At 47.4% G+C, this 72,089-nt stretch overlaps 1 protein-coding gene across 1 annotated transcript; it reads left to right on the forward strand.

Moving 5' to 3' along the window:
* Positions 1 to 17,373: 17,373 nt before the first annotated feature.
* On the forward strand, positions 17,374 to 55,142 carry ONECUT1 (one cut homeobox 1; the record flags this gene model as incomplete). Its single annotated transcript, XM_081105555.1, has 2 exons — positions 17,374 to 18,487; positions 54,853 to 55,142. The coding sequence occupies 2 exons, from the start codon at positions 17,374 to 17,376 to the stop codon at positions 55,140 to 55,142; spliced, it is 1,404 nt and encodes a 467-aa protein (XP_080961681.1).
* Positions 55,143 to 72,089: the final 16,947 nt, after the last annotated feature.

Raw genomic sequence — 72,089 nt, forward strand, 5'->3', positions numbered from 1 at the left:
CTGGGCCCTTCTATTACTCACTAGCCTGCTGAAGGACCTAGTTGTCCATGCCTTGAAACGATATCTTGCTGTCAAGCTTCATGGTTAATAATTGAGAAGAATAGTTGGATCTTCTACTGAAAACTGCTGTGTGACTGCTTCCCCCTCTGTGTAGTATATGGAAGCCAAAACTACTGCCACCTAAATGTCCACAGCCTGTGGATGCTCAAAGAATGTATTTTATGAATTCCATTAGTTAAGAAAAATATGTTACCTCATTTTATTATGGGAAAATCTCAGAAGGGAAAGACTAACTATCCAACCTATTTTCAACTGTAGATGAGGCTGGCTGCAATGGAGACTTTTCATCACCAACACTTTTAATGGAGTTGTCTGGAGCTGGATACTCATCTCTTCTCATACACATTTGGGCAAATAAACTTAATTATGGGAGGAAAATCTGGAATTTTTTACAAACCCACTCTTCCCACATTGGCCCATTAGTTTCACAATCATATTTAATAATGTACTCTTCCCCAAAACTAAAAATGTTTTAAATAAAGCTTTTGGTAGATGGGAAGAGCTCAACCAAAGAACTTGTATGCATATATGCATAAACCATGGAAAGACATTAGGATGGTGAAGACCTGGGGGTGGGAGTGGGCTAGAAGAGGTCATGGGGGGTGGGGGAGGGCATGTTATACTTTCAACAATAAAGATTTTTTTAAAATATAAAAATAAAACTTTTGCCCTGACCATATTGCTCAGTGGTTGAAGTATCAGCCATCCACTGAAGGGTCATGGGTTCAATTTCTGGTCAAGGGTTGATACCTGGGTTGCAGGTTTGATCAGGCCTGGTCAGTCACCTATGGGAAGCAATCAATTAATGTGTCCCTGTAATATCTCTCTTCTCTCTCTCTCTCTCTCTCTCTCTCTCTCTCTCTCTCTCTCTCGCTCTTTCTCCCCATTCCTTCCTCCCTTCCATTATCTCTAAACATCAATGGGAAAAATATCCTAGGCTGAGGATTAACAAAAACAAAAAATAACAATAAAAATAAAACTTTTTAAAGACCTTTTTGTTTGGGCTGTAGTTAACTGTTCTTCTTCTCTTGTACGTTTTCTCCTACAGAGAAGTGACCAGAAATATAGTTTTATCCCTCATTATATGGGTACATCTGATCTCCCTTCTCTATCTTTCCTCCTTCCCTAGAGGGAGGGCTGGTAAGAAAGGGTTAAAGGTTCTCTGGTCAAAATGACCCAACAGAAGGAGCCCAGCCCTGAGCTGAAATCTAAGTGCTAATGACCGCTGCCCTTCACCCCGCTGCTGTCCACCGGCCAGACCTGCGGCCGGGCGGGGGCCGGGACTGGGAGAGGGCACAATGTTCTGCATTTAACATTTGAACTTCTCCTATCCGAGGCAGCAGGCCGTTTTGTCCTGGGGTCGCTGACCCTGGCTCCCCCATCAGCTGCCCTGAAACCTTAATTGAATGACAGATGGTCATCTTCGGGGGGCGCCAGAAGCTGCGGGCTGCCCGCCGCGCGGGGGCTGCGGCCCCAGGCCCCAGCGGTCCTGCCCCTGCTCTGCCAGCGAGGGGCGGCGGCGGGGTCTGGGGGCCTCCGCCACTCGCGCAGCCCGCACTGCGAGAGGAAACCAGGTCCCAGCGCCTCTGCCAGCCTCCGGGTCCAGCGTCCGACGCAGGCCTGTGGCTCCGTGTCCCCTGGGCATCCACGAGCCCAGACCGGCCTCGGGCCCTGGTAGGCGGCTGAAGACGGACAAAGCTGCTCGCCTTCTACACCGGAAGGTCCAGGTTCCAGCACCCTCGGCCCGAGCGTCGAAGTCTGAGGCCTGCACGGCCCCAATTTGCCCATCCCCGCTGCACGTAGCCTTCCCCGATAGCCAAGAGCGCCTTCGCGGGAGCGCCATTCCCGGCGGGAAGCCTCGGGAGCATCGTGGTCCCCAGGCTAATGCACGCACAAAAACAGCCCACTGTGGGGAGACTTCTGGAGGGTAAAAGGCGCCCCAAAAGGCGCCCGGAGGCATCGCTGCCTCAGCCGCCCGCCAGCACTCTAGCGTCCTATTCTTTAAAATAAAAGCTGCGAGCCCTACAATTACTGGGATTACAGAGAGCGGGTATTGATCTGCAGCCCGCATTGTAGAATCATCAAGCAGGCGGGCGAAGGCAGACATCGCCGCCCCCGCCCTTCGCCGCAGCCTGGTCCTGCAAAGCGCTAAAAAAAAACCGTTTCTAAATGTTTGATTTCAGACGCACCACCAGCACCTGCTGCAAAGAATGACACACACCCCGCCCGAGCGGCCGTACCTCCTCCCCTCCGCCCGTGGGCCTCAGGCCCGAGGCAGCTACACCGCCACCTTCAACCGTGTGTGTGTGTGTGTGTGTGTGTGTGTGTGTGTGTGTGTGTGTGTTTTCCTTTTTTTAATTACTGGGGGGGAATATACACATAAGCAAAAGAAAAAAAGAAAAGCCTCCCGGGCAGGCGCGAGCGGGGGTGAGGAGGGAGGCGAAGGCGGTAATGCAACCCTAATGCACAGATAGCTGACATCAACTTCCGTCAGGCAGCTCCTAGAGATCGAACCTTTCGATTGTAACTGGGACAATTTGCATAGTGATTCCCTTTCAGAGCCTTCCCGGGTCCATAACAAGCCCAGGCAGCTATTCAAATGCAAGTTGCAACCCCAAATGCAAGGCTGGCCTGACCAAAAAGAGCCGTCCGGCGCCGGCGCAGGGGCAAAGCGAGACCCACGCTCCGGCTCTCGTCTTTCTCTTTCTCCTTTCTTCCCTCTTTTTCTTCTCTCGTTCCTGATTTAGCCGGGAGCTGTTTATTTATGGCTGCAAATGTGTGCGAGCAAGAGAGAGGGAGAATTGATCTTTGCTTGGACTTAAAGATGGAGCCGAAGGCGCTGAAGGGAACTTGGGTTTGTGCGTCTGGCTCAGACCCTGGGCGCCGAAGGGGGCTGCTTGGCACAGAGCCCGAGATCGTTCTTCCCTTCGCCCCTCACCTCGCGACCTTGCCGGAATCCGCGGGCCCCGGAGGGGCCTGGCTGACCCACCTGCCCCGGGCTGCGGAGAAAGGCTTCAAGGAGGGGGCCATCCTGTCCCTGTCTTTAAAATGAGCGCAATAAAAGGTATCACCCGCGACGTGTGCGGATTACTTTTTCTTACTGTGCCTTGAGCGTGGGGGGTCGTCGGGGGCTACAGGTTAGGGGGGAAGGCAGCATTAGGGCTTTTGAAATTAGGGTCCCCGTTTGTGGTTTATTTCTCATTTGAAATTATGCAGTTTGACTCTCTTTTTCCCTCCCTCCTAGGGGGCAAGTCCTCAAACGGAAACCTGACCGCTTGTCACGGAAGCAACTTGCCATGAAATCTGCTAATGCGCTGCGACTCGCCCACTGGGGTAAGCCAGTCTCACAGGCGCAGGCCGGGCGTGGGGGAGGTGGTCAGCCAGGGCAGGGGCCCCACCAGCCCGGCCACGCTGGTCCACTGCTGAGCTTGTTCCACGCAAACGGGGAGGGAGCAGAGGGCGGAGGGCAGCAGCGGCGTCACAGCCGGAGAGCCAAGCGGGGGCGCCACCCTCCCAGCCTGCCATCCCAGCCAGGGCCACTAACAGATCCTCCTGTCGAGTTTAAAGTAGCAAATGAGGGCAGGGAGGAGGCCTCCCAAACAGGGTGTAAATATCCCGGTGCGCCCAGCGCAGCGGCCGGTAAGGGGACGAATCCGCGGTTTGTGGGTGTGTGCGCGGCTCTCCCGCTAACGCAGCTGTGCGGCTGCAGACACACACCTGTGTTCGTGCGAGTTGTACCAGTGGAGCCGGCCACACTCCCTCACCCGGGGAAATCCCCAAATTGGAACTTGTCTACACTTTCCTGGGCTGGTTCCCGCTCTCTAAATCTCCCAGGTTGCTGGCTGTCTCTCCGGATCCGCCCAAACATGCTAAAGATGACCACAGTCCACTGTCCTTGCAGCACTGACCCTTATCAGTGGCAGAACCAGATCCTTTGGTCAGACTGCCATAAAGCAGCGGATAAATGCGTGGCTTTTTTTTTTAAGTGGTGAGAAAATGTAGGCTTCTTACGCCTACAGAAATATCCAAACATATTTCCCAATGTTCTTTGCTTATTTGGTTCAGTGCTGGGAGCTATCTGGCTGTAAGCTATTTCGCTGCTCCTGTTTTATGCAGAGCACTAGGGATATCTTCTCATTTTTTAAAGTCTTGGTATCAAAAATATATATATGTATAGAATGCTTCTCCGGTGGTTTCACAATAGGTTTCTTAGGGACCAGATCGGTAGGGGAGTGTTTGGGGATTGAATGATGAGGAAAGCAGTACAAATAAACCCAATAGAAAAATAATAATTGAACAGACTAAATGACTATGAAAGAAGATGAGAGAATTAACTAATCTGGAAAGAGCACGTTTAAGGTCTGAATTTTCTAACGTAATTGCCAAACATAACAGATGAAAAGGAATTAAATCTGTTTCTTTGCCTGTGTTTGCACAACCAAAGAGCAGGGGCCCTCCGGCGTGTCTCATTCTAGTGTACATGTAGAGGCATTCAAAGGACAAGTCAGCTTTAGGATGCTTCCCTACTCTTTTTGGTAAACTGTAACCAACTAGATGACCTTTAGTTCTGATAAAAAAAAAACAATTTAAAATTTACTTATGGCTGTAGGGAAAAAAAGAAAAAAAGAAAAACCCTGATAGTTAAATTATCACTGGTTTCTAATGGGTTAATGTTGATGTAAATAACCTACTTGCCTTTGAGCAGGGAGGAAGGCAGGTAGAGGCCCGGTGGCAAGAAGCTTCAGTCCTGTAGTGACAGAGCTTTGTGGATTTGAGGGGGCACGGGAGGCTCTAAACCTAGCTTTGGGTTTGTTGCATTCCTCTTGCTCTTAAAACAGTAACTCAAGATGTAAGTAAAAGTGTTTTCATTTTTTATTGATCCTGCTAACATCTTTCATTATCCAGCATGTAGCCACAGCAAATTATTGCTCATTTGATACCGAGAGTTCTATTGACCATCACATTCATTCGAGAGAGAATTCTAACTACTTGGCTGCTCTGTAGTCCGTCAGAGCTGAGGCTGAGGCTGAGGATATTCTCAGCTAAAAACAAAACAAATTGAGCCCTCTGCCTCCAGGAATTGATGGAGATGTGTTCATTACATTGGGCCACGTGAACATGCATAGAAATCTGCTTTTTACTCTGCTGGCCTTGCCCCCATTCACGTGAAAGGTCGACCCCTTTGGAAGAGATCAGCCTACTTGGAGAGCTGAGCTTCGTTTGTCTCTTGTAGATTGCTTCTGGCAACTTCTTTCTAGCTCTGGCCTGGGAATGGGCAACAGAAATGATAACCACACCAGTTTGATAACCACACCACGTCATTTCTGTAATGATACTTACAGAAATCATTAAACACACCCCCCCAATCTCAAATAACCACAAATGATTTTATACTCAACATAATTTCCTAAATTAACCTACCCCTCACCCGAGATCCCCGTCATCAGAGAGGGCTACATAGAGGAGGCGGGAGCTCTGAGATCTGCTTCTGTTCTCTCTTGGGTGGGCGCTGGCAGGTCAGCGGAAAATGGGCGACTCCCCACCCAGCCAACAGCAGTGCTGGGAAGAGGCCGGCTTAGGAAGGCCTGACCTTTGACCCTCGGACTGTCTGCTTGGGGCGAAAGGCTGGAGAGGGAGGCCGGTAGGGGGAAGAGGCGGATTGGAGAGGTAAGGAGAGGCCGGGTTTGTCCCCTAGAAAGCTGGTGGCTGGATCTGCCTTTATGCAGAAAGGAGCCTGAGCTGCCCCCTCCCAGAAGCGGGGCCACAGGCTGCCTTCCTCCACCCCAAGGCGACCTCCTCAAGCCTGCCTGCCCGGCGCCGCGCCCTCGCCGCCTCCCGTTGGCGTCCGGGAAAGTTGCACCGACATGAGGGTGCTCTGGCCTGTCCCCACAAAGACGTCGAGCAGAGCAGAAAGTGGGGGGCTGAGCTGGCGGGGCTGGACCCGTGGCGTGGAGGCCTGTCAGATTCCCAAGTAATAGGGGCATCCCCGTCCGCTTCTCCTGAAGTCCTCGGCCCAAGAGAAGGCGTTGGAGGAGCCGCGCCCCGGGGACTCCGTGGAGGAGGTGGTTTGTTTGGATTCATTTTCGCAACCACCGGGAGATCAGCCCCCTCCGGTCCAGAATAAAAGGAGGACCCATTAATGTCTTTAACAAACGAGTCTGAGGCGCGTGAACCGGCAAAATTGCGCTGGTTCCAAACGGGAAGGCGCACGTATGGGTTCCGAGGGGCCCGTCTTGCTGGTTATTTCCCTAATGACACGCGTGAAGCTATTCGCGCTCTCTCGTGGGCCGCGCTCCGTGAACCCTCGAGCGTGTGGGAGCTACTTTGTTCTAGAACAAGGCGGGGAACGGACAGGCGCGTGTTCCGCGTTCTCTGGGCTCTCGCCGAAGAGCAGCAGCGGAGATAGAGCATAGATTCTCACTCGGCTTTGGGGGGTGAAAGGGTAGGGAGGGTAGTTTAAGATGAGATTCACACGGTGCCTGTTTTTTGGTTTTCCTTTTTGTTTTTAACATAGATAAATAACCCCGGCGTTGGTGTAACCAGCGCGTGTCCCTATACAGCCTTATCCCCCCGCATGCGGCTCGCCGCCCGTCACAATTGGAGAATCCAGCCCCGGAGGTTTCGGAACCCCTTGGTCCCGGTCAAGCAACCCGACACAAGCTCGAACGAGGCAGTGCTTCGTAGAATCGAAGATCCAGGGTGGCTGAATGGGGGTCTAGGAGGCCACACCTGCGTGAGCCAGGAAGGCAACCACTAATGCAGAGTCATCCTGAGAATTACCTTTGAGAACAAGACCTGTGGCCTGGGTTTAAGTTAAAGAAGGGGCTAGGGACAGACTGCCTGCATTTCTTTGGAACGCAGCAGAACTGAGACCCACTCAGCTGGACTGGCATGGCTGAAGACTGGAGATTAGGAAATGTGTTCTACAACACACAACAGCACGCATCTCCTCCCATGGTGGGACGAACTGGGCGGTAGCGGGGGCAGCGAGTGGCCACTGCTTTCCAGCCGCCCTTTCCTCCTCCAGGTTTTGCCAGGCAAATGAAACCAGCAGAACTCGATAGTAAATTATTTTGTTCAGCCTTCTGTCTTTTTATGAAAATAAAAGGCAACACTTTGTCATTTTTAATCATATAAACAGACAATAAACCTAATTTCGATATTGATTTTTTTCCCCGGAATCAAGTGATTTTGTACAGTGTCCGTTGTGCTGCCTTTCGGAGGAAGGGCCTTTGCTGGTACATTGTGTGGCTTTATGGCTGTGTCTACATCGGCGCGCATCTGACACACGTACTGTGGTTGATTGTAGACTTTGAAGCTGCGTAGCTGACAGGGGACTCTTGCCGGGTGGCAGGAAATTTTATTTTTGTCTACTTGTCTAGATAATGGTTTCAACTGGGCCACCTCTGGTGCCCTAGAATAGATGTAAGGCTCGGCAGGTGCTTTTAGGAACTATGGCCTCAGCGATTCACTTTGTTTAATTTTTTTTTCAGAATAGAGTCAAATAAAAATAAGCCAACTCATAAATCTTGGTGATGTTGGGGAGGGGGGTCTGATGGGGAGCCTTAGCAAGAGGAGGACACTCTCCTGGTTTCCCCGAACCTGAGCCCCAGGCTCCAGAAAGGGGCCAGACCCTGAGCCATGGGACACCCACCCCTGCAAAGGCCCAACGGAGTAGTGTTGGTTGCAGTGAAAGGGCCGAGGCACCAGTGCTCCCTCCACATTCTGGTGTTCATCTGCCTCTTTCCTTTCTCAAAAATAAAATTATTTTATATCAATGCCAAATGGAGTTTGCACTTTTCATGTGATAAATCTCAAGGAGGAGAGAGGTCGGCTAGGCCTCCACCTACCTATAGAAGGAAGAGAAGGAGGGAGGGAATGGGGGAGGAGAAGTTGGGGAGGGGGAGGGAAGAGGTGGAGAGGAAGAAAGGGGGGAGGAAAAGAGAAAAAGAAAATAAGAAAGGAGAGGTGGGAAGAACAAATGGAAGGAAGGAGGAAAAGAAAAGGGAAAGGAGAAGTGAAAAGAATGATGAAAGAGACTAAGGAAAAGGAGGAAAAGCAGATTTTAATGACGAAAATATATAATATTACCCATCCTTCGGAGGAAAACTGTGATTGGTTGCCCTGGTAAACTACTTGGGCCTTGTACTGCAGCTGCAGGTGCCTTCTCGTCCCCCTGAAATTCAGACCAAATGACAGTCCTAAGCATAGATAAAAAGCCCCCCAACTTCCTACTCCAATCCAAAAGACTAGACTCGTGACCTGACCTGGAAGTCCCGCGGGCTCCCACCCGCTAACCTAGCATCACCTTGCCTAACTCCTGGCCTCCTAGGGCCCAGGGCCCCGGCTGGGGGAGGGGATCAGGCTGCTCAGCGCCTGGCGGTGACCCTGGGGCTCTGACCTTTCCCGCTATCCTCTAGGGTCACTATTTAACCTTTTGTTCCTCCACCCTACTCCCCCGCCACTCAGTGGCCCTGGGCAAGTGAGAAAAGGAGAGTGGGTCGATATTTGAGACCATCAGGGGAGAGGCGGCGCCTAGGCTGAATTACACGTGGGTGCAGCCCAAACCAGCGCGCTCATTTTCTCCGCAGGCGAGGAAACTGAGTCTCAAGGATCCCACACTTGCCAGGCGCTGGCAGGCAAAGCCCAGTTAAACCCCGGTAAAGTCCTAACTAAGGCGCGAAGGAGAAAAGTGGGCATCTTTCCTAGTTTTTCTGTCCTGTTTAGAGCAGTTTTTCTTCATCCAAAACCCCACCTCCAAAAACCAGCTACCCGTTTACATTTTGGGGATCCCGAGAGTCTGGGCCAGATGGGTGGGAGGCGACAGTGCAGAGCCAGATCTGTGCCCCACTCAAGCCCCGAGCATTTGACTCCTCTCGGGAGCGGGTGCCAAGAGCATTCGCGAAGAGATCGAGCCAAAGGCTGCAGGGACCGTTGACGGACTTACTCCTCTGCGCAGCAAGGACTAGCCTCCAGCCTGCCCCTTCCACCAACTTCCAAAAGCCCCACCACGTCGCCCCCAGAAGGGCTCTCCCGCAGGGGACTGGGGAAGGCGGCGGCAAACCGGAGGCTGCCTAGGCGGGGGGAGCGCCCCCGCTACCTACCCTCTCCCCCTCCCCCCCCCCCCCCCAGCTCCCAGCCGCTTGGGGTTTTCGTGGTCTCCCCAGCTGGAGCCAGGGCTGCCAGGAGCCGAGCGTTAGGTTCAAATGCATCAAGGCTCTGAAGTCATTTATCCGGTTTCATAAATAATTTTCTTATTACACTTAAGCCCGTGTCCTGCCCCCTTCCCGTTTTTATTGCGGGGTTTCAGCGGCAAAAAGTTTCTAAGTCGGGTGGGCCCTTGTTTTCCTTTTTCCATCATTAACATCATTAATATAAGCTATCAATAACCCTGTCGTTCGAAGCCGAGTTTCACGGTATTGATCCACGCGGCTATTCATCTCTGCCATGCAAGACACGGAATAATTTTCGCATTACAGTAGCTTGGATTTGCTTTTAATTCATATTTAAAGCTGCAACCGGCTCAGTGGAGCGCTCTGCGAAAGACTAGAGGCGCCTAATTAATAATAAGTTAGAAACGAAGGAAGGCACCAGCGAATAAATAATTAATACAGACATCTATGTCTCTTTGAATATTGCTCCTTTAAAAATTTAGACTTACCAGGACCATACTGTAAGTCTGCAATTTATATTGCGGGGATGATTTAAGAAAGCTATTTTTTTTCCTTGAAATACAATACTAAATTATTTACAATGTTTTGCAAACCTAACTTCCTTCATTAGCCAGCCCCTCTGGTTTGTTTTTTCCAGGTGGAAAACACCAATTTTAAAAAAAAATAATAAGAGGAATCATAATAAATTCCCTACAAGAACTGCGGGCTGCAATTTAGCTTCAGGCGGCTGAGGTGAGGAGGATTGGCAGGGAGGGCAAGTGTGGGTTCTCCAGTTCTGGGGGGGTGGGGAGCTGGGGGCTGCCACAAGGGGGGGTTCTGTTGGAGAAGGAAAACAAAATCCAAAGTCACTGAGCAGTGACTTTGGGCACCCCCTGGTGCATAAAGGGACAGAATTTAAGGTAAACCCTTGGGATCCCCAAAGGGCCTTGGGGAGAGAGGAGGCTTGGATTTTGAGGGTTCCAGGTTCCCCCCAATGGCAAAAAAAAAAAAAAAATCAAGATTTTTAGAGAAGGCTATTGAAAGTCAGGACTAAATTCCAGGCTAGCCAGGAGCTACCAGTGGGCTAGGAGAAATAACAAAATTCAAGTGGGTAGAAGTGACTGAAAATCTGACAAGGTTTTTGTATGAGAGAGACTAGGATTTGTTTGCAATATTGTTAGCAATATTGATTTTTTGTTACTTTGGATTAATGTGTGTTAAACAGGAAAATACAGACGTTAGTCAAGTACATTGTAATCATCTATTGTTGAGAGAAAGTCTCTCGGGTGAGTGCCTGAGACCTGGGACTGGGAGGCAGTTCTAGGGGCCTTTGAGACCCTCTAGGCTCGGGTTGGGGCCTCGGAGCTCCCAGTATCTGGCAGTGGTGAAGAAGGGTGGGCTCCGCCTCCAGCTCATTCTTTCTCCCCGACTTTAGAATTAAAGCCGGTATTTCTCCAACCCACTACCCAGATGTGTCAGGCTCGGCCTCTCTGCTGGGTTCAAAGGAGTGGAGGTGTTCTTGGCCAAAATTCTCACTGCGCCCACCCATCATCCCCACAGCCTCCCAGCCCTGCTTCCAGGTCTCTTGGGTCTGAAGGCCATCCCTACAACCCGCTCAGGGCTCCCACATCCCAGCCCTGGTGGCGGGAGACCCTGAGGGTGCACAGCTAGCGCCTCTACACAAATACATGCACACGCGTAGACGTGCACCCCACCGCCTGACGAAAGGCACGAGGTGAAGGAGACACAGGAGCATCTATCTATTCATGAGCTCCTGGGGCCCTCCCGACCCCTAGACCTTGGGCGCTGGCCCTGGCCCAGAGGTAACACGCATCCCTCAAACATCGTCTCCAGGGACTCCACCTTCCGCAGCACGGACTCCTCGCCCAGGCTTCGGGGATTGGGGGCCAAGGCCACGCTCAGCTCTTCATCTCAGCCCCAGGCGGCGCCCCAGGTCGCCACATATGTGGGGCAAGACCCTCTGAGGCCCGCAGCCCCGCCGCGCTGAGCGGAGCGGCACCGGCCACCTAGGTCTTGGATGGTTCCGGCGGGTGTGAGAGGGTGAGCATCAGAGCTCGAGGGTGAGGGTCCCGGGGAAAAGGCTTCTGGGCGCTCGAGGGCTCCGTCGTCCTGCGCAGGGACGGCGCTGGGGCCAAAGGGCAGGCAGGCCCGCTCGCCCAGAGCCCCACGGGGCCCACGCGGAGGCTGTCAGCCACGCGAGTGAAGGGCGTGAAGGGATGAAGAGGCCGAGGCAGGCACCGCGGACAGGGCAGGATGGGCAAGAAAAGAAGGGGAAATGCGCAAAGTGTAAAGCGGAAAGGAAAGACGGAAGGAAGGGAAGAGGAGGCGAGGCCCGGAGGAAACAAAGGCCAGGGGCGCAGGCCTGGGGGGAGGCGCAGGCAAGGGCTGGGGCGCCCAGAACACCGGCGTTTCATTTTTAAATCATCTAGGTGTCTGCGTGTCAAATAAAGACAAGGGCGGTAACGATTATTCTGTTAAATCTATGGTACTTGACTGCGCAAACACTAATTGATTAGACACCAAAATGATTTGTTTAAAGAGTTTTCCTTCCCAAGTGCAGCTGCTCTCGTCATCCTGTGAGGCTGTGGAGGAGTTTGCCGAGTGGGCCGCGCGCCTCGGGGCCGCAGGGCGCCAATGGGCCCCGGGGTGGGGTGGGCTGTGCAACTGGTCCACCCCTGGCCGCGGCCGCCACCGCCGGAGGCTCCTGGCGGGGCTGCAACCGTGACTTGCGTCCTTCCTACAAGGCCCGGGATGGTGCATCTGGAGACCATCTTGAGCCAAGCCGACTTTGGTCTCCCACCGCCCTCGTTTCTCTGAGTTTTCCCACTTCGGAGTAGAACTGCACCAGCGAGAGGGCCCCTTGCCCCTTGCCCTGTCCTCCTAGTCCCGAACCCTGGCACTCTACCCTTGCACCTCCTACTCTAGATTCTAGGCACCCGGAGAGGATCCTGAACCACCGCCTCAAACCCGGAAAATCCGTCACTAAGTCCACCCCCGGTAGTCCGGACAGATCTCCTTTGAAATGTACTTCAACGATATAAAGATCAAAGAAAGAAAAATCCACTGCAAGTTTGATAAGAGAAAGGGCAACTGCCCCAGAATCCAACTGGCTGAGGAAAGCAGCGCGGGGTTCTGCAGCCCGAGCATCACCAGGGAGCCTTGGACCCCTCCACAATATTAGGACACTCCTTCTCCCTTCAGGGCACTGGGCCTGAGGCCTTGAAAAGTCCTCATTGGAACTGGGGACCACAAGAACAGATTTAAACCCAAGAGAGCCACTTCTCTTCAGCCCAAGAGATGAAGTAACTGGAGATGCTGGCAAGGGGTCTGAGGTCCTGGCACCGCTCTCCTGGCCACCCTCCGCATCTCCCAGAATCCCAGGGTCAGCTGGAGATGGCACCAGCTGGGGAGAGCCCTTCACCAGAGCACCTTCTCTTTGGATTTGGAGAGGGTAGGTAGGCGATAGAACAAAGTGCCTACCTTTAGTGCAAAAACACAGAGTATGAAATATACATATTGTCATGAGCAAAACCCTTAATTTAGGTTAAAAAGGGAAAAAACTGAACAAATGAATTAAAAACTATATGCTAATAGAAGATCAAAGATTAATGAAGAGGGCTAAAATAATTGGTTACTCTTTCCTTGGCCCCCAGAGAGTACAGAGAAGTCATTGATTAATTTTTTAAATGGTTTTCAATGGGAATCACCAGACCACCCCCTTCTGAATTTCTTGGTGTTCTATTCTAAGCCAACAGCAATTTTCTGAATTAAATTTCTCCAGAGGCGGGAGGAAGACAAGAGAGCCTGGCAGAAAGCACCACCAAATCCTTCACCCCATAGTTATCAAGTTGTGGCCAGTATACTGTTGCCAGACACCGAAGAAATGGTTCCTCGCCAGGAGTTTAATTCTAGACTTGCTTCAAGCATCAGAAACACTGGTGAGTTACCTTCTGAAACTCTGGCCAAGGAGCCAGCCGCTTCCTGGAACTTGGCTGGGCGAGGGGGAGGTGTGGGGGGGAGATCTGCCCTGACACCCAGCCTTGCTGTTTATGTGGTCAACAAATGGGAAGTAAACATTCAATGTCTTAGAGGAGCTCTCAAAACATTTCTTTGGAATGGCCCAGAAAACTGGGACGAGGCCATATGTTAGCTCTCTATTACTCACAAAGAAAACTAAAGCAGGAGCTCTGAAGCTGAAGGAAGTTTTCAGAACAGCTTGTGTGGCCAGCATTTGGAGGAATGGACTTATTTTCATTCTCTTATCTAAGTTTAATGGGGTCACCTGGTAAGCTCTAGCCCATCCAGCATGGGTAAGATTTTACCTGCCCAATCACCACCACCACCACCACCACCACCACCCCGATATTTATAAAATAAGCAGTCTGGAATCCTGGTTTCCACACTGAAAATATTACCAGCAACAAGCATCTAGTCTAGTCAATAGTCTTATTTCCCTTTTTCTTAAATATATACATGTATGTAATTTTGTGATAATGATTGACATTATTTTTTAAGTCCCCTGCAGCTACTCAAAATCTAACCAGTTGCCAATAAGCCCTCCCCTCGAACTTCTTGACTGTCATAAAGAATTGTGCAGCATACTGTAATACACTGATCAACCAAGTAGTTTCAAGGAACTTCTCCTTGGGTTTGAATTGTTTCATTCCCCCACAGTGCACCTGATGGGTGCCAGGCATTTTGCTGAGCACTGGAAGGGGGAAGGGAAAAGAGAGACAACATGACAAAAAGCTATCTCAGCAGTTGGCAATCTGTTTAGTGCCTGCCTCTCTCTCTCTCTCTCTCTCTCTCTCTCTCTCTCTCTCTCTCTCTCTCTCCTCATTTTAATCTGGCCTAAGGGAAGCCACCCCTTTCCTTAATAGAGGAAAAATTTCCAAAAAAAATCAAATAAGGATAAAATGTTTCTGAGAAATCACTGTAATTCAGTCAACTATAGGAAAACCATGGTTAAATATAATAGCATGAATAGCCAAGAAAGATTAGGGAGATTTTCAAACCAAAGCAAGTCCTGCACACATATTAACTCAACATAGATAATGCTTGTCTAGATCTTTTCTTTGACTTCTCCTTTAGGAACCAACACCGAGCCAGCCCCCCTTTTCACAAAGGGAATAGAGGAGTTTTGCTCACCTGATCCCAGCACTCTTCAGGTAGCCTCTCTAGGCCCTAGAGTCTAGGCAGGGGTGGGCAAACTTTCTGACTCGAGGGCCACAATGGGTTCTTAACCTGGACCGGAGGGCCGGAACAAAAGCATGGATGGAGTGTTTGTGTGAACTAATATAAATTCAAAGTAAACATCATTACATAAAAGGGTACAGTCTCTTTTTTTTTTAGTTTTATTCATTTCAAACTGGCCGGATCCGGCCGCGGGCCATAGTTTGCCCACGGCTGGTCTAGGGGCTCAGCCAGAGCTCCCTGTGAAGAAGGGTTTCCAGGATCAAGTCCCTAATTAGATACACAAAGAAAAAAACCATGAACAATTTGTGCACTTGGTGGTATTTACTTCTTTCTTTTAACAAACTGCCTTTTGGGAAAAGACTTGTCATATGGACAAGTCAGTAATTTCCAAGGGATTAAAATATGGGGGTATGGGGAGACAATAGTTTAGCTCAAAAGCTGCCTGCTACGTTAACCCATTGTCTGGTTTCATATGAGACCCACACATTCTATGCTATGACAAAAAAAAGAACAGAAACAATAAGGAAACAAGAATGCAGCTTCCCACTAACATATTGTGATCCACTAGGCAGAAAATATACTTTATGCTTGTTTCTCTGGATTGATGTAGATAAAAGTTTAAATAGAGTAATTTTGTTTTCTGAGTTTCTTTATGTCAGTGTATTTTCCCCAAAGATCTTTTTTCTCTCTGGGGGCCTTAAATTCCTAAATGTTCACTGGGCAAGTAGATGCTAAATCCATTGAAGTAGATTCCCAATTCCAAGGCCTCCATAGGCAGTGTTTGGACAAGATAGGAGTGTCTCTGGTGACCAAATCAGCCAGATTAACCAATTCCAGGACATGACCACTTTCAAGGAAGTCGGGCTGACTGACTGTACCCACCAGTCTTAACCTACCTGGATCATGATGTCCTGGTGGTGGCAGGAACCTAGGCAAAGAGATGGACCTGCTCATGCCTTAGCTGGTGGGAATTTCCCCCAAGGGTGGTCCTGCCCAAGCTTTTGCCTAGCCTAGGCCCTAGGGGAACCAGTCACCTCTGCTACTTCCATCCCAGCCCTGATGTCTCCTGGGATCTGGGAGCATTTTCAGTAGAAACACCTCTGGTGGGCTCTGACCGGGTATCCCAGCAAAGGGAAGTACAATTTGAGTTTGGACCAGTGCAGGCCACACACACTTTATTCCATATCCGGGCCCAGATACCCAGGCTTTGAGAGGCAGGCTCCCATTGTGACCACCTTTCGCCCGGGGCTGAGGCTTGGCGCTGACCCGGTCGTAACTGCCAAGAGCCTGACAATGGGCACATCTGTCCTTTCTCTGAGGGATGAAAGCACCTAAGCGGACACGGCTCTGCCTTTTGTTGCAGATTTTTTTTTTCTTTCCTTTGTAAATGAAAGAAAGCCGCGGCATGTGGCGGCCGGGTGTACATCCCACACTGGGGGCCGCCCCACGCGTCCCCACCAGGCCCAAGGACCACGTTCGATTCCAGATTGGAGCGTGATTGTGAGAAGCGGACAATTACGCCCGAAGCTGAATTGATTTTCAAATCTGGAGGCTTCTCACGCGGACGCCGGGAAGAGGGCGTCCCTGCGGGCCAAGCAGAGACCGGAGCGCCTGGTCCACCCTGCGGGGATCAGTCCTTCCCGCGAGCAGTGGCTTCTGGGCGCTTTACCAGGAGGGCCAAGGGGAAGTCACAGGAACGGGCTGGGCCACCAGCACCCAGAAGTTAACCTGGGAACCCAGCAGGGCACTCCCGCCCCAACACACACACACACACACACACACACACACACACACACGACTTCGGAAGCAGAGGCGCCGACTTAATTGTCAGCGGGGCCAGAGGAGGAACCAGCCGGCAGGAGACAGCCAGGTATGGGCCGGGCTGGGACTCTTGGCACCGAGCGCTCCTCTCCCACATCGTGGAGAAGGACAGAGGGGTGGGCAGAGGAGTATCAAGAAGGTCCGAGCTTTCTGGGTCAGCAGCCACACAGCTGACCGAAGCCTTTAAGCTATTTGTTCCCTGCGGACGGGTAAAACGTGGACTCCCCGAATCCCTCCGGAAAGTAAAGCTTAGTGGGCCAGGGTGGTGGGAGTGGTGGCAGCCTCAGCATCCCGGGCAAACTGCGCCGGGGGCAGCAGCTGGAGAGAGCGCGCCGACGGCTCTTCAGCGCACCACCCGGGAGGAAAACCCAGCCAGAGCAGCCAGGGGCTGGGAGGACAGCGCCCCCCGCCCCCCAGCCTGGGAGCCGAGAGGGACGCGAGTCCCCCGGGGTTGTGGTGGCGGCCCCAGGTCGCTCTGTGTCCTGGGCCTTCCCACGTGCGCGCCGCAAATCCGGCCACTCGGCGCCACCGGTGAGGCGCAGGACCCCCTCCTCCATTTGTACGGGGACATCACGGGCCGCGCGCGCGGGGGCCCAGGGGGCGGGGCCGAGCCGCGCGCCTGCGCGCTGCGCCCAGCGGGCGTGAGGGCGGGCCGCGGCGGCGGCGGCGGCGGCGGCGGCAGCGGCGGCAGCACCGCGGCCACAGAGTCTGCAACAGTAACCCAGCCATGGCTCGAGCTGGCCAGCGGCGCGGGCAGGCAGCAGCCGCGGAAGGCGCGCGGGCTGCGTCAGGGGAGCCGGGGACCTCACAATTCTAAGAAAGAGAGGGGCGAGAGGGGGCCAGGGGCGAGGAGGCTGGGGACACAGCGCTCAGCCAACGGTGAGGATCCTTTTTGAAAATTAATATTAAAAAAAGAGAGAGAACGCAGAGGAAAAGGTGGGGGCAAGCGGGAAGGCGATTCATACAGAGAGGCAGGCAGAGCCCCACAGTGAGAGGAAAAGGAAGGAAGCAAGGAAGGCCACAGTCGCCGGCAGCCGATGTGAAGACCGGACTCCGTGCGCCCTTCGCCGCCTCTGCCCGGCCTCATCGATGTTGTGTCCGCCGCCCGCTCGCCCGGATCACGATGAATGCGCAGCTGACCATGGAGGCGATCGGCGAGCTGCACGGGGTGAGCCATGAACCAGTGCCCGCCCCTACCGACCTGCTGGGTGGCAGTCCCCACGCGCGAAGCTCCGTGGCGCACCGCGGTAGCCACCTGCCCCCCGCGCACCCACGCTCCATGGGCATGGCGTCCCTGCTGGACGGCGGCGGCGGCGGCGGCGGCGAATACCACCACCACCACCGGGCCCCTGAGCACAGCCTGGCCGGCCCCCTTCACCCCACGATGACCATGGCCTGCGAGACTCCCCCAGGTATGAGCATGCCCACCACCTACACCACCTTGACTCCCCTGCAGCCGCTGCCGCCCATCTCCACCGTCTCGGACAAGTTTCCCCACCATCACCACCACCACCACCACCATCACCACCACCACCCGCACCACCACCAGCGCCTGGCGGGCAACGTGAGCGGTAGCTTCACGCTCATGCGGGACGAGCGAGGGCTGGCCTCCATGAATAACCTCTATACCCCCTACCACAAGGACGTGGCTGGCATGGGCCAGAGCCTCTCGCCCCTCTCTGGTTCCGGTCTGGGCAGCATCCACAACTCCCAGCAAGGGCTCCCCCACTATGCTCACCCTGGCGCCGCCATGCCCACCGACAAGATGCTCACCCCCAACGGCTTCGAAGCCCACCACCCGGCCATGCTCGGTCGTCACGGGGAGCAGCACCTCACGCCCACCTCGGCCGGCATGGTTCCCATCAACGGCCTCCCCCCGCACCACCCCCACGCCCACCTGAACGCCCAGGGCCACGGGCAGCTCCTGGGCACAGCCCGGGAGCCCAACCCTTCCGTGACCGGTGCGCAGGTCAGCAATGGGAGTAATTCAGGACAAATGGAAGAGATCAATACCAAAGAGGTGGCACAGCGCATCACCACCGAGCTCAAGCGCTACAGCATCCCACAGGCCATCTTCGCTCAGAGGGTGCTCTGCCGCTCCCAGGGGACCCTCTCGGACCTGCTGCGCAACCCCAAACCCTGGAGCAAACTCAAGTCTGGCCGGGAGACGTTCCGGAGGATGTGGAAGTGGCTGCAGGAGCCGGAGTTCCAGCGCATGTCTGCGCTCCGCTTAGCAGGTGAGCGCGTCAAGGAGTTGTGCGCGCGGAATAGAAGGGAGGGGACGCCTAGGAACCGAAGGAGGGCGGGAAGAAGAGAGGACTGGGGCTCACCACCCCTCCTCCTTGCCCCGGGATGGTGTCCTTGGGCCTGGAAGAGCCGGTACGGGGCTCCGGGCAGCAGACCGCCTCCTCCAGGACGTGGTGCGTTGGGCTGTGGGAGGCCCTGAGGGCTGAGTGCTGCGGTCTCTGCGACTGCGGGGCGCGTTTGTGCTGGGAGACCGCGCGGGCAGCCCGCACTGCCCGAGGCGGAGAACCCTCCCCTCACCTGGGGAGACGCCGTCTGTGCGGCGCTTCTCGGTTGGACACTTGGGCTGGAGCTGCCTGCCAATGTTGATCTGAACTCGCTGCGGTAACCCCCCGTCCCGCACTAACTCTATAGGGGCGGGAGGGGCCCGCAGTCAGAGTTGGGGCAGAAGGTTCTACAGCCGCGAGGAGGTGGGTGTAAGCGGACTTGCAGCGGGCTGTGGAAGGAAGAGGGAGACGGGCGGTGCGGAGGTCCTGGTCCGCCCGGAGACAGCCTGCCCTGCTTCCTCGCTTAGGACTTCTCATTTTCATGGTATTCCTTTGCATGATGTTTCATCTAAATCCCAATGCAGGGAAGGGCGGGGGTGTGGAAATGGCCCCCGAGTCTGCGAGCAAGGGTCTCCCGGACCCGAAACCCCGAAGCGTCTCGGAGTTTTGCGGGAAGGGCTCTGGCGGCGCTGCACGGACCCGGTGCCTACCTCCCCTCACCTCTTTCGACCAAGGTGAGGAGGAGGCTCCAGGGGCGGACTAGCCCAGGGACAGCTGAGCCCAGGCTGAAGGCACCGAGGGTTTCCTGCGGATTCTGCGACCTCCGAGGGCGGAGGACACGAGGGGAAGTGGAGCCGCGGGTAGCCTTGGGCGGACTCGGTTTGATGAGACCCGGGCTGAGCTGAGTAACTCCTGGGTTCATCCCCCCACAACCCCCACCCCCAGCCCCAATTTTAGCCCCGGCGCCATGGCCTGAGTCCTGGCGAAGAGAAAGGTAAAAGCCGGTATGCGGGTTTGTTAATTAACTGATCGTTCTCCATTAATCCGTCCCTGGAGAACGAGAGACAGTCAATCCGCTCAGAGCCGGGGGCACTGAGCAGTTTCACAGACTAAAATCAAAGCCAGAGGCCAGAGCCCCCCTCCCCCACCTCGTGCGGGCCAATGAGAAGCTAGAGGGAGGCAGGTGCTGGCGTGCCCGCGAGCTCGCGACTCCGGCCGGGAGGCGACGCACAGCAATCTGCGGGTCTGGGCGCTTCTGGCCTGCCCTCCCGAGCGACCCGCTGGTTGAGCCTCAGCCCCGCGCTCCTGCGCTCCAAGCAAAGACCCCACGCAGGGAAGACAGGGGTGGGGAGACAGGAAGGGAGAGGTTGACAGGGTGCCCTCTAGGCTCCCGCGATTCCGCTCGCTAGCCTCGTGTGCTGCCGCCGTATCGCCCTCCCCCGCCCCTCCACTGCCCCTGCGGCTGACTGCGACCGGAGAGCCGCTGAAGTTCCAGGGAGGGTGGAGAAACGGCTGCCCCACTCCCCGGCCGCTCCACTAATGCGGGTGCCTAAGGTGATCAGTGCCTTTTCACACGCCTGCGCCAGACTCCAGCCGGGCTTCGGGACCTTTTTCCCGGGCAGTACCCGCACAGGCCGGCGGAGGGGGAGGTGGGGGTGGAGGGTTGGTGGAAAAGGAGGGCTGCCCCCGGGGAACCCGTCCCCCACCCGCCACCCCGTGAAGGCGCTTGCTCGGGACTTCAATGACCCTTCCTCCTCATTGCCTCCTGTTGCCGCCTGGAAGGACAGACTCTCGGGTTTTGTTCAGAGACGATCCCCGAGCCCTGGAAACCTGGTCTTGGGCCCTGTCCTGCGTGAGCGCCCTCTGATCTCCATGCCTGAGCGCCCCAGTGCTGTTGAGGGGAAGTCGGAATACTGCGACCCGCACATGGGAGGCGCGGGCAGCGTGCTGGCTGAGGCTCATGGAGCCGAGGAGGCTATCGAGTGGGCGCCTGCCTGGTATCCAGCAGCCTGTGCCATGTCATTCTCTGCCCCAGGCATGTGGTCTTTTTTTTTGGGGGGGGGGCAGGGGGGTTGCCGGGGAGGTTGGAGACTCTGGTAGGACACACGTTTGAACCCCTAATCCCAAAGGGCTTCCGCATCCTAAGACCCGGATGGAGGGATGGAGCGTTGACCCTTTCATTTCCCTTTCTTTAGCTTAATTAACGGGGTGGGGAGGGCTGGGATACGGTCTGGTGCGGAGGAAACCGGGAATACCATGTTGCTGCAAAAACCAGGATCTACTTTTAAGTCACTGAAGGACTATGAGGCGTTCTGTTAGCATTGTTATTTATAAAAAACAAAAGCGAGGCCGCTTCCTGAACCCTCTCAGTAATCTCGACTGGGCTTTGCAGGAGACATAGAATGGATTTCAGGGCATGTTGGTTGCAGCTGTGCAACACTGCTGCCTCCTCCCCACCAGCACTTCCCAGGCACCCGGAAGCTCCTTGCAGCTGTGCTCGCTCTTGCACTCAAAGACCCGTCAACCTAGTCCCCACCCCATGCGAGGCTGGGCCCACCGTGGTCGGTTCCATCCGTGGCGGCGGGAGAGTGGTTTCTCTGTGCCCCTCCCTGTACCCTAGGCTCCCCGCAGTTTGCTGAGAGTCAAGCCCTCCACACGTGGCTACGTGTTTGGGGAGGTGCCTTCTCCTTAGGAAATTACATCTGCTGGTGGAAGACGGGAGGGAGACAGGAGGAAATTCTCACCAAATTAACTACCTTTTAAAAATCAATATATGTTCCCTCAATGCAATACTTGCTGCTGCCCCATTAAAGTGCAGCACAACCAGATTCGCGCCGCTTCTCGTCCCAGGTGGGGGTGGGAGGTCTTGGCTGTGCGGGTGGGTGTGTGCCCCGCCTCTGACGCGGGCGCCTATTAAGATGCGAGGAGATTAGTTTCCAATTAAAGATTCCAGAAGGCGTCCACCACACTAGGGGAGCTGCCAGCGCAGGAAGAGGCTGCAAAGTGCACCCGCCAGCTGGCGCAGCACCCGGGACCTGGGAGGTGAGGCCTGCAGGCCCAGGATTCGGGCAGGGGTGTGTGCTGGGCAACTCGGACCCTTTGGTACCTGGAGGCAAGGAAACCTCCAAATGCCAGGGAGCCGGCTGGGTCTCTGGAACCGGACTGCGCCCCCTTCCTGTTCAGAATTTGTTCCAGAGTGACTTAAAAAAGGGCCTGGGGAGGAGGAGGGGGATCTGGCCCGGAGGTGGCCATGAGAAAGTCTGGCCAGGGCCAACCTGGACTGTGTTTGCCGTAAGTGGCCTTGCGGCCTGGTTGATTGATAACAGGCCCCTGCGCAAGTTCATTTGCTTTTTGTTAATATTTATCCCCGCGGGTGACATTTCAACTGTCCCCTTGCTTCCTGGGGCCACGGGAGCTAAACAGGAGAGCCTGGGGCCAAGGTGCTGGCTCTGGGAACCCCACTTCCCCAATCCTCAAAGACTCCCGCTGGCCGGAGCCCGGAGAACAGCCGGGACTGGGTGTGGGGACGCTGGAGCTGGGAGAGCCCCTGAGTCACAGAGTGGGAAGAGAAGGCGCCAAGTGAATTGGTTCCCTCACGCCCCAGGTCTCCCGCGCAGTGCAGCTGCTCGCAGCAAGCTGCGGCTGGAACAAAGGGCTGGCGGGGTGCGGCCGGTGGCGGCTGGGCTCGAATCCTGTGAGGAGTGCCTCTTCCGAAGGCCTGGGAGGGCCTCCTCCCAGAGTGGCTGGGGACTGGGCCAGTAGTCAGAGGGCGATTACCCCCACCCTACCCCCAGGCCCAATGATGGCTGGAGACCCCACACACACCAGCTCAGCAGGAAACCAAAAGGCCTCGCTCTTGGGGACAGTTAGCAGAAGGTTCTACGTGAGCCTTTCTTGCAGCCCATGTCTGAACCCTCGAGGATATGAGACAAAAGTTTCGCCTTGCTGTCCCCACCAGGGAGCACAAACACCCCGGTGAGGAGAGAAAGGAGGGAGGGGTTAGGAAGTGTGCATGTGGTTTGACTAGGGTGGGGGGGGAGACCTGCTCTGGGGGCTTGAGGAGGCCTGACGGTTATTGTGTGGCGACTCAGGTGTCAACTTATCGAGGATGGCAACCTGAGATAAGTAAACACCTCGGCCCGTTCAAAGGGTGACCGACTGTCCTGCCAGCGGTGCAGCCCCGAGCCCCTTGGAATCGCCAGGGGGGTGATGGGTTTGGCCTGAGCGACCCGCCCGGCCCAGGGCTGCTGTGGTCACTAGAGACCCAACCCTGCCGTCGCTGCTTTGCAACCGGCAATTGGGACGGACTGTGCCATCCCATCGCAGGTTGTGTTTGTAGCCTCAGAGAGACTGAAAACCCAGGGCGCGACTTTATCTTCAAGGGTCCAGCCGTGGGCGCGCTCCCTGTGGGCTCGCCTTCCCTGGGTAGCGGCCGGCTGTGCTGCGATAGCTGCGAGCGCCCCCTGCGGGCGGCGGGCCTGGCGCCCAGCAATCCTCCGTGGTTCAACCTGCTACGGAGCTGTCCCAGGGATTTCACAAACGGTAACTATTTTGAGAGGAAGAGGATGTGGAGGAGGAAGAAAAGGATAGCTAGTGAATCTGTCTTGGTCCCCAACAATGCTTTAATATTACCCCAGTGATGACACAACATTGCCATCCCATCCCCCAAAGTACACACCAACTCTAACCTATCCAAACAAGATGCGAGTCTGGATTTTCTGGCCGAATGATACTTTTGCGGGCATGTTTTTATTTGAGGAGCTCAGGGCCAGAGCAGAGAAGGTGACTCTGTGTCTGAAGAAGGAGGTTGGGGCTGAGGGCTGTAGGACCTGGAGGGCGGGCTAGCGGTTCCTTTGTTTTATTGTTTCCCCTTCCAGCTAACGGATGGAAGTTGGGAGGCTGCTCGGAGGCCTTGAGCTTGGAGGTCTTTGTTTGGTCCCTTGTTGAGTGGGTGAAAGGGCGTCCGCAGGCCCACCGGCTGGGAGCCTTGGTGCAGCGTCAGGACCCTGGACAGGGCCCTGCCTGCGTGCAGCCTGGTAGATCCAGTTTCTTGTCGCCCCTGGAAGGTGGCAGGGATGTCTTTGAAGAGATAGAGTGAGAAAAGGAAAACTAACAGCTAATATTCAGACCTTTGTGAGAGATCGTAAGAGCCCGCCAGAAATATACACCACCACAATCAAGTAATCGGAAAGATCAAACCTATTCTCGTCGATCCGGTGGTTGATCTTTACCTCCCTCTCTAGCAGCTTTCTGTGTGCGTCTGAGAGCACACCTGCTTATAAAATCGGAATTCGAGTCCCTATGGGTGTGACAGGGGTTGGATCATTAAGCTAAAACGTTCAATTCAGTCCCTTTGATCCATGCTGAGGAAAATCTATAGTCATCTCTAATCTATGAGGTCTTTAAAGAGGTGGTTACACGGGCTGTTTTGATGTCATCATTTCCACATTTGTGGTGAATTCAGCTAATCAAACAGACACTGCTACCCAAAGTTCTCAAAAGAAACAGTTCTTACAAAGTATATCGGTAAAATTTATTGTTGATTTCCGTGAAGGAAAGAAAATCCTGAAATCCGATGAAGGTAGGTAATTAGCAGGGAGGTTCTTGGTGTCTTGCTCCTCAGAATCCATAGTTAGAAGACTTGCCCTTCAAGTGACAGTGCTCAGTGGTGTTTGGTAAACTCCACATATTAGAATAAACACCAACTTAATGTTTAAATTAACCAAGAAGCCTTGTTGGATTGGGTGAGAAATGACTAGTTTCACTGCAGATCCTGTTAAAACAGTAGAATTTCCACTCTTTTGGTAAAATTGAAAAATCCCCTAGGGTAGCAACAGAAAGAGGGTCTTAATGAAATCATGGTAATTAGAGGGTAGATTTCTTATAATTCTGGATGAAAGCATTCAACAAGTATTCATTAAATACAATTTCATTATGTATCTATTTGAATAAGAAGAATAAACACATTTGGGAGGAGAAGAGCTATATTATTTCCACATGGAAAGAGTTCAGTAACAAGAAAAAGACTTATTTGTAATGTGAATAAATTTAGTGAACAATTATAAATTCCTGTCTCCTATCAATATATTTGTATAGGTTTTTACTTTCAACATGTGTATGTTAATACTAATGAAGCTTTATTTCCTCCTGAAATGATAGGATTGGGTTAGATAACCAGTCACAAGACAATCTGATTATTTTGATATGAACAAAGATTTGTGTTTTATCACAGTGTCTTGCTATAAAGTGATCACATTATATTTCCCCCAGGAGATATTATATTATCATAAAGTTGGAACAAATTATCTTCTAGAAATTTTCTTCTAATTTAGGTGAGACAATTTGATAACACAACAGCTGAATAGAACCAGACCCTGAAGTACAACCCATCAGATTTTCATGGCAATTGATAAGGAAGGTTATGTCTGCTGTGCACTTTCTGTTTGCCAGATACATGCTAGGCACAGAGATGTTCTCATTGAATATTCATTGTCTATGCCAGTGGCTCCCAAATTGTGCTAAGTATTGGAATCGCTTAGTGATCTTTAAAAAAAGTGATTCCTGGCTACAACCTTAGATAGTCTGTTTTAATTGCTATAGGGCAGCCGCGGGCAAGCTACGGCCCTCGGGCCGGATCCGGCCCGTTTGAAATGAATAAAACTAAAAAAAAAAAAGACCGTACCCTTTTATGTAATGATGTTTACTTTGAATTTTTATTAGTTCACACAAACACTCCATCCATGCTTTTGTTCCGGCCCTCCAGTCCAGTTTAAGAACCCATTGTGGCCCTCTAGTCAAAAAGTTTGCCCACCCCTGCTATAGGGCATGATCTGGGCATTGGGATTGTTAAGAGTTTGAGGTGATTTCAATGTGCAGCAAAATTTGGGGTCCACTAGTTTCTGTGCTAGCTACCACACTTACCCTGTTTCTCCGTACGATGAGATTAAATAACTTACCTGAGGTAGCACAGCTGGAAATCACTGATGCATGGAACTCAGGCTTCCCAGCCATGGCCCAGAACCCTCTTACCCTCCTCCTTGTGCCTCTATTACTAGTACAGGTCTTCCAGGTCAATGGGCCTCGAGTGCAGAAATGTCTGATTCTCTGTCACAAACACCCAATCTAGAAAGCCTCTGCATAATAAAGGTCTTGAAGTTAAAGGGTGCGTCTTCTCTCTGGGACTCTGAATGAGAGTTACTTATGGAAACTGAGTATTTCCTTTTTACTCGGGACTTACCAGAGAGACTTTCTGTTGCTCTCTTTTGAAGAAGCAGCCAGAGGGAATGGAAGGCAGCAGCAGAGCTAGAGGTGGAACCCAAGTCTCCCTGCCCGTTTGTTCACTTAAACAATTATTGATGGGCAAGACCCATCTCATCAGATGTGTTCTGTGGGTAGGACTGGCCCATGGGGACCCGTGCCTGGAGGAGGGCCCAGATGCCCAAACCTCCCATACTTTCAGGCATTGGTCTTCTGATCTGCACTTGCACAGCAATTACATTTCTTGGCTTCACATCAACGCCAGCCTTGCTGTCCCAAAGCTTGCCTATTATTCATAGTTTGGGACTCTGCTCTAAAAAAATAATGAATTGACTAAAACTCTGTATATATGTTGGCAATCATCCAGAGGGCAACTTAGAGTTCCCATCAACTACTGTGTGTTTCCAGTTATCCATGTGTTTCTCATCTCCCTTTGCATATGCCATAGGGCGGGCACTCAGAACCGAGTTGCTGAAATCACTGCTTTCGTTTTCACATCTGGTGAGGAGCGCATAGTCCCAACGAGGGATTATCAAAGGAACACAATAAACTATGTGCTTTTCTCTTTCTTTCCTGTGGTCTTCTAAAACAGCTCAGTGGGGGAAACCAAATAAATAAACCAGCGGAGCGCGCCACCTAGTGGCCCCCGTGCTCACTTCAGGTAAAGTGCGTGAGAGGAGTGGCTAACGCGATTCAAGTATTGATGGAGTCACAAAAATCGTTCATTAAGGCAATTTAATCTTTGCTATTAAATGTCCCTTCAATTCATTTGGGGTAATTAAGATGCAGTTAAAGTGATTAAATTCTAATTACTTATGCTAGACAAAGACATATTTGTCACACTAATGCGGTTAACTAAGGACTCAGAAAGAAAGTTAACATTTACTTCAAATGATGCAACTGGAAAAATCAGTTCCTCTTTTCATCATTAATCTAGTGAGCTGGGTGATTATGTAATGGCACTACAAGCTCATTAAATAGGGGAAGTGCTGATTAAAATGACTGCGAAGAGGAAACCTGAACCAGGAGTACCTCCGCACCGTTTGCTCAGCATTCCTCGCAAAGTTACTTGGCGTTCTTTCCCACCCCACAGCAATAAACAGCTCCTGAGTTTTTTCCTGATGCTAAAAGAGGGATGGGCTCACAGAAATCTTTTATTGTCAGCCTATAGACATTGTTAAACCAGAAGATATGTTAAAATAGTAAATAAATTCTTGGGGTAGGGATGAGTAAGGGAAGTGTGTCTGTCTGCATTGGAGGGTGGGTCCTTCCTGAGTTAAAATGTCCACTGCAGGCTTCCGAACCACATTCCCTCACACAAACACCCTTGCTAGTAAGCAGTCCTTCTCCCCCTCCCTAGTTCCACTTTACTGCCTTTGATGCCTGGAGACAGATTCCTTTGCACGGGATCACGCTCTGTTTAATTATTAGGTGCACTCAGCTGCAAATTGGTTCCTCTTCAGTGTTTTTCTACATTCACTTGTAAAGCCATGTGAGATGAGACTATAAGCCGTCAAGTTACTGAGACTATTTTGCCATAATCTGCACATAGTTCCCAGCCTCTTGCCATAGCTTAATTATGGGTGCTCAGAAGTGTGGGGTGAATTGAAACTTATTAAATTTGAAGCTTGCCTTCCTTACAAAACGGCTTCTTAAGGCAGTGCCTAGCATTTCCCTGGTGTGGAGGTGGGGGTGGGGGTGGGGGTGGGGGTGGTGTGGGGGGAGGTGATCCAGAAACAAAAATGGTCAGTCAGAAAATTGGGGATTCTTTTCTCCAGGAGATGGGTGTCTTTCAACACTGTTAAATTTGCATATTGAAAACCATAATTGTGGAGATCGCCTTTATCTCATTGAAATTCAGTATTACCCTGTTGACTTCGTAAGCAAAGAAGCTAATGTTATCAAATGTATCAGTCAATTAAGTCAAACCACCACCTTTTAAAAATAAATGGGAAGTTATTTGAATATTTAGAGTCATTATTAATTTAATAGAACATGTTATGCCCCCTTAGATTACTAAAACAAACAAACATTTTTAAACCCTGGAGTAAAAATCAAGAGCCCTAGAGACAGGTTCTTGCACTAATTAGCTCTGAGAACTTGTCAAGTCTTTGAACCTTTCTGGGCCTCAGTCCCCTTAAATGTAGAATGAAGGATTTGGCCTTAGGGTGCTTCCAGGTCTCACATTCTATGATCGATTACCTTCTATGGTGACTGCACATCCACAGCAAAGTCTGTTTTCTCAGTTCAGTGCTCTGTCCCAAAGTCAGGATTCAGCAGGATGTAAGGCCCAGGGGCCATCTGTTGGGCAGAGTCTCAGGACCAGGCTCTCCTGTCAGATGGCCAGGAGGAAACAGTCCATCCAGTCAGGAGAGCTGCCTTCTAGCACAAAAATGCTGCAGTTTGAGACTGCAGTTCCTGTGTCCTAATAGTACAAGCTGTTGGCAAGGCTATGGATCACCAGGAAGTCATACACTGCTGGTGAGAATGTAAATTGGCACTGTTACTTCCAAAGATAGTTGTGACATTATCTTATAAACCTGAACCTACTCCTATCCAGAAATTCCAACTCTTTGGTATATACTCAAAATAAATTTACAGGTGTTCCTGGAAATGCGTGCAAAACTGTTATCAACATTGTTCATTAGAAGAAAAGAAGAAAAAAAAAAACAGCCCAAATGTTCACTGATAAGGAATGCATAAATAAATTGTGATGGCCCTGGCTGGATGGCTCAGTTGGTTAGAGCATCATCCCATGCATCATTGTTAGTTCAATCCCCAATCAGGGCACATACCCAGGTTCAAACCTCCGTCCGGGGGAGTACAGGAAGGCAACTGATTGATGTTTCTCTCTCACATCAATGTTTTTCTCTTCCTCTCTCTAAAATCAATAAACATATCTTTGGGTGAGGAAAATAAATAAACAAACAAAGATGTCACAAGATATTTAAATAAATAGATAAATAAAATAAAAAATAAATTGTGATGTATTTATATAATATAGTAGTATCCTGTGATGAAAATGAATGAGCCACAGCTATACACAACAGCATAGTTGAGTCTTAAGAACAATGTTGCTTAAAAAAACAACAACAACAAGATGTAGAAGATCATACCAGAACAATACCATTTTTACAAACATCAAAAGCAAGCAATGCCAAATAATTATTGTTGGCAGATACATAAGTATTGTTTTAAAAATAACAAATGAATAATGAATACAAATTCAGGAGCGTGGTTACATCTGGTAGGAGAAAGCCAGGTGATCGGAGGAGAGAACACCCTTGTAGGTTCACATGGCAGCTGATGTTCTAGTTCTTTTGTTGAGTGCTGCCGTCACAGATATTTATTTTGTTATTATGCTTCCTATCTTAAGTATATGATGCATATTGTTTTGTAGGCAATACAATAGGTTACTTAATTTTAACATTGGGGGGCAGAAAGATTGTTTTTGTCTGATTCCCCAAACCAAACAAACCCCATAATTATATTTGGCCTATTTAGTACAAATTGAAAGAGGAAATGTCATTAGATATGGAAAGAGGGGACATTCTTTATTCATCTGAGCAGCTGTTATAGCAGCACTGTGCTTAGTCCTGGGGATAGTGTGTACAGCGGACTAGTCCCTTGCAACTCACAGTCTAGTGGGGAAGAGAGATAAGTCACTATCCATATCCTTCTTCTTGGTCGTTTGTGCTGAGAAGAGGTTCAGGGGACGATGAAGTGACATTTTTGGAGATCTGGAAGATGAGTAGGACTTGGATCAGAAACCAAGCAAGAGGCTTCCAGGCAGAGGGAACAATAGCATGTGCGGAAGCCCTGGCCGGAAATCCCTTTGCAGGTTTCTTGGATCTGGATTATCACTGATCTGGAGGCCTGTTCCTTTCCTGGCACAGCTGAGTGGCACAATCCCCTTCCGACGATAACAGAAGCCTTCTCTGAGGCCGTGGTTTTCAACGGTGGTCAGGGGTGAGCAGAGGTTTTCATATTTCTAGGGGAGCAAATCCGATTGGTGGAAGAGAGGTCAGGGAGAATACATGTTGGTTAAAAAGCCTCCCACATGATCCTGATATAACTCCAAGTTGAGAATTAGAATATTGACATTGGGAATTTAAGAGAAAATGGCTTTTTAAAAATATATATATTTTTATTGATTTCGGAGAGAAAGGAAGAGGGAGAGAGAGAAAGAAACATCAATGATGAGAGAGAATCATTGATCGGCTGCCTCCTGCATGCCCCACACTGGGGATGGAGGCAGCCCCACACTGGGGATCGAGCCCACAACCCAGGCATGTGCCCTTGACCAAAATCGAACCTGGGACCTTTCAGTTTGCAGGCTGGTGCTCTATCCACTGAGCCAAACTGGCTAGGGTGAGAAAATGATTTTTATTTTTGCCCCTTTATCATTTATTTTACCCTTTTTCTAAAATAACCTATCATTCCATAGCTTAAATACAGGGATGGGCAAAAGCAGGTTTACAGTTGTTCATAGGGAAAATAATACCATAGTTAAATAATAAAACAAGAATAAACTCTTATCCTTTTTATTATTTATTAATTATGGTAAACCTACTTTTGCCCCACCCTATAAAATATTATTATTACATAATACATAATGTTATTTATCATTATATAATATTTCACTTCTTTTTATCTCTTTTGAGATAAAAATTTACTCAAAAATTCAAGATTCCTGTAGGAATAATTGTTTCCATACTCTCCTCAATCTGAAAAATTATCACTGTTCTTTTGGTCCTCCTCCCAGTGAAAGTGTGGCTCCCACACAACAGCACTGGCCTTCTCAGGGAGCACTGGCCTTCTCAGGGAGCTTGCAGAGAAGTGCAGACTCTCGGGTTCCATCCCAGACCTACTGAATCTGAATCTGCATCTTGACAAGATCCCCAGGAGATTCATGTGCAAATTCAAGTCTGAGATGCTCCATGGAGGGTCTTATCACATCATCCAAAAGTTCTGTTTTCCTTCACTCACCAAAGCATTGACTGGGTGCCTCCTATGGGCCTGGCCTTGGGTGCCTTCTATGTGCTGGAACTTGGGATAAGTGCTGGAGCTGAAAAGAGGAACAATGTGTCAAATCCTGAAGGAGATGGCAGGGAGGATGTCGGTTAATAAATCCTTACAGTGTCTCTGATGAATGCTCTGATCCTGGTAGGAATCAAGTTCTGTGGGAGCAGGTAAGGAAAGTGGAAAGAAGGCTGAAAAAGCGACTACAAAGAACCCAGTGTATCTGTGTGGCCTAAAGGATTCGGGCCTATAAGAGTAGGAGCTAAACGAAGTTGTTTTTCTTGTGGAATGAAGTTTTGAGACTTGTTCTTTTGAAAACAAGCTTGAGTAGGAGATAATGGGAGAAGAGGCAGTAGCAGGGGACTAGCTATGAGGGTCTGATTATATGTCATTGTCAACACAAGTGGAGAAAATGGGTGGGCAGAACTTGAGGGACATTTCCAAAGTAAAATCCAGAAGACATTGTGGAGAGTGAAAAAGGAAGAGGAACCGACCCCTGTGGTTCTTTCTTGGGTAGCTGGGTGCTTGGGTATACCTTTAGCCATTGAATGGCTGTGGGAATGTAAATATAAAGTTATAACATTTCAGAATAGTCCACACTCTCAATCTGTCACCTCTGCACAGATTTGATATGTAAATTCAATTAGCTATGCCTCACCAGAATCTGTTACTTAATGATGTTAGTATGATGCTCATGAGGTAGATTGTGGGCTCAGCCCTTGAGGTCTGGTTTTCACTGCCCAGTGTTGGTGGGCAGCGATGGACCCTCTGATTCTAGCCAACAGTCAGCTGTTGGGCACACACTAACCACGAAGAACCAGGGTAAAGGTTAGTCCCAATCCATTCCTGCTGGTAGAGAAACAGAAGTAGTCCCCAGTAACTGTGGGTCAGGAGTCTTCTGTCTATAAATGAAGACAACAGGAGAGAAGATATAAGCACAGACATGTTGGAAGGACAGACAAGTGTTGGCAAGTCTTGGTTTTCATCACTTTCAGATCACTTTGGGATGGCCCAAAGTCAAGCATCTTCTCATACAAAAGAAAATTTTGCTTTATTCCAGTTGTTTTCATGATTGCTCACAAACCTCAATTTTTTAAAATTATTTTTAATTAATAGATATTTATTTTTGAGTACCTGCTATGGGCACATCATTTTTTAAGAGTTAAACAGGGTGGGGGAAAAAAGGAGACATATGTAATACCCTTTGTAATACTTTAAGCAATTAAAAAGAAAAAAGTTAAACAGCATAAAAAGGTATACAGAGGGGAAAAAACCTGTTTCTCCAAACCAATTACCTAGTTATGCAGTACCCCTTCCCTAGAAACAATTCCTGTTAGCATTTTCTTGTGTATTCTTCGGAGACAGGGCTTTTCAAGTGTGTGTGTGCGTGCATATTTAAAAAAAATAATCAAGGACCTCTTCCATCTCCCAGACAATAACACTCTGGGGGAAATAGTGAATGCCTCTTGCTTCCTCTTGCAAAATTCTGCTCTTTTGACTGACAGTTGTCTTCCTGGAAATATATATACATGCCTGACAAAGTGCTACCCACTGCTATTAACTGAGCATTGAAATTAAAGGATTCACACAGGGTGAACAGCCTTCTGGATATGCTGAAAATGGTCTCAGGTGTTTCAATGGCTGTCCCCTTAATCCAGCTCTTTTATGAATGTCAACTCAATATACCAAAGTGGTCCAAAACGTAAGCTTATAAAAATACTAGAGGCCTAGTGCACGAATTCATGCACCAGTGGTGTCCCACTGCCTGGCCTGTGGGATCGCCAAAACTGGCTCTCTAACATCCCCCAAGGGGTCCCGGATTGCGAGAGGGTGCAGGCCAGGCTGAGGGACCCCACCAGTGCACGATCAGGGCCAGGGAGGGACACGAGAGGTTGGCCAGCCAGGGAGGGACCACGGTAGGGCTCCAGGGTGTGTCTGCCCATCTTGCTCAGTCCTGATCAGCCAGACCCCAGCAGCAAGCTATCCTATTGGTCAGAGGTCTGCCCCCTGGTGATCAGTGCATGTCAGTGAGCAGTTGAGTGGCCTTAGCATATCATTCGCACATTACGCTTTGATTGGTTGAACAATTAATCACTTAGCATATTAGGCTCTTATTATATAGGATAGTCTATCTACCACCAGCCTCTCTATTTTAAAGTAATGCAATACCCAGACACAACTACTATGCCACTTTAGGGCCTTCAACACAAGGGTGAAGGCTTTTTTCCAATGAGTGAATGATTGTAGTATGTATATATAATGTTGGATCCTGCTTTTATCTGACATAGCCCTACTAATTTTTTTTTACCATATTTGCATACTTACCATGTCCAACATCTTGTATCTTATTTTTAAATTTTACTTCAATGCTTTCTAAAAAGTAACTTATTCTTGTAACAGTATAATATACTAATCAAGAAAAAAGAAGATAAGCCCTAGCAGGTTTGGCTCAGTGGATAGAGCATTGGCCTGCGGACTGAAGGGTCCCAGGTTCGATTTCAGTCATGGGCACATGCCCAGGTTGTGGGCTCAATTCCCTAATGATCTCTCATCATTGATGTTTCTATCTCTCTCTCTCTTCCTCTCTAAAATCAATAAAAATATATTTTTTTAAAAAGAAAACAAGAAACACTCATAACACCCCCACACAGAGATACCTGCCTTTTGTTGTGAATATCCTTCTAATCTTTCTTCAATGAGATGATGCATACATATTTTTTTGTAACATTTTAAATTTAAAAATTCCATGTTATTAAATTTATGGTAGAATATTTGAAAATACATAAAAGAATAATGGAGCTCCTGGCTAGTTTGGCTCAGTGGTTAGAGCATTGGCCTGAAGACTGAAGGGTCAGAGTCATGGGCAAGGGTCCGAGCCTCGGTTGCAGGCTTGATCCCTGGCCCTGACCGGGCCAATGCAGGAGGCAACCAGCTGATGTGTCTCTCACATCGATGTTTCTCTCTCCTCTCTCTCTCTCCCCTTCCGTCCCACTTTCTCTAAAAAAGGAAGACGAAGAAGAATGGAGACGATAAAAATCCCTGATAATTCCACCATCCCTGCCCACTCCCAAATACCTCATAAGTAGCATCCATTAATTCAGCATATATGTAGAGATAGAGTTTCACAATTTGGAAGACAGCAGAGTGCTCCACGTCAGAAAGCCTACCCATTTTCTGTTTTACAGCTATGCTATATTTTAATCAGTCCCTTATTTGGGGGCACTTAGGTTGGCCCATAAATTGATTGGGTAAACATAAATTTGTATGACTCTATAGTATTTTAGTATCATGATTTACACAACCTCTCCAACAACTTTCCCCATCATTGGAGATTTCAGGATTTGGGTTTTGTTTTGTTTTTGCTCTTACTAATGTCAGCAACATTATACATAAAACTTTACTGAAATATTACTTTCCTCTTTGAAAGCTATTTTTTCTCTAATTATTGAAGTAATACTTGCTCAGTGTAGAACTTTGGAAGATATGAAACATTATAGACAGAATCAAATCATTTACAATTTCATAACCCAAAGATCAAGCCTGCTTATATGTTGGTTTGTTTCCTTCCAGCTTTTAAAAAGTACATAAATAAAATACATTTTTAAATTTTCACAAAATTGAGCTCATGGAGAATTTACAACTGAACATATCTTGATGTCATTAAGATTAAAAATTTTTTTAATTGATTTAGAAAGAGAGAGAGGAAGGGAGAGAGAAACATCGGTGTGTTTTTCCACTTATTTATGCAGTCATTGGTTGACTCTTGTATGTGCCCTGATGGGAATCAAACACACAACCGTCATGTATCAGGATGATGCTCTAACCAACTGAGCTACCCAGCCAGGTCAATGTCATTAAATATTATTCAAAAACATGATTTTAAATAATTTTATTTGGAAATTATTTCACAGTTTTCAGTGGTATAAAAATAAAATAGTAAAAGAACATCCATATATTCTTTGACCAATTGTTAACATTTTGCCCTACTTGCTTTATCATTGGCTTGTTCACATTCTCTCTCTCTCTCTCTCTCTCTCTCTCTCTCTCTCTCTTTCTGTCTCTCTCTTTCTGAATTTCTATATGCACCAGTGGAGGGTAAATTATATCTTGAGTGTATTTCCAAGGGTAGGGGCATTCCCTTCCATATCCGTAGCCACTGTTTACCTTTGTCAGTGGATCCAGTAAAGTCTTCCATGGCATTGTTATCCTCCCGTCAAATATTAGTTTGTCATAGATCTTCTTTTTTCTTTAATCTGAAACATTTCCACAGATTTTCTTTACCTTTTATAGTGTTGACATGTTTGAAGAATATAATCTCCACTTTTTAGAAAAGATACTTCTCGTTTTGTGTTTATCTGATGTTTCCTCAGTTAGACTGAGATGATTCTTGCCCAGAAAGCTGCATGGTGAGGTGTGTCCTTCCCCAGGGATCTCATTTGGAGGCCCATGAAGTCTGTCTGTTCCTTACTTACTGGAGAGTTCATTTTGATCATCCAGTCACGGTGTTGTCTGCTTTCTCCACTGTATAATCACTGGGGCTTTTCCCCCCGTCCCTTACAACTAATAAGCAGTCTTTGGGGATACTCTTTAAAACCATGCAAATCTCCTCCTCATCATCAAAATTCCCCATTGGTTTAGCAACTATTGATTCTTGCCTGATCTAATCGTTATCACAAAGGTTTCAAAATGATTTTCCATCTCCAATACTCCTGCCCATTTAACAGTCAGCTCTCATCTTTGTACTGTGAGCAAGAGTCCCTTCCTTCTCATTTACATATGCATTTATTATTGGTGTAGACCAGCCGTGGGCAAACTATGGCCCGCGGGCCGGATCCGGCCTGTTTGAAATGAATAAAACTAAAAAAAAAAAAAAAAGACCGTACCCTTTTATGTAATGATGTTTACTTTGAATTTATATTAGTTCACACAAACACTCCATCCATGCTTTTGTTCCGGCCCTCCGGTCCAGTTTAAGAACCCATTGTGGCCCTCGAGTCAAAAAGTTTGCCCAACCCTGGGTAGACTCATGCACTCCTTTCCCCCTCAGTGGTTTATAATTCATTACTATACTTCACTATTTCAGCGCTCAAGTTGTCCCGGATTTAATCTCGCTCCTGTGTTTTTCCAACTTTTTTTTTTTTTTTTTTTTTTTTTACTTTCTGTCATTATAACAAGACATTTCAAGTTCATCTGTTGCCCCAACCCTAGAATTTGCCCCTTTGATGAGCCCTGGTTTATTTTGGTGGAGTATGGTATTGGAGACAAGATCAGGACAACTAGGTGTGTTCAGGGCTTCTAGTGTGACTTTGTTTTTTGGCCCTCTCAGACAAATCAGGAAAAATAAGCATGCATATGTACACACACACACAAATGTTCATACACACTGATACATACATACTGCACATGTGCACATAAATATGCTTATGCGTGCATTTTATTTTTTTTAATTCTTTATGTTTTTATTGATTTTAGAGAAGAAGGGAGAGGGAGAGAGAGATAGAAATATCAATGATGAGAGAATCATTGATCGGCTGCCTCCTGCATGCCTCCTACTGGGGATTGAGCCCACAACCTGCTCATATGCCCTTGACCGGAATCGAACCTGAGGCCCTTCAGTCTGCAGACGGACGCTCTATCCACTGAGTCAAACTGGCTAGGGCTTATGCAGGTACAGTATTTTAAAAATCATGAGTTCGCACCAGTACCTCCACATTCCATTGCTATATATCCCCATAGGATTTTTTTCTTGCCTTCCCACATTCCATATTTATATGTCGCTTCCTCCATAGTGAGAATCTGGCACCCAATAACATTTCTCTCTCTCTCTCTCTCTCTCTCTCTCTCTCTCTCTCTCTCTCTCTGTTATAACATGCATTTACTCATTTACTCAATTAAATAATACATCTAAAATACTTTCAAAATTGCTTAGCCCATACCCATAAAACAAACAAACCTGCTGAAATATTTTTAGATAGGACTCATCTGCATTCTTCCCACACATATACATCCAGGCCTCACTTGGGGCCTTGTTAGAACTCCTACCAACTCAGAGACTCTGGCATAGAACCCAGGAATCTGTTTTCACAAGCTCTTGAAGTGATTCTAATGCAGGCTAAAGTTTGAGAAGCACAGCCTGGAATATGCAGCATGGCTTTATGATATAGATATATGCGTCTACCCATGTGCCCACGTATTATTACGTAACATGATACTTTCAACATATTCGAAATGTAACACACAAAACAGGGCCAGTGCAGACTGATAAGGGGTTCTGTTGTCACAGCATGGGTGCAAAGGTGCAGCTGGGAAAGTAAACAGACCCTCCAGTCTTTGTTTCTCCTCCAGGTACCAGCCGAGAGGAAGGGGGAAGGGGTGGAAGTGCCCTTGCTGGGGTCGGGGTGCTCTCCCGTTCCACAGCCCCCACACCTCCCTGTAGACACGTACAGCAAACTGAAGATGGAGGAAGCCCTGTTAGTGTTGAAAACCTCACAGGGTGAAAATCTGACCCTTTCCCCTTGTTCTCACCCAACTTCCTCTCTCCTCAGAATCAGAACAAAACTCTCGCCTCCAGCACTGAACCCCATGGACTGTCCATGACAGTCACTGGAGCTGCATTTGACAGTGACCGTTTCATTGTGGAGAGAGGGCGGAGAGCTACCTGGACCTTCCCCAACTCCAGCAAGCAGCCTTTCCTAGGCCTGAAATCAGAGCCATTACCTGGTTCTCCTTTCAGAGTAGATGCCCTGGCCATGCCTAAAATTCTGATTCAATCCATCTGCATTTCTGACAAGTGTGGGGTGTGATTCTTTGGATCTTGGCAAGTTTTGAACTATTAGCCTAAGAGCAAATGGCTCTCCGACTTTATCGGCCTCTAAATTCCCTGGGCGGGAAGCTGGTTAAAGTGTGTGTTGGGGAATCCCACGCTCCGAGAGTCTAATTTAGTGGCGATGGGAAGGCGTTCTGTGTATTTTGAACACTCTGGACGCTGGTTACTCAGAGGAGGGTGCTGGACCAGCAGCTGGGCAACACCTGGGAGCGCCACCCAGACCTGCTGAATCAGAATCTTCATCTTAACAAGCTCCCCAAGGGGTTCCAGTTTTTGAAAGTTCAAGTTGGAGAAGCACTGATTTAGAGTTGAGGTTCTCAGCTTTGGATATGTGTTTGGATCACTTGGGGAGCTTTCAAAAGTCTCAGGGGTTTCCAATTCATAGACACGGATGAGAACTGTGTGGGTCCCTCCAGCCTCTCCCACTGCAGAATTCAGGCCAGCTGTGAAGTCTGGGGGCAGGAATGACACCCTCACCAATTCAAAAACTCCAATGACATGACAGTCACTAGAAGAAGAAGAAACAAATGGTATGTAATTTCATCTTATCTATAAAGCAGTCTTTACCCATGTCCTTCATCCCTTAAACTTGAATTTCCGCAAAACTATTTCCCTGGGGGTCATCTTGTTAATTTATTGTATGGTTTCCACCACACAGACTCTGTGTGGTTATTTGCTAACATTATCCATAAATTTTATCAATTCTGTATTTGACTAAGGTGTATATGGACCAATCACCACCCAGCGTTTAGCAAGGACAGACACAGAAAGCATCCCCCTGCCTCCTGGGACCCAGTGACCCCAGACCTGGGCACCTCATCCAGGAGGGGCTGGTTGCCCTATCCCAAGCTCGTTTAAATGTCCCAGCTCAAATTCAGCCCCTCGGAACCTTCAGCTTTCTTTCTTTTTTAAAAAGTATATTTTATTGATTTTTTACAGAGAGGAAGGGAGAGGGATAAAGAGTTAGAAACATCAATGAGAGAGAAACATCGATCAGCTGCCTCCTACATACCCCCTACTGGGGATGTGTCCCCAACCAAGGTACATGCCCTTGACTGGAATCGGACCTGGGACCCTTCAGTCCTCAGGCTGACGCTCTATCCACTGAGCCAAACCGGTTAGGGCCCTTCAGCTTTCTTTACAAGGTCTCAGCCCCTTTCACTGCCTTGTCAATAATAATTCAGAAATATCCCCCAGAGTGCCATCAAAAATATCTTCAAAATAATTATCCAAAATAATAAGAATTAAGGAAAACGTGTACTTCATTCTATGTACACAATTTCAAAAGATAAAGACTTGTATCTTGGGTGTCTCCATTTTGTATGGGGCCACATCCAGTCTATTTATGCAGCAAGGATGCTGAATATGCCAAAGAAATAATCCATGGCATACTCTTATGGATCTTATGATCCTGTGAGAGAGATGGGTAGGTAAGTAATAATTATCCAGGGGGCTCTATGAGCACAGGAGAGAGCAGCTGTGGACGGGAAAGGAGAGAGGAGGCTTAGCAGAAAATGAGATGCTTAAGCTGGGTCTTGATTACATAGGGAACTTCTTACGTGGAAAAGAAAGAGAAGGAAGGACATCTTGGTGGGGGGAAACAACTTGTGCAAAGGAATGGGGCCGTGAAAGTTCACGTGTATTAAGGACTGACTTCTGAGTGGTGTGGATCAGTGGGGTAGTGGCTGGGCAGCAGTGGGAAATGAGATGGGAAAGGTGGTTGGAGTCAGTGACAAGATCCTTGAAGATCATGGTTTTCCTCTCAAGGGCTGTCCTCTCAAGTTCCTGGGAGACCCTTGTAAGGCTAGTTGTGTAATACATGTCACTGGGGGAATAGCATTTACAATTGGACTCTACAGACAACTTTCCAGAAATGCAAACCACTAATCTGCAATTACTTGTGGAAAATGTCTGCTGACAGTGCAAAATCAAAATTGTAGGTTATTTTGGAAGGAATTCCATTTTATAACTTTTAATTGCTGTGAAAATCATAAGATATTCTACACAGCTATTAATTAAAGGAATTGGATCATGAAACTAAGACTTATAATTCATCGTAGGCTTATATGAGAAAATAGTGCATAATAAGCATGTAATTCATCAGGTGTGTCATTTGTTTTGTCTTCTAGAATCAACATCATAACTAGGGCATCAATATCATATATTTCTGATTATTGGGGTCCAAACTGTTGAGGGGCTCTTCAAGATGAGGGATACTGATGTAATAAAATTCCAATGGATCAGGCATTAACTAGAGTTTAGGAATTTAAAGATCAGAATTTCTGCCCTAGCTGGTTTGGATGAGTGGATAGAACTTCAGCCCATGGACTGAAGGGTCCCAGTTCTGATCTGAGCAAGGGAATGTGCCTCAGTTGCAGGTTTAATCCCTGGCACTGGTCGGGGGGCATGTGGAAGGCAACCAATCGATGTGTCTCTCTCACATCAATGTTTCTCTCTGTCTCTCCCCCTCCCTTATACTCTTTCTAAAAATCAATGAAAAACTATCCTTGGGTGAGGACAACAACAATAAAATATCAGAATTTCTGAGCTAATCTTTCAGAAAAGTCACATGACCTTTTATTACTGACTAGACAAGCAGGTGCAAGACAGCAGCTTCTCTTCCCACTGGTTCCTTTGAAGCTGCAGTACAGGGAAAGAGCTTTGTGGAGGGAAGGGTCAGGTGGTGAGTGTCCCTTCCTGTAAGCATCAAAAAGCTTGAACCTGTGCTGCAGAGAATGTATGCATGCGAGCATGAATGGCCAGCAAGACAACAATACAAGTATCATAGGAGTATGAAAATGCATTCATTCGTTGAGGAGTCCCAGCTCACCTATCTGTCTCAGGTGTAGCCTGTACACAGAACAAAAGAGAAGACAGCCCTGGTCAATGTGGCCCGCTGGTTGGAGTATAGGCCGGAGCACTGAAAGGCCGCAGGTTCCTTTCCTGATCAAGGGCATGTACCTACCTGGGTTGCAGGTTCTATCCTTGGTCCTGGTCTGACTGCTTTCAGGAGGCAACCAATCAATGTGTCTCTCATCTCTCTCTCTCTCTCTCTCTCTCTCTCTCTCTCTCTCTCTCTCTCTCTCTCCCCCGCCCTCCCTTCCCTCCCTCTTGTTCTCCCTCCCTTGCACTCTATCTAAAAATCAATAGAAAAAATATCCTCAGGTGAGGATTAACAAAACAAAAGAGAAAGAAGACAAAGTTTGTGAGAACTAAGATAGTCTGGAATCACATGAAAAGGGCTGTTTGAGGGGCCACGCAAAGTGAAAGCTGATACGGCAAGTCCTCCAATAAAGTAGTTTCACTATAATGTTGATGAGATGCTAGGAACGTAACTCCTATTTATAGCATTAGACTATGGTAAAATTGGCTTCATTATAAGTCGTTTCACTTAAAGTCAGAGAACCTGTGGATGAAGTTAAGTGAGGACTTATGTATGATTTTCTGATTTTCCCCCAACTTGTGCTGAGGAATATCTGGGCCACACCTGGTCTCCTCCAACACCATCCCTAGGCCCCACCCACACTGCCTCTAATCCCAGCTCCACCACTTACTGTCAGGGTCACCTTGGACCAGTCTCTTCATCTCTGAGCCTCATTTGTAAACTAGAGATAATGATGGTTCGGACCTCCCATCGTTGCTGTGAGGCTCTGGAAGATACTAACACATGTGGGCTTAGCACAGGGGAAGCAGCCGTAAGTTTTAGTTGATCGTGTTCCACCGTCCCAGGCCCGGCAGCCTCTGCCCTTCTGTGACCATAGGTTCCAATGGATTCCCCTCTCCAGGGCTACAGCTATGGAGCTTTACCTGGAGAAGAGAGGTTGATGGAATTACGTTATTTGCTGACTCTAGAACAGCCGTGGGCAAACTACGGCCCACGGGCCAGATCCGGCCTGTTTGAAATGAATAAAACTAAAAAAAAAAAAAAAAAAAGACCGTACCCTTTTATGTAATGATGTTTACTTTGAATTTATATTAGTTCACACAAACACTCCATCCGTGCTTTTGTTCCGGCCCTCCGGTCCAGTTTAAGAACCCATTGTGGCCCTCGAGTCAAAAAGTTTGCCCACCCCTGCTCTAGAAGGACTCCAGGCAGCAGATGCATGGGGAAGCAGGACTGTCCTGGACAGCTAGCTCTGCTAAAAAAGCAAATAGGTGGCCCGGCTGGTATGGCTCAGCGATTGAGCGTCAACCTGTGAACCAGGAGGTCACTGATTCGATTCCTGGTCAGGGCACATGCCCAGGTTGCAGGCTGTCATCATTGATGTTTTTGTCCCTCTCTCCTTCTCCCTTCCTCTCTCTGAAATCAATAAAAACACATTGGTGGGAGGGAGGGATCAAATAGCTGGAGTGGTAACAGGTTTGGGTGACTTTTCCCACCTGAATTTGATGGAGCAGACATGTCCCAGCTTTAGCCTGCTGCCCCCCACCTTTCCTTTTCCTGTGGGTCAGCAGTTCCTTCAGCTTCCTCCCAAAGCCGATATCCACGTGGAGACAGCTGTCTCCTGCTGCTCTTCTGTCCTACGGAAACTGGGCTCACTCCCATCCCTTTCCCAGGCCAGCGTGAGTGAGCTGTCCCCTAGACTTCCGTCTCAGCTTCGCGCAGCCCGCTTTCCGGGATGGGCAACTGCAGAGACGCAGGTCTGGCTGACAAGCAGCCTGTGCCTGCAGGCCGCCTGCTTCCGCTCTGCACACCGTGGCTGCGGGTTCCCTGGACGCCCTGCACCTGCTGCTCCTGCCCTTCCCCCACCCTGCGCAGTTTGCATGACGCATCCACCATGCTGACATGTGCCTCCAGGGCACAATAGGTTTGGAGGTCCCCCACTAACCAGCTGTGTTCCCAGAGGCAAGTGACCTGCCCTCTCTGATGCGGTTTCTTCATCTATAGAAACAGAAATAACACCCATTTCTACCTCACTTGAGGGGTAGGTTTAACAGAGGGGTTTTAAGTAAAGCAAGATTCAGGGATGGGTTACTGTGCTCATTTCCTGACTGCGAATGCCTGCTCTTTTCGGGTTTTGGTAGGCCTTTCGTGTGCATGCCCAGAAGTGTTTCCGTGGGTGCTTTGGCCGCCCACAAACTCACAGACATGAGCAAAGCAAGCATGCGGCCAGCAGGCGGCGTTGGCTTCGTCTCCTCTGCTGGCATCTCAGCCTCCAGACAATCTGCACAAGCGTCTGCTTCCCGTGCAGGGGCCGTCCTCGCCATATCCGTTAGTCTTGCTGGAGTTGCTTTTCAAATTGTTCATTGTGCTGTGCCCTCTGAATTGGCCACTGAATAGCTGCCTCATTCCTGAAACTATTAGGAGCCCCATCTTATAAAATTATGCCCCGGACAGCAGAATAACTCAGGGTAGATCCGATAGCATTATGACCCTGGCGTCCGCGCTCTAATCCTGCAGCTGTCCCGGCCCGCCCTCTGGCTCTGTGTCCCCCACAGGGTGGGCACTGGCCTGGGAGATGGGCTCAGGGGCAGACCGGCTTCCGCTGCTCCCCCTTTACGTTTCTTTTGATCCCTAACTGATTTACTGAAATCTGTCTTATTTGCATGCTTGCTCCTGCATATATATTGTCTTATAGAGTTTACTTTGAAAAGCAGCTTCAAGGGAGGGTCTTTGGGGGCTCAACAGACATGCCATTCATTTGGCTCCATTTCCATCTTATTCTATCAGATACCACAGCTTCCTAGATGCGTGCCGACCACTGATTGTCCCTTGTCTGGGTGTGTATCCACACCCCCTCTCCAAACCACACGTCTCCCATCCCTCCCTCGTGTAACTAACATAATCTAGAGTTCTCTAAAGGACCTTTATAAATTATGTCTAAGAATAACTTGGGAGTTATTTACAGAGTCCAATTTCCTGTTTATACTGTTTACTAAGCACAGGGGTCTTGTCCCCCTTTTGGCCTCATCTGAAGGTGCACTGCCCCCAAGGCCTCTGTGCCCAGTCCCACCCCACCTCTGCCCACCAGGAGGGAGATAGAGTCAGTGGTACCTGGATCATCTGACAAAAGAGGGGCATGGACTGGAAGGGTGGCCCCGCCATCCCTAGAATGGATCGTGCACCCCTCTGACTTCAGGGGCCCACTTAGGACACAGAAACCAATAGTCCTGGGGAGTCTGTACCACCTGCTACTTCCCTTGGGGTTGGAAGTGTTTACACACATCTGGTCATAGAGCTGCAGCCCCTGGGAGGGGTTGTAAGTTATTTAGTCCAATCCCTTCATTATACAAGGAAGGAAGCTGGATTCTATTTGCTTCAGGGGTTTAATCTAGTCAGTCAGCTAATTAATGACCGAGCCAGAGCCCAGAGTTTCTGACAACCAGTGCAGAAGCGTCCTCCCTCAGAGACCAGGAGTGTGGAGAACGCTCCAACCACACCTCGACCCTCAGTGCACTTGTAGTGATTGCACTCAGAAGCATCACAGCTCCACTGCCCCAGGAAGACAGCTGCCCTCTGAGCCATGGCTCCATCCTCTGAGGCAGCAAGTGCAGGGGCAAATAAATAAGTTGTCCTACAATTTTAATAAAGAAGTAGAAACTCGGTAAACATACAAATTAACTATTGTTTAGTGGCTCGGAGTCCTAGGCAGGCAAATGCTTAACTGTCCGCAGGGTCTGTGGGAGTGGACTTGTAAACGTCTTCATCTATGAAGCTCAAAGATTGAGAAAGTGAAAGTGCTGTGAGGAATGTGAGTGTATGTGTATCACCTGCATGCAGATGGGTGTGGATCTGCATTCTCTGCAGCACTGGCTGATGTCCCTGCAGAGCCAGTGCCTGCTGTCTTCGAGAAGCCGTAAGGATGGAGACCATGCAGCAGAAAAGTAAACATTGTGGGTAAATATTCTAAAGACAGACTACAGTTACCTTGGAAAAAATTTTAAATCCTCACCCGAGGATATGTTTATTGATTTTAGAGAGAGGACGGGAGAGAGAAACATGGGTCGGTTGCCTACTGTATGTGCCTGACCAGGGGTTGAACCCGCAACCTAGGTATGTGCCCTGATCAGGAATGGAATCCATAACTAACTGAGCCACCTGGTCAGGGCTACCTTGGAAACTTTTTAATAGACTTTGGAAACCAGGAGACACTGCAACCATCCATTCATCGACTCACAGGGCTTTCATGCTGGCAGGGGACCTAGAGCACTGCCTGTTCATTTAAAGGATGCCAAGAAAGAGACCAAGTGATGCGTCCAAGTTCATTCCACAGGCTGGAGACAAAGCAAAGGTCCCAGCCGGCTGTGTCAATTCAATAGGTAAACTTGCACCTTGACTAAAGAAGGAAGAGAGCACCTTGCCGGTGTGGCTTGAGCATCCACCCATGCACCAAGAGGTCCCTGGTTCCATTCTCAGCCAGGGCACATGCCTGGGCTGTGTGCTTGATTCCCCACGAGGGTGCAGGAGGCAGCTGATCATCAATGTTTCTATCTCTCCCTCTTCCTTCCTTTCTAAAAATCAATAAAAATATTTTTTTTAAAAAAAGAGGGAAGAAAGTATCAGAAAATTAATTTGCAAACAACTAGATTACTCCTCAAGGGTTTAGAGTTTTAATAATTACTTCAACATATGTTATCTTGTTTAATGCTTATTATAATCCTGTGAGGAACGAAGGCCATTCCCTCTGTTTGCAGCTGAGTGAACTAACGCTCACAGAAGATGAAGGACTTGCCCAATATCACTCATCTATCAGTACCTACAGAGCTGGGACTTGAGCTTGTGTGCTCTCAGTCAAGGTTCATATGGGAAGTTGTATTATAAATCTATCTGGCTTTATAAATGTCTTCCAGGCCGATATGTCTGTGCCCACATATTCCTGGACAAGTTCTTGGCAGACTTTTGTATAGCTTGATCAGCACTTTAGATGTTGTAAAGTCTTTTATGTCATTTAATTGGAGAAATGGATAGAAGTTGGTTACACAAACACTTGGCTGAGAGCTGAGTCTAGGATGTTATTGTATGCCATCTATACTAATAAAAGGGTAATATGCTAATGAGACCAGGTAGACCAGACGTCTTCCGGACGTCCTTCCAGACAAAGCCGTGGCAGCTGCGAGGGCTGAGAAGGCCTGGCAGCTGCGGCAGCTGTGAGGGCCCAGAAGGGCCAGTGGCTGGCAGTGGCAGCAGCAGCAGGGTGATGGGGCGACGCCTTCCCCTGATCAGACTGGTTGCCTCCCACAGAGGGAGGCCAGACTGTGGCTTAGGCCCACTTCCCATGGGAAGTGGTCCTAAGCTGTCAGTAGGACATCCCCTGAGGGCTGCTGGACTGTGAGAGGGGGCAGGCCAAGCTGAGGGACCAACCCCCCCCATAAGTGCACGAGTTTTCGTGCACCAGGCATCTAGTGCTTTTTAAAATGTGTTCTAAGGCCAGGCTTCATATGTTCTATCTAGTGAAGGACTAGTTTGTTTCTAATTTCCATCTGTCCTGGACCAATAATTTTGATAATACAATAAAAATGTATTACTAGAACAATGATCACATACTTGAATGTTGCAGTAATGTCAAACTGCTACAAAACTTTCTAATTGCTATTTCTCAGTTTTCTGTACTGACTTTGCTTCAGGTTAGTAACAGTTCCAAAACCAGCAGGGGGTCTGCCAACCACATGCTGAGAAACACTGCTCTCAGCAACGCCATTCATTCCTGAGAGGAATTCTCTGAATAAAGAGTTCCTTAGTCAAATAAGTTTGAGAAACTCCATAAACTAGAAAGTATCAGTGCACATTAGCATACTGAAGATTCTGAGAAGTCCTACATTAAAGAGCTTGTTTAATCATCAATTACTTAAGCCTTTCCCAAACTCACTGACCTCAAAACTCATTGTTCATGAAATGAAATACCTTTCCACATCCTGCAGAATTCTTATTTCATGAAATACCCTTGGGTCTGTCTTGCCAACTATGGATAACGCCCAGACCCCAGGTATGCCTGAAATGAAAGCCTTTGTCCTTTGCGCTCACCCTCATGTGTTTCCTTTTAAACATTTAAAAAATATATATTTTTATTGATTTCAGAGAGAAAGGGAGAAGGAGAGATAAACATCAATGATGAGAGAATCATTGATCGGCTGCCTCTGGCATACCCCCCACTGGTGATCGAACCTGCAACTCGGGCATGTGTCTTGACTGAGAATCAAACAGGGACCTCCTGGTTCATAGGTTGATGCTCAACCACTGAGCAACACTTGCCGGGCTCATGTGTTACCTTCTTTTTAAAGTTTAAAATCTTTATTGTTTCAAGTATTACATACGTCTCCTTCCCCCGCCGCCCCCCCCCCATTGACCTCTCCTCGTCTGCTCCCACCCCCTAGCACATGCCCTCACTCCCCTACTGTCTTTGTCCATGGGTTATGCTTATATGCATGCATACAAGTCATTTGGTTGATCTCTTAGTCCCCCACCCCCACCCCCACCCCACCTTCCCTCTGTGGTTTGACAGTCTGTTCAATGCTCCTATGTCTCTGGATCTATTTTTGTTCATCAGTTTATGTTGTCCATTTATTCCACAAATGAGTGAGATCATGCGATATATGTGATATTTATCTTTCTCCAACTGGCTTATTGTGCTTAGCATAATGCTCTCCAGCTCCATCCATGCTGTTGCAAATGGTAAGAGTTCTGTCTTCTTTCTTTTTTACAGCAGCGTAGTATTCCATTGTGTAGATGCACCACAGTTTTCTAATCCACTCATCTGCTGATGGGCACTTAGGCTGTTTCCAGATCTTAGCTATTGTAAATTGTGCTGCAATGAACATAGGAATGCATATATCCTTTCTGATTGGTGTTTCTGGTTTCTTGGGATATATTCCTAGAAGTGGGATTACTGGGTCAAATGGGAGTTCCATTTTTAATTTTTTGAGGAAACTCCATACTGTTTTCCACAATGGCTGCATCAGTCTGCATTCCCACCAGCAGTGCACGAGGGTTCCTTTTTCTCCAAATCCTTGCCAGAACTTGTCGTTTGTTGATTTGTTGATGATAGCCAGTCTGACAGGTGTGAGATGGTACCTCATTGTTGTTTTGATTTGCATCTCTGGATGATTAGTGACTTTGAGCATGTTTTCATATGTCTCTTGGCCTTCTGTATGCCCTCTTTTGAAAAGTGTCTATTTAAGTCCTTTGCCCATTTTTGATTGGATTGTTTATCTTCCTTTTGTTAAGTTATATGGGTTCCCTATAAATTTTGGGGATTAAATCCTTATCAGATGTAACATTGGCAAGTATGTTCTCCCATACAGTGGGCTCTCTTATTGTTTTGTTCATGGTTGCATGTGTTACCTTAAAAAAATTCTTTATACTCTTTTGTTTATAGTGCACATAGTCATACTCTGCCTTCTACCAACTTCCATGCCTACTTCTGCTTCCCACAGAGGACTTGCTGTGGGTGATGTCACCCATAAAGAAGGTCACAGGAACCTGTCTGAGACAGCTCCCACCACACTTTGCCACTGCATCTTGAAAATATATTTGCTTGCCCACCTTCACAAAGGTGACTCATACTACTCTTCAGTATTACACAAACAAGAGGAATCCTCGTCCTGTAAATCCAGCTCTATAGGAAATGCTTGTCTATTTTTCATCAAAACTCTATACCCACACAGTGTAACTTTCCCCTAAAACACATGTTGTTCCCTAAGCAGCAGTACCTCTTGTCATGTTCCACTCACACTTCCTCCTCTCTCTCTCTCTCTCTCTCTCTCTCTCTCTCTCTCTCTCTCTCTCTCTCTCCCGAGTTAGTGGTTTCCACCTTATAATAGGTAGTTTTCTATGGAAATTCCAAATCATTGCTCTCATTCATATTCTCTTAACAGTCCTAACAACTATAGTTCTGTAAAGCTTCTAGAAGTATGATTTTATTTCTGAGGGTAATTCCTCCTAGACTCCTTACTGAGATCACACAGGGACTCTTAACAAGCTTTTTTTTTTTTTTTTTTTTTTTTTTTTGCCTTTGAAATTGTCTTTATTTTCAATCATTCCTTTACAACCATCCACCCGAGGATTAACTCCCACAGATGCACCTCGAGCCCAAATCCCCAACTCCTCCCCAAGCAAACCAGATGCATGTTTCTGATAGGACACTTTGCCTTTGAGGTCCCATGAACTCCCCAACCTTTGTCCCTGCAATCCTGTACCCGGGCTGGGTCCCTCCCTTTCCACATTCACACTGAGCATGAGCATGAAACGTGAGTGGCCCTGCATACTGCACCCCAGTCCAAGGTTTCAGGTTCCAGGGGCCCAGAAGGAAGCCCTTGTCAGGTGCACCTGGTGAGCAGGGTCACTACAGGGGCACATCATGGGCTCCATGTCATGAAAATGCCACGTCATAAAAGTCCCCAGAGCTAAAGTACTTGGTGTCAAGACGGATGGTCCTGGGTTGTCCTAACTCCCTCAGTATCCCCGTGAGCTCAGCCTGGATCAGGACAACTCTCCCCTGGTCCACAGTCTCGTGGGTCCTGTAACACTCCAGGGGGACGGGGTACCGCTCATGCTCTAAACTGCGCAGCCCGGCTGTGTGGCGCAGCAGCTGCGTTATGGTGGCCACGGAGAGGGGGTTCTCAGTGATGGTGAAGTCCCTGAGCTGGTGACAGCGGCTCAGGACAGGCAGGATGGCCTCGACTTGGGAGTCCACCATCGCACAGTTATCCAGGCACAGGTCCTGGAGGGTGGGTGCCACTGCCTCCAGCAGAGCTCGGAGGGGCTCAGGACTAAAATCAGTGAGGTTGGCGCCATAGAGACGCAGGAACTTCAGCTGCCTGAGGTTCGGGCACTGGAACAGGTGTGTCAGGTCTGATTGCGTCAGCTGCCAGCAATCCCATATGGAGAGTTTGTCCAAGGGGGTCTGCAGGCACCTGAGCATCTGGTCCAGACGGTCTTGGAGGAAGGAGGGAGAGTCCAAGTAGAGCTTCTTGAGGTGCTGCAGCCTCTGCATCTGAGAGAGGAATTGGGAAAAGTATCCTTGCTCCTCCTGCTCCTCCCTTTCCCTCTCCTCTTCCTCCTCCCACTCCTGCTCCTCCCTCTCCCACTCCTCTTCGTCCTTCCACTGCTGCTCCTTTTCCTCACTCTCCCACAGATATTCCTCCTCCAAGGCCTGCTTCTTTTCCTTCTGTTCCTCTTGCTCCTCCTCCTCCTGCACTTCCTCCTCCTCCTCCATTTCCTCCTCCTCATTCTCCCCCTCAGCTAACACCTTGATGTGGCAGAGAGCGAGACTCTGCAGGTTACTCATCTGACCCAGGTAGCGAGCAAATGTCCCCAGGGTGGGCAGGTCCCCGGTGCAGCCCACTTCTACCTCCTGGATGCAGTCCAGCCGCACCCTATCCAGGACCTTCCTGGCCCTCTGGAAGGGCAATTCCAAAAAACTCAGCGTCTTGCAGCACAGGTGTACCGACCCTTTTCTCTGCTGGGCCCATTGGATGATGTACATGAAAAACTTCACCCTGGCCATTTCACTGAAGTCAAGGTTTAGGAAGACCTCCAAGGGAGCCAAGGGGTGCTCCATGTTGGGGCTGGAGCAGTGCACAGCCACTGGTCCTGTCCTCGAGCACTTCCAGGTGCTGTGTCCACACCACATTCTCCAGGGGTTGACATCCATGTTCCTTAAATCCAGCACCCGCAGTTTCCACCTCCTGGGGCGATCCTCTTGGGCAAGCAGAGCGTCAAGCCCCTCCAACACTGCTTTTAAGACCATGACTGGAGGCAGCCTCATCAGGCTCCCCAGAGGGAGGACAGGGAAGGGCCAGGCTTGCACCAAAACCTTCAGGGGCTTCCGCATTCTCCTCTGGCAGGCCTGAATGAACAGTGGCGGCAAGAGCTCAGCAGGCAGGTACTCCAGAGCTGCGATGGCTGAGGCCTGGTCCCTCAGCAGGCTCTCTCCTGCCAGCCACAGGAGTGTGGGCGGGGTCCGGATGCTCATCTTCAAGGTGCTCAGAAAAAAATCCTGCAGAAATGTCTGCTGTGACCGAGTTGGCTGGGGCTCAGATCTCAGACCTGGTGGAGAAGCACAGCGCTGACTGCAGAGCTGGAGGACTCTGAATTTCTCCTCTGGTGCCTGAGGTTTTTATACACCTTCTCAAATGCTAACAGCCAATCAGAAACCTCAGTCTCCACCCCTTTATTCTAAAGGGATTATTGCCTCTCTCCAGATTAATGGATTGAGAGAAAGTTAGGGAGGGCCAAGGTTGAAGCCTGGCTCGTGGATTCCTTTCACAGACACTGACTGAGGGTGACTGATGGCCCCTAGTTGTCAACAAGCTTTAGTCCACTCTCTATTCTACCAATATCTCTGCTTTCTTGTTCAGTGACTCCAACTTCCACACGGAGTTCTTTCCAGGTATACCACATGCATTTAGTCACAGGCACCCCCTCCAGTACTCACATGGTACTGAGCTCCCCTTAGAGCCAGGCACTATGCTAGGAGGCCCTGGAATACAGAACAAGTCAGCCAGGCTCTCTGCTCTGGGGGAATTTTACTCCCAGGTGTTTTTTGTTTGTTATTGTTGTTTTTTTTTTATTTCAGAGAGGAAGGGAGAGGGAGAGCGAGATAGAAACATCAATGATGAGAGAGGATCACTGATGGACTGCCTCCTGCACGCCCCCCACCGGGGATCGAGCCCACAACCTCGGCATGTGCCCTTGACTGGAATCGAACCCAGGACCTTTCAGTCCACAGGCCGACACTCTATCCACTGAGCCAAACCAGCGAGGGCTACTCCCAGGTTCTAATATTGTGATGTCTGCAAGGCTTGAGAGCTCAAGGCAGGAACTTCCAAACTGTTTCCCCAACAGCAGTGTTGTGTGAGACATTAATAAACAGTCCCCACCAAAAAGGATTCTGGTTAAGAAAATTTGGGAAACAGAATTACACGTGCTAACACGTATTAGGAATTTTGAGGAGGTTTTTGTAAGTGTACTTGACCTGCAAACCATCTTTCCAAGGAAGTCCTGTTTGAGATATTCCTCTGATGCCCTTGGAGAAATGCTGGCTCAGGAGTAGCTTTAGCCTGCTCAGTCCTTCCAAGTGCAAGGACCACATAGAAGTCATTCAAGCATACCTCCTGGTTAGGTGGGAAATGGATATCTATGTGATTTCCCTTCACTCTACCTTTTGAATGATAAGTAAGCTGAGTCTGCACCCAACACTCAGGTATTTACTTTTCCCCAGGTGTGTGTCGTATGTAATTTACCATCTCAGTCTGTATTCCTAGCCCAGACCTCTCCCCTTAGCTACACGCCACATATATCCTCCTGTCCTCCGGACTACCACCTAGTGGAGATCTTTAACAAAAGGTCCAGCAAGCACTTCAAATTTGTCCCACTCAGAAGTTATTACTGCCTTTGTAAAATGCATTTCCCCATCTGCATTGCCTAATGGCCTCCTTACTACCATCCAACCAAAAACCTAGAAGGTGTTCTAAACACCATCCACCCAGCCAAGCTGTCATTAAGTCCTCTTGATTCCTTCTACCTTCCAAGAGGCTCTTGGATTTACTCCCTATATTGCATCCTCAGCTGCATTATATAATTTGGGTTCCTCACTACAATGGGCCTCTAATGGCTTCCATCTTAGGCTAGGTTTCCTGGGGAAAAGATCTGGTTTTCTGCAACGTGCATGCAGGAAGGCTATCGGAGAGAGCTATGGGGAATCGCCCCTGTGGGGGTTGGGGGTGGCAGATGTAAGACCAAGCAGAGGGAGAAATTGAATGTCAGTGTGGTTACAAGAGGAGCCTCATCAGTCCTGCAGGGTGCTCTGGGACTGGGTGACCCCTCACAGTTGTCCCGACTTGATACAAGGGGCTGAGGTTGTATGACCTTAAACCAACACGTTTCCACTCTTTTCAACCTCTACCATCCACACCAACCCTTTTTCCTCGACCCCACCCCAAGGTGGCATAACCTTTGGCCAAGGGCATTTCCAAGAATGGACCTCAGCTAAGAGCCGCCAGCCACCAACTCGCCCAGAGGGTGGAAGATTGAGTGCCTTAGCTCTGAGGGGGTTGAGGCGGCATACCACAGCATCCCTATCCCTAATCTTGCTGCTTTTCAACCCCCTGTGACACTACTGGAGGAGTTTTACTAAACCCAAATTTAATCACACTACACCCTTACTCATAACCTTCCAGTAGCTCCTCCTTACCTACAAGATAATTCAGTTCTGATCTCTGTCTACCTGTGAAGCCTTGTCTTCCACACTTTCCTCCTGCGTGCACTCTTGCCCCACGAATACCAGTCTCCTAATACTCATCAGTCCTTCTCGGATGCTGCTGTCCCTGCTGAGTATGAGTTTGTCCCACTTCTCTTGCTAGCAAACTCCTATTCATCCTTTAGGGCCCAGTACACGCACCCCCTCCTCTGTGATGCCTTCCTTAATATCCTCAAGCAGAGGTAATCTCCTGTATACCTTTTTCTGCTCTTGCAGTTATTAGCTTATGTGACTGACCTCCTTAAGAGCAAAGCCTGTGTTACCTTCACTTTTGAATGTGAGTGAATCAGCCATGTGCATCAGTATTGTATAAAGCTGTGTCTACATGGGCTGACTCAGACTAACTAGAACTGTTGGTCTAGGCAGCTGTTTTTGCAGGGACTTAATCTAGTTGTCCAAGGAGGGCTGTAGGCTGTAGGGGAGGGTCTCTGGGAAATTCAGCTGGCTTGGTATATATAGCTCTATGCAGTTAATAAATACTTCCCATTGTGTTGATGCCGTTCTCTCATGTTGGGAAAGGGATGTAGCCAGTGACCTACGGCGTATGTCATGAAAGGTACCATGTGGCCTTACTTGCCCCCAAATCTATCTTTTATGAGTGAGATCTCCCCTCATGTTCAGTCTGAAATTTTTACCCTGTTGTTTTCTCACTAGGTCAGTGGTTCCTTTAGGGGGGTGAATGCACTCGAAGGCATGGGCAGGCTGATGCATCTGTAGAAGAGAATTCCTATGTCTCTTTATTTTTATTTTACCTTTTTCAAATTTCCTATATTTCATATATGCCTTATAATGCACATAACATAGTAGTACACATGTATATATACATGCATATAATTTATAAACAAATAGTATTAGGGAGTCTACACTCAAATCATTGTTTTACTAAGTAGCATATGATTTTAAAAAAAAATACTTGGATATCCCTAGATTGGACTCCAAAGACTGGAAGCTTCTTCAGCTTTCACCCAGTAGCTTTCCAGCTGATCTGATTGCTGAGCTAATCTGTGCTAATGTGCACTTAAGGTCTTAGGGCAGCGATTCTCAACCTGTGGGTCGCGACCCCTTTGGCGGTAGAACGACCCTTTCACAGGGGTCACCTAAGACCATCCTGCATATCAGATATTTACATTATGATTCATAACAGTAGCAACATTGCAGTATGAAGTAGCAACGAAAATAATTTTATGGTTGGGTCACAACATGAGGAACTGTATTTAAAGGGCCAGAAGGTTGAGAACCGCTGTCTTAGGGGAACTCTGAAATCTGGGATCTGGAGCAGTTAGGAACGAACGGTAGGGACAGGCAGAGGAGCAGGGCTACCTGGGGAGAGCACAGAGGCTGCATCTAGTCAGAGATGGTGAGCCATCTCGTAAGGAATTGAGAACCTAGACTACAAAGAGCCAGGAGGTGGAGCGGGAGACGGCAATAGGCCGGGCAGCCAGCTGCAGGGCTGAGGGGATATGAAAGGGCAACAGTCCCAACCTCCACGAGGAAGATGCCCACCTGGCTCTCAGTGCGGCTGGAGTTCATATCAGAGTACAGCAAGCCAGACACCACATTGCCTTTATAATTAGTCAAAGCGTGGGTATACATATTTTTGGAACACCCTATATACTATTTCCTATATCCTTACCACAACCCAGCCATCTCTAGGTATTCTTATATCCATTTTGCAGATGGTGATAAAAAATTCAAACAATAAGTTTGTTTAGCCCAAACCCTATATTCTACAGATGAGGACTTCGAGGCCCAGGTAGGGTTAACTGATTTGCCACAGATAAAATGCAGATACTGTCAAAGCCTCAAAGCCAGGACTGCCAGAGCTCCACCTCCTCCTAATTCTCCATCGTTTCGTTACACTTCCCTGCCAGCCCACCATGGTGCTAAAATCAGAGGTCAGCAGGCAGAAAGCAGGCGAGTGGAATGGCTCACACATCTTCTTGGCTGCGCCTGTCCACTCCGGCTCTTCCCAGGCAGTTTGTTCTAACGGCCTCTATGTTTCTTTGCAGCGTGCAAAAGAAAAGAGCAAGAGCACGGGAAGGATAGAGGCAACACCCCCAAAAAGCCCAGGCTGGTCTTCACAGACGTCCAGCGTCGAACTCTACACGCAATATTCAAGGAAAACAAGCGTCCATCCAAAGAATTGCAGATCACCATTTCCCAGCAGCTGGGGTTGGAGCTGAGCACCGTCAGCAACTTCTTCATGAACGCGCGGAGGAGGAGCCTGGACAAGTGGCAGGACGAGGGCAGCTCCAATTCAGGCAACTCATCTTCATCAAGCACTTGTACCAAAGCATGAAGGAATAACCACAAACTAAAACCTCGGTGGAAAAGCTTTAAATAAAAGAAATTTTTAAAAGACAAGGACCTCAACATAGCAGGTTTATACTTAGAAATATTTGAAGAAGGAAAAAAAAAAGTGTTATTTATAGTCCAAAGAAACCAAAGACTTAGCTCACCTGCATTCTGACTTTGTTCGGAGACACACACTTCAGCGGGGCGACGACTTGGCAAGAAAAGTTATGAGCAGGAAAACACCACTGGGTCTCACACCTTCGATCCACGATCCTTCTCGCTGCGCTTGGCTGTTTCGTGGTTTGGAGCAGTGATTTTGAGCCATTGAGTGGACATCTTTTAAGATCAGACTTTCTCACCTGTCCCACCGCGCCACAAAGGTGTATGGTGTCTCAGTACTGCGTGTGGGTGCGTGCACTATACACACACACACACCACCACCACCACCACCACCACCACCACCACCACTACCAGTGGTCAGGGACATAGGCAGGGCGGGCCTTCAGGAAGGGTTGTGCTGTAGGAGAGCAACCACCAGTGTGGGGTTGTCTGAGTTCATTGGATTAGGATGTGATGTTGCTCGTCTAGCCTATTGTTTGAACCTGCCAGGCCCACAACCTAAATGCAGATTCAAACCCAGCAAGGAAAATTTGAATGACACCTAAACTCGTGCATTCTCTTTGTTTGTTAAGGACTGTTCAGATATTTTTTAAGAAATGAAATAAGAGTCCATCCATTTTAAAAAAAAATCACCTAGGTACCAAAGAACACACTTAATATTATAGTGCAGGTATTTTATTGCAATGATTTTAATAACCAAAGCTATTTTTACACAAGATACTATGTAAAGTTATACATATGAACTGATCTAGCTGTAATACACATGCCACGTAGAATCATGACTATTATTTATGACTCTTAAAGCATTTGAAATATTTGTTTTCAGAACTGGCAAGAAAGAATGTCGCTCCAGGGAAGCAATTGCTACCATAATAGAGAGTTTGATGCAGGATGCATGTACGCCCAGGTGGCACACTCCCTTTCGGGATCCATAAATGTCACTTAGGTAGACATATGACATGATTCCAGAATCTGTTTATAGCTGGGAAAACCTGGGGATTCTGCCAAAGTAGGATCCCATTTATAAACTAGAAAACTAAGTTCACACAGGGCAGGTAACTAAATTAGAAAATTTGTTTAAAGTAATGCTTTTCGGTAAAAAGACTATGGAATTAAAGGACTCCATACTTAGATTAATTTGACAAATTTGCTTCATGCCTTTGACACCAAATACCTTTTAAAAATATTTTATAAACACTCAAAGAGAGCTGACCGATTTTATTATTAAAATGAACTATCTAATATTTGAATAATTCTAACAATACAATCAAACTTATTTTATTGCTAATCTCAAACATTTTATGACTTGGACATGAATAAAAATAGCAGGTCCAACCAAGAAACAGTGGGATGTAGAAAAAGCCAGAGTCTTCAGCTGTTTACTTCCTTCAGCATAGCCTCCGGAGCATACCACATTCTTTCCTGCTATTGCATTAAGCTGGAAATTTTATAACATAGATTCCACTCTCTAACAGGGACATATAAAAACTAGACCTGAACCTCCAAATATAAACATTTAAATTCCTATTTTCCCAAATCACTTAACCAGGCCTATAGAAATCAAGGCAAAAAGGAAAAAACAAAAAAACACAAAAAAAGCAAAAGATAATACAGTTGTACTAGTAGTACCCAAGTGAATCATTTGCTTTCCCCACCGTCCCCAAATTCTCTCTGAATTCCATTGAATTATCACTCATATAAGTGGATGTCTTTTGTACTATTGGGTAAAGAACTACATAGCCTTGGTCAATTAGCACATCTAACTAGGAATATAAAATTAAATGTTATCTCAACTATAAGGTGTTTATTGAGAGTCATTAAAATGCTTTAAAAAATTAAACCATCTTGTCTAGGTCTAGAAGAGGCAGACACCTGGAGAGAGGAGGCCACACCAGCCAGCCACCTGTCTCCTTCGTGTCTGCTGGAGGAGGAAAGGAAGCCGGCACATACTCCCCCTTTCATGAAAGGACGTATTTGCCTGGACGCATGTTGTCCATTTTCTTTCTCTCGCCCCAAATTCCAGCTTAAAATTTCCCTTCTAAACATGGCACAATTACAATACAGCTATTAAAAGATACCATTTAAATGGCCACCCTCCAAGATTTGCTAAAAATTTAATCTTGTTAATGACGTAAACTAAAAGGAAAAAAACTGATTAACATTTTCTCTTTCCAGGAATAGAGGGGACAATGGGTACAGCTACATAATATACTTATAATTTAGGAGGGAGGAAAACCTTATTTATTTAAAACCTGAGAAGTTTAAAATCAGGGAAATTAAAGCTGTGTCTCCACCCAATCTTACCAAAGTCAATGCCCCAGGAAAAACAAAAGTAGAATTCAGCTGATCACTTTTTTTTTGCTTTGATTTTACTACATGACCCTGCCCAGTTAATCTAACTGCATTTTAAGTGTTCAACCAATTCTTTTGGTACTGTGTAGACACAATCTCAAAGAATATTACTGCATTTTTAATATTCTCACCATGCTTTTTTTGAAAAATAACCAGTGATTCTATTTGCTAACACCAAAGATAATTTTCATACCAGCATTGAATGTGCACCCATTATGCAATTTCAGGGCCTAGAGATGTATTTTCTCACAAACAGATGCACAAATCCAAGCCTGAAAAGCAATGTTTTACTTGACTGTTTAAGCATCTTCACAACCTCTGCTTCTGAGAAATCACAATGGACAAACTCAGCTTCTCACAAGCAATACACGTATCCCATCAAGTAGGACTGCTTCTGTTCTGCTCCTGACTTGCCACAGAGAGAGGAAATGCTTCCGTTCCTGTCTCACTAATTTACGGCTCAGGTTCTAAACCCAACATAACCAAGGTCACATGCTTTTGTTCACCCATCATTTCCCGGCCCCTGAACAAAATTCACCTAAAAACACATCTCACTCTTTCATTTGTATGTATATTTATTCCAAAACTGCACTTCAAATAACACATTTTGGGTTTTGTTTTTTTTCTTCTTCACAGAATGGAAATTAGACTGGTTTTGGCCATAAACCATTTATGTCCTCTCATGACCAAATGCTTCCCTGAAAGGGAGCCAAGAGAAAGAGTGGGAGGTCTGGACACCCCAAAAGCCCAGACTTCGGTAAATGTTCAGGTAAAAGAATTCTGGGTGCCAAGAACTGAGTGTTCCGGTCCCTGGATGCAGCTGGAATAGGCCCCCAAAACCAAAGAAAATGTGTGGGGAAGTTCTAACTGAACATGTCACTCACTCTGCCTCCTTCCCCCAAAAAAGTATAATTAATTTTCCAGGAACAAAAGTAAAAGCACTATGCTATGTTTGGACTTATTCTCCACTCCCCCCATCCCCCCCCCCCCACACACACACACACTTTGCTACCCCAGGTGAATGACCCATCTTTGCAGGTTAAATCCAAACTTTACTATACCAAAGAGTCCTAGGACATTTTCACATGAGCTATAAAGGCATTTTCCCTCAAAAAGATCCTCCCTTCTTTGTACATAAAGGATGAAAACTATGCATTTAGCAAACAAAGAGAAAGCACTTCTCCCTTTCCTATTAACCTGTTTAGGGTGCATTCAAACATCAGAAGCCGTTTTGAGATGCGACTGGCCTTCTGGATTATTCTTGTGGTGTGGTTAGCTTTTACAGTGCATTTGGTAACTATTTCCTAAATAGGAAGGACAAAGAAGCAGAAGGTAAGAAATAGCTACTTCCACGTGTAAAAAAAAGAAAAAAAAAAGAAAGAAAAGAAAAAAAGAAAAAAAAAGTGTAAAGATCTACTATTTATAGTGTGAACCAAAGACGCTACCTCACTCGATTTCCATTGGTGATTTTAATCACATTGATATGATACCAAAGAATACCAAAGATATTTTCATGCACGGCCTCCGTCTGCAGAGGGAACTCCACCCCGACCCTTCTCCCTTCTCCTGGCCCCTCTCACTCTTCACTCAGTGTGTAAACTTGTCTTCATTCTTAATAATAATGATACCACAACAATGACAACATTAGGAAACACTACTCTTATGACTGCTAGTTCTACTTGTAAATCTCTAGGCAAACATGTTGCAAACTTTGTAAACTCCTAGGACGAGTGCCTTGCTTGAACCAAAGTGTTAAACCGCTGTTGACCTCTCTCACCTTATACTCTTTGAATACCTCAGCCTCTTAGAAAGGCCACTAATGGAAAGAAAAGGAAAAAAAAAAAGGAATAATTATTCACCGTGGTGCTTTTTCCGTGCAACCATGCAATGAAACTTTCTTTGATACCAAAGGATGACTTTTTCCCCCAATTTCTTGCTGAGAAACCAAAGCTCCTCCTCCTCGTTCCCTCTTGAGGTCCCCCCGCCTCACCGAGTCCCTTCACCAGGCAGGCCGTGCATCACTTTTACCAATTCCTCCAAATACCTCATAGTAATAACGTTTTAGGGTTACGTTGTATAGAGAGTCTATGTGATAAGGCAGAACTTACTAGTTTGATAATTGTTAAGGTTACTTTGAAAAAAACACACAACTTTATAATTCTTATTTATTTTGTAGTTTGTATGTTTGGGATGTCCGCCCCCTCCTTGCTTCGGTTTGGGGTTGATTTTCTTGGCAGAACTGCTCTGTTGCTCAAGGAAGACTTAATTTCTGGATATGTTCCCCGCGTGGGTTAAGGGTTGTGTAAAAACTGCAAGAATGGAATAAGAAATGCTTTTCATTTTGATGGTTACTTATAAAGTTTTGTGTTTCGTAGTAAATTTGTTTCCACAGGGTAAAAAAAACACATATATATATAAATATATATATATAATCTCTTTTTTGTGAAACTGGTTTCTATTTTCTCTATAATGTGCTGTGATTTTTTTTAATTTAAGTACATTTTATATGAGCTTATTTAATCACTGCTTTAATTTATGACTGTGTAGTTTTTAAAATGTATATAGTAGAATCCAAACGGCCAAAGCTTTTATGTTACAATCTTTTTGTTCTTGATGCTAAGATGAGCTGAAGGCGAGAGCTTCTCTTCACTGCAGGGTGTAGCTTTAGCTTTTCTTAGCAGGCACCTCAGTGTGTGTTGTGAACACTGCCAGGCCCCCCCTCAGAAAACGTGTACATGCCAAAGGGAGAGTTTCAAGGTCGTCCTTTTTGTCACTTAGAAAGAAGAAAGGCATTATTCGTGTTCTTCCTTTAACTTATGAAATTTTTTTTAAAAGAAAAGATTACCTTGCAGGTTAGACCTGAAATTCCAAAGAATTTAAGACTTGTTTAATGTTCCAAAGCACTGGCATTTGTGAGATACTTTGCTTTTTGCTTTTTTTTTTTTTTTTTTTTTGCCGTTCGCACGGGTCTGAGAAGTAGAGTGTAAAAACTCAAAGAGACAAGCTAACTTGAATTTGGAAATCCTCGTCAGTTTCACCAAGTTTCTGAATTGCCTCAAGGCAGGGGCAGGGCATGAACACAGTTCCTTTGGCAGAGCTGAGAGGAGTATACAGTGGCTTCACACCCTTACAGAGAAAGTCCAGGCTGAGGGCAGCGGACCTGGCTCCTGCCCATCTGCCCTGACTCATGAAAGAAGCAAAACATGATTGCTCGGCCCCAATTACTAGTCCAGTTTAAGGAAAATATTTCACAGTTGCATATTCCAACCCCACATCTGTTTCTTGGAATCTGCTACTCACAATTCCTAACCAATTCTCAAATGTCAGAGAACCCTGGCGAATGTACCCCAGGCCTACTTGAGTTTGTCTCTTTTCACTCTTCATCCTGCCACTAGTTTTCATTTCCACACACTAGAGGTGGCCCCGGCCTCAGACCCCCTTCACCTGGGCTGTTCAGATACTTGGCCCCAATTTAATGTAGATCAGCACACGCAGACTTCTCAGCCGATCCGCAGCATCCTCAGCAGACCCCGTGCTATTTTGCTGAAGTAAGAGTTGCTTCAGCTACATGGCACACATCCATAGATGTAAATACTTTTCCTCTCAATACAAGAAATTTACATTCTTTTCTTTTGCAGGGGTGTTTGGGGTGGGGAAGGAAAGGGAGGGCTTAGATTTTGGGTCAAATGTTACACTTTCTTAGAAGCATTTTTGTACTCGTTATGTATTTTAATAGGGCAATACGTCTGCTCTGAGTCGCAGGACCATTCAGTGCTCTGTTGGTCAGCATTGACTAATCATGTGTGTTTCATGCAAACGCTGTGCAGTGAGTTACAGAAAGCCAGGAGAGTGGTGGCGGGAGAAGACCTGGACCCTCAGCGGTGAAACGCTGAACAGAGTGGTATGCACAAGGTCATGTTTCCTGTTTCTGTGTTAGTCTCGATTTTTTGGTGGATGTTCTGCATTTATTACATAATCATTGTGGGCTCATTTTAGATATGCCTTTGGAACCACGTGATGAGTATTTTTTAACAAAATAAACTTTAAAACATTGTCTTCCACTTGCTTCGGTGATCGTCTTCATATCTCCCTGTGTGTTCTCATCCCTTCTGAAGTCAGCCCACCTGTCACTCCCTGAGATCGTCCCTTAACCCTCTTCTCTTTTCAGTACACCTTTGACTTTAGCTATTGTTTAAGTGTGACTCATTTTCCCTGTTCAAGTTAGCTTGATGGTTTATTATGTAAGGAGGGTGCCTAAGACAATCATCAGGTAAAAAAAAAATAAAATAAAATAAAATAAAAATAAATGGAAAAAAAAAAAAAGGTCAATAGAGTAGAAAATCTTCCAAGAGCAGAGGGAGTTCTTCCTTAGCAACGGGGAGGGAGGGAGGGAGAAAAAGTAAATAAATAATTAAATTAATTTAACAACCTAACCACGAGGGGCTTAGATTTTTTATAAAAAAACAAATGTTGCTGTCATTTTCTTTGTCAATTAGAAAGCAGTGGTAGTTTCTACGTTGCATCTACATTTCAGATGAAATGATTATTGTACCCAGTTATGGTTGTTTGCTAATATTTTGTCTCTCTCTTTCTCTCTGTCCAATGCTTCTTCTGTATTTTTGTGTGTAGCAACAAAAAGTGTAATGCATTAGGCGTTATTCTGGTTTGTTTATGAGTATTTCCTGTACTGCATTAAGGTTCCTTTCTTTTTTTTTTTTTAAGCTTCGCTACTGTTCTCACTTTATGCCGTGCAATATCATCTGCTGTGTTTGCTAAGCAAAAAAAGAAAAAAGAAAAAAAGAAAAAAAGCAAGTGATGATGCCATCATGCTTTTCAGTGTTAAAATGTTTCAGCATTTATGTAGTCACCAAAATGTAGTAAATAAAATGTTGGATTTTCCAGCACTTTAAATTTAGACAATTCTTGTCTTCTTTTGTTTTATTCTCTTTGTAAACCTCAGGAATGACTAATGGACTTTCTTCGGAGGAAGGGTGAAGCTGAGAGGACAACATGCTTGCAAACTAAAGCCAGGACCATGTTTTAAAGAGAGATTACTAGTAACTGCCTGGCCAGCATGGCTCAGTAGTTGAGCATCTACCTATGAACCAGGAGGTCACAGTTTGATTCCCGGTTGGGGCACATGCCTGGGTTGCAGACTCGATCCCCAGTGTGGGGCGTGCAGGAGGTGGCTGATCAATGATTCTCTCTCCCTCTCTGAAGTCAATAAAAATATTTTTTAAATAAATAAATAAAGATTAAGGGGGCAGGAGAAGAAGAAGGTGTTCTCTAGCGGAACAGGAGGAAGTTTTCAAATGGAAGTGTGGTGTTCTGTTTGTAGATGGTAGCCATTTATATTAGCCTGATTGACTCTCAGAAGAAAGAAAATGATTATTAGAGAAGATAACCGTAAGAAGTCCGCTCCAGTAAAATAATGTGTTTGTGTGTGGGGGCGGGTGTCTGCCTGTCAGCCTGTCTTAGGCGATGGGGTGTGGAGGTGTTCCAGGCAGCCAGAACACCGGGAAAGGGTTATCGGAGGGCCCCCGCGTCAGAGGGGGAGGGCTGTCCCTCCCTCGGTTCTTGTCTTCGCCTATGAATGAATTCAAATGAGTGACTCCAGATGATGGCGTTGTGATAAAGTGAATTTCTCAAGAAAGTAAAGCATGTTATAGAGCATTGGCCTGTGCACCGAAGGGTGGTGGGTTCAATTCCTGGTCAAGGGCATGTACCTGGGTTGCAGGTTCCATCCCGGTCCTGGTTGGGGCTCAGGCACATTGATCTATGAACCAAGAGGTCAGAGTTGATTCCTGGTCAGGGCACATGCTCAGGTTGTGGACTTGATCCCCAGTGCGGGGCGTGCAGGAGGCAGCTGATCAATGATTCTCTCTCATCATTGATGTTTCTATCTTTCACTCCCTCTCCCTTTCTCTCTGAAATCAATAAAAAAATATTTTAAAAAAAATAAAAATATATTTTAAAAAAGAAAGTAAAGCATGCAAATTTATTAAAGAAGCAAGGCAAACAAACCTATCACCCGACATAAAGCGAGGATCTGCTCACTCAGCTAATCTGAGGAGCGTGTGGGGTGGGGGGTTTCTACCTTATATACTTTTCTGTCTGTAGATTTTTAAATTCCTCTGCTGAATATCTTGGTGCAGATTAATTTTCAAGGTCCTCCTTTTACTTTGTCGTGGCCTTCCCAGGATTTGTGAGGAGCACCTGGCAATGTTATCTTGCCAAACCCCAAGACTGCTGGCTTCTCTGGTTAGGGAGTGAAATAAAACTGCCCTTTTTTCCTTTCCTCTTTCCCCCCTCTTTTCCTGCATTCTCTCCTTAGCAAGGCTTTTCTAACCATTTGTTCTCCAGGGTCCTTGGTGTGGGGAAGATAATGGCTTGGTATTACAAACCAGCTGCAAGTTGTCCAAACTGCTTGGCTTTGTTTAGTTTTCTTGTCTCACTTTCCCTATTCCTCCTGCCCCGGAATTTTCCTAGCTTCTTGCTATCCTGTAACAGGGGGGCTGGGAAATTAGACCTTCCTCTATTTAGTAAAGCGCAGTGATTGGTCAAGAGGCCTGGCTTCAGGAAGGGAGAAAGGAGGCTTGGAATTCCCGATGTGCTGATGGCTAGCTGTGTAACCTACCAGAGGGATGTTCTGCCCCAAGCAGGATTAATACCTACGTTATCTCACTCGGCCATAGACACCTTGCTCCTCTATCGTTCTGTTCTCTCCGGATATGGTCAGTTTCATGTGTCAACCAGGCTGGTCTCTAGTCCCCAGTTATTCAACCGAACACTAACCTAGGTGTTGTGATGGTGTTCTGTGCATGTTATTATTGTTCATAATTAGTTGACTTTAAGGAAAGGCAATTATCCCTCACAGGTGCATAAAGATGTTCCGATTCCCAGAAATACATCAGAGCTCATCAAAGTTCTTTATGGGTGTCTCCTTCCCAGCTTTGCCTTTTAAGATTTTTGGTGAGTTTCTTGTTTTCCCCCACTGTGGCCAGTGTCTCAGGCAGCTGCAGATTAAGCAATTGTTACTGGTTGTTCTTGATGAATTCTCCAGAGACAAGAAGGTTTTGGGAATTGAGCAAGCTCTGAGTTAGGTTAAATTAAAAAAAAAAAAAAAGAAAGAAAGAAAGAAAAAAGAGCACTGTGAGTGGAGGTTTTGAGGGAACCTCCAGATGGATCAAATAATAATTCTGAGCCCTAGCCCGTTTTCTCAGTGTGTCAGCCCATGGACTGAAGGGTCTTGGGTTCAATTCCTGTCAAGGGCACATACCTTGGTTGCAGATTCAATCCTGTGCCAAGGTCAGGGTGTGTGTGGGAGGCAACCAATCAGATGTGTCTCTCTCACATCGATGTTTCTCTCTGTCTCTCCACCCTTCCACTCTCTCTAATAAAATAAAATAATAATAATAACAATAATAATAATTCTGAGAACAGTGTTTTGGGAGAACTCTAATCCCATCTGTTGGTGTTCACTCTGATTCCAGGGCTGTTCCTTTTCAAGGTACCACAGAACCAAGAAGGGACACAGCTGGGACTAGCACTGATGAAAATAGCATGAAGCTAGCTGTATCACTAAGATTCAGCTATTTTTTCTTAAATAACATTCCTCAGCATGTTGCAAGCCTGTGGTTAATTCCAGAGTTCGGCAAACGTTGGTTTTGATGACTTTGCCCATATTGCCATTGCTTTTACGTAGGAGTGGCTTTTTGGAGGTCCTTCCTCTGCCAGCCGCTCTGCCCTAAAGCTGAAGCCGCAGAGCTGAGGGCCAGGAGCCGTCTCAGGAAGGCAGCCACAACCACAGCGCTGCCCTCTCAGGAGCCGTCTCAGGAAGGCAGCCACAACCACAGCGCTGCCCTCTCAGGAGCCGTCTCAGGAAGGCAGCCACAACCACAGCGCTGCCCTCTCAGGAGCCGTCTCAGGAAGGCAGCCACAACCACAGCGCTGCCCTCTCAGGAGCCGTCTCAGGAAGGCAGCCACAACCACAGCGCTGCCCTCTCAGGAGCCGTCTCAGGAAGGCAGCCACAACCACAGCGCTGCCCTCTCAGGAGCCGTCTCAGGAAGGCAGCGACAACCACAGCGCTGCCCTCTCAGGAGCCGTCTCAGGAAGGCAGCGACAACCACACGGCTGGCCGTGCTAACAGCCTTTAGAACTCCTAAGTTTTTCCGACCTTTGTAGCTTCTCCGTGGTTATTTTTATCGTGCCACGTCTGTTTCTCCACAGGGTAAAATACAAAGGTCCTGAGGGCCGGGACTGGGCACAGTGATCTGTGATCAGGAAGAGGGTTCACATGCCCTCTTCTGAGCTCACACATGGAGAGCATCCTGGGATGGTATCTGGGATCCCTGAGAAAGCCAACCGACATGTCCACTCTGCAATTGTCTTTAGGTCAGTTTACTGGAGATGTAAAATAGATAGTTGCAAACATGAAATAGGAAGGCGTGGTGATGGGCAGATATTTTGTAAGGAATAATCTCAGAGGGTATGTGCTGTGGAGTATAATGAACAAAATAGAGCCAGAGACACAGAAGCATAGAACAGACTTCAGAATCTCAGAGAGAAGGTAGGGGAGGGTGGGTGGGTGGGAAGAGATCAACCAAAGGACTTGTATGCATATATGCCTAACCCATGGACACAGACAATAGGGTGTTGAAGGCCTGGGGTGGGGGGCGAGGGCAGAGTAGAAGGGGTCAATGAGGGAAAGAGGGGACATATGTAATGCTTTTAATGATAAAGATTTAATTAAAAAGAAACAACAAACACAAAATGGAATCCCTTTTGTTAAGTCCTACCAAGACTTAATCCCTAACCTCATTGCAGTTTCAGCCTCTCCCAGGAGTGGAATTTTAAGCCAACCAGTTTACAGCAGCGGTTCTCAACCTGTGGGTCGCGAGCCCTTTGGGGGTCGAACGACCCTTTCACAGGGTTCGCCTAAGACCATCGGAAAACACATATATACTTACATATTGTTTTTGTGATTAATCACTATGCTTTAATTAAGTTCAATTTGTAACAATGAAAATACATCCTGCATATCAGATATTTACATTATGATTCATAACAGTAGCAAAATTACAGTTATGAAGTAGCAACGAAAATAATTTTATGGTTGGGGGTCGCCACAACATGAGGAACTGTATGAAAGGGTCGCGGCATTAGGAAGGTTGAGAACCACTGGTCTACAGTTTCCTGGTCAGCACTAGCAAGGTAATCCGCCCGATAAAAGCCCTGCCCTCCCCTTAGGAAAGCTGTCTTTGCCTGAAATAATCCACTCATCCTAAAAATGCAAGGTTGGTTTAATATCTGAATGTCATTTAATGTAAAATACCATGTTAATACAATAAGGAACAAAATCCACATTATCATCATAAAAAATGTAGGAAAAACATTTGACAAAGATCAGTATTTTTTCATGATAAAAACTCTCAACAAACTAGAAATAGAAGGGAACTTCCTCCATGTGATAAAAACACATCTATAAAAAGTTCGCAGTTAAAAAGAGGACATACGTAATACTTCCAACAATAAAGATTTAAAGAATAAAGTTCAGAGCTAACATCTGGCAGTTCCTCAAAAAGTTAGCCATGAACTACCATTTGATCCAGCAATACTACTTGTAGGTGTATAACCAAAATAACTAAAGACATATGCTAATACAAAAACCTGCATGCAAATGTTTATAGCATCATTGGTTATTATAGCCAAAAAGTGGGAACAAGTCAAATCTTCATTAACTAGTTAATGGATAAACAAAATGTGGTATGTCCATATACAGGGCTATTACTCAGGTATAAAAAGAATTGACACATGCTACAACATGAATGAACCTTAATGAATTATGCTAAGTGTCCAGCCAGTGTGGTTCAGTGCTTGAGCATCAACCTATGAACGAGGAGGTCATGGTTCGATTCGCAATCAGGGCACACACCTGGTTACAGGCTTGATCCCTTGTGGGGGCGTGCAGAAGGCAGTCTTATCATTGACTAGAGGCCCGGTGCATGAAATTCATGCATGGGGCGGGGAGGGGGGGTGGTCCCTCAGCCCAGCCTGCACCCTCTCGAAATCCAGGACCCCTGCGGGATTGGGCCTAAACCGGCAGTCCGACATCCTTCTCGCAATCCAGGACCACTGGCTCCTAACCGCTGGCCTGCCTGCCTGCCTGATTGCCCCTAACCACTCTGCATGCCTGCTTATTGCCTCTAATCGCCTTTGTCTTGGCCCTCGACGTCTGGAATGATGTCTGGAAGGTCGTTCGGCTGTCCGGTCTAATTAGCATATTACGCTTCGATAGAGACAAGGCAATATGAGATCCTGGACCAGATCCTGGACAAGAAAAAGGCCATTAGTGGGAAAACGGTCAAAATTCAAATAAGTGTGTAGAATAGAAGAAGCTCGGATCAGATACTTTGTACTGTTTGTAGTGTATTGTATCAATGTTAACTTCCTGGTTTCAATAATTGCACTATGATTATGTAGGATGTTAATATTAGGGGGGCTGGGCAAAGGGTAAATGGAACTCCCTACTATTTGTACAACTTTTCTGTCTAAAATTATTTCAACATAAAAATGTTTTAAATCTTTGATTTAAACAACTACGTTCAGATTCATTTTTCCCTGAAAGTACAGGTGTGGACCCCTTCTTTGCTTCGTAGGTTGGTTGCTAACAGAGTAATGTGTAAAGAAGCAATACAGCAGGTTGTCTTAGAAACCTGTTTTAACATTTTCCATAGCACAGCTCCTTAGTTATATATACCTAGACCAGTAGATGGCAGCACTTGACCAGTTTCTCATCAGAACAACCCAGGAAGACAAACAGCTGAGATTGAACAGTGGGAGGGAGGTAAAACAATGACACTTCCCCAACTACAGGGAGATGCCATTTTTATGGGCACTTAAGTGATGAAGCATGGAGGAAAGAACTTGTAAACAGTGATGTAAGGCTTTTAGGCAAATTGTCCACCCCTCCCTGTCCCCACCCTAGCCTGGGGCGTCAGGAAGGAGCGTGAGGCGTCACCTCCCTGAGATGCTGATGCCCCACAGTTACAGAACAACAAAGGTGACCTGCAAATTTCTACATTTCAAAGAATGAATTACAAAGAAACAATAAATCATTAATCGTATAAGAACGTCAATAATTTTTAAGTAAGACTATTGCCAATGTTTGGTTGTTGGTGGTTTTTTCATAGAATTGTAGGCCTAGAAGGAATGCCACTCAATTCTTTTTCTCCTCTGTCTTCTCTCTCAAATCCCAGAACTGCTCCCATCAAAGTCTAAGACCCGAGTTATCTCAGCTCTCTTTAGGAGTTGCTGGGTCCCAGGTGGGGGCAAGAGACTTGTTTAACATACCACAATCATCACGTGCCAGAGGTAGGATTTAAAACCAGATTTTGGAGAGTCCAGTCCTCCCTCAACTCCTTCCACAGAGCTTAAGCCCATCTAAGCTCCTGCCTTTTATCTGTGAAGGACCGGGCTCAAAGGGGCAGGAATCCAGGTTGATTTCTGGCGTGGGCACCAAGGTTCACCTGATGGATTGAGTTGCAGTAACTAAGCTGAGCCTTCCCTGCAATGGTTAAGACTAGAAAACATGTGTATTAATAATGTGCTATATTCTGATTTTCCTAGACTGAGAACTTTTGTCCCTCATTCTACAACCCCACCCAGCGAACCCTTTCTTTTCCCCATGGAAGTGGGAGGATATGATCATGGAATGTAAAACCCCAAGCTTCCTGCTGCTCCTGCCGCTTCTCCCAGAGTGACCTCAATCGCTAGGCCTGAAACCAAACAAACAAAAAAATCTATTTAAAGATACCCTTTCTGCCACTCCTAATCCATAGCCTTCTGCTAATGGACAGATGGGCATGGTGGTGCCAGCTCAGAGAGCTCCCCACCAGTATTAAAATACTCAGTTAACAGCCCTCGCCTGGCCTCCCGAAACTCCCCCACCCCCACCCTCACAGCTCAATCTGCAAAGCAGCAGGCTGGAAGGCTGTGTGCAAGGACATGGCCTTCAGAACCAGCCAGGAGCAGCAGGGAACCCGGGGGCCTAGGCTTGAGAGATATTAGAACTGACAGGGATGCGCTTAGAGAATCAGTTCCAACAGGAGCTGTTCTTGAGTGTCTGGTCCAGGCCCAGGTTGGGGCCACTGAGGGAAGCCATCACTGTGGGAGTCTTAGGAAGCGGGAGGGCCCAGATCATAGGTGGTTCTTCTCAATGGTCCCTCCTGAGAAACGACTCCTTAGAATGTAGATGCTCGGGCGTGCTTCTGAAGTCTGGATGCTGGAGCGGACCCTAAGGCCCACGTGACTCACACCCGCCTTCTCTCCCAACCTGAGTGCATGCGCTTCACTCTGACCCACAGTGTGCTGAGGCCCAGGGCACAGGTCGCAGTGCTGGGGGCAGTCCGTGTGTATTGCTTTGGAGCTTCTTGCCACCTCCGCAGCTGAATGTGGCAGGATGTGGGTGAGCGGGCTCGACTACGGTGATGCAAAACTCCGTGGCTTTAGATAACACATGGCCCGAGTGCTGACAGTGCAAAACGTAAGACTGGAACTCAATACCCACACAGGCAGCTCCAGAAAGGCAGCCATACAGGGCTGCAAACATTTTGAGTCACTGTTATCTCCTCCCTACACCCCGCTCGCTCCCCAGTTGTCAATGATGACGCTTGCTTTTAACCACAATGAAAATGAAAGCATAGCACAGCCCTAAGACCCTGCCCTGAGTTTGTAAACCTTCTTTTTAAGGACTCAAAAAGTTCTCGGGGATGGGGAAGGGGAGAGTTGGCTGTTTATTTTTTAGCTTCCGTGTACATCTTTTTGTTGTTGTTAGTTCTCACCAGAGGATATTTTTTCCATTGATTGGTTGCCTCTGGCATGCACCCTGACCAGGGCTGGGGATCAAATCAGCACCCCAGGTACGTGCCCTTGACCAGGAATCGAACCCAATACCCTTCGGTGCCCAGGCTGATACTTTAACCACTGAGCCACGCCAGCCAAGGCTTCAATGTACATCTTTTTAAAATAAGGATTTAGGGGTTTATTTTAGTCAAAGTAACATTTCACATTTAACCAAGATAAATTATATAATTATATTCTTAAAAAAAAAAGAATATATATATATATATATATCCCTAGCTGGTTTGGCTCAGTGGATAGAGTGTCGGCCTATGGACTGAAGGGTCTCGGGTTCAATTCCTGTCAAGGGCACATGCCTGGGTTGCGCGGGCTGGATTCCCAGTAGAGCGCGTGCAGGAGGCAGCCTATCAATGATTCTCTCTCATTGATGTTTCTATCTCTTTGAAATCAATAGAGAGGAAGGGAGAGGGGGAGAGAGATAGAACCGGGGACCCTTCAGTCTGTAGGCCGACGCTCTACCCACTGAGCCAAACCAGCTTGGGCTAATTATATTCTTTAATATATATAATTCCCAGTTAAAATTCAAATTCTCCCAAATTGTCCATTCCCTGGCCAATTTGGCTCAGTGGATAGAGCATCAGCCTGCAAACCGAAGGGTCCCGGGTTTGATTCTGGCTAAGGGCACGTACCTAGGTTGCAGGCTCCTCCCCGGCCCGGGGGCCCTGGTCAGGGCTTGTGCAGGAGGCAACTAATTGATGTGTTTCTCTCACATCGGTGTTTCTCTCTGTCTTGCCCTCTCTCTGAAAATCAATTACAAAAAAAAAAAATATATCCTTGGGTGAGGATTAAAAAAAGAAATGTCCGTTATAGTTGGTTTGTCTAAAATAGGATCTAGGGATCGGGCTGGAAGAGATTAATGGGGAGAAAAGGAGGACCTATGTAATGCTTCCAACAATAAAGATTAATAATAATAATAATAATAATAGTAACTAAAATAGGATCTCATAGCAGATCCATACATTGTATCTGTTTTTTATATCCCTATCATCTCTTACTCTACAACAGTGACTTTTTTTCATGCTATTGACTCCCTGTAGACATGGGTCAGTTGACCTGTAAAATGCGTGGGTGTGTCTGACTGCTATTTCCAGATGTGGTTTAGCTTGTTTCTCTATCCCTTAAATTCCCTATAACCTAGAATTAGGTCTAAAAGTTAGATTCAACCCTGGCTGGTGTGGCTCAGTTGGTTGGGCATCCTCTCATGCACCAAAAGGTTGCTGGTTTGATTCCCAGTCAGGGCACATACCCAGGTTTTGGGCTCCTTCCCCAGTAGGGAGCATGCAGGAGGCAGCCAATCAATGTTTCCCTCTCACATCAATGTTGTCCTCTCTCTCCCTTTCCCTTCCTCTCTCTCTAAAATCAATAAAAACATATTTTTAAATAAATAAATAAAAGTTAGGTGCAGGCCAAACATTTTTAATGTGCCAGAATTCTCAGTATATTTTATAAAATGGAGAAAGTATCCCACAGAAAAGCTAAATGAGATAAATGACAATGACCTACACTACATAAAATATCACACATGTATCAACTGGTACTGCTCAATTAGATCACATT

The sequence above is a fragment of the Myotis nattereri genome (assembly GCF_964212035.1).
Source record: "Myotis nattereri genome assembly, chromosome: 1".
Classification (NCBI taxonomy): Eukaryota; Metazoa; Chordata; class Mammalia; order Chiroptera; family Vespertilionidae; genus Myotis; species Myotis nattereri.